This window comes from Erythrolamprus reginae, chromosome 9, assembly GCF_031021105.1.
Source record: "Erythrolamprus reginae isolate rEryReg1 chromosome 9, rEryReg1.hap1, whole genome shotgun sequence".
NCBI lineage: Eukaryota > Metazoa > Chordata > Lepidosauria > Squamata > Dipsadidae > Erythrolamprus > Erythrolamprus reginae.
This window is the reverse complement of record NC_091958.1, coordinates 48,575,475-48,636,422: the sequence shown is the minus strand read 5'-3', so window position 1 is coordinate 48,636,422 and position 60,948 is coordinate 48,575,475. Positions and strand designations below refer to the sequence as shown.

Below are 60,948 nucleotides of genomic sequence, written 5' to 3'. Positions count from 1 at the left end.
GGAAAGAGTGAACTCAATCTGTAGAGTCCCCCTTGAGCAAAAACATTTACAATATGTTAATGGATTAAAGTTCAGGAGGGAAGAAATTTTTTAATAGGAAAGTGAAGACAAGAACAAGGGGGCATACTCTGAGGTGAGTTGGGGGAAGATCAGAAGCAACGTGAGAAAATGTTTTACTGAAAGTAGTAGATGCTTGGAACAAATTTCCAGCAGCCGTTGGTAAATCCACAGTAACTGAATTTAAACATGCTTGGGGTAAACATATCCATCGTAAGATAAAATACAGGAAATAGTATAAGGGCAGACTACTTTCAACCTATGTTATGTTGATAGATCGATAAAATGGACCATGAGGTCTTTTTCTGCCGTCTATCTTCTATGTTTCTATATCAGAGGTAGGCAAAGTCGGCTCTTCTATGACTTGTGGACTTCAACTCCCAGAATTCCTGAGCCTATCATGCTAGCTCAGGAATTCTGGGAGTTGAAGTCCACATGTCATAGAAGAGGCAATTTGGCCTACCCCTATTTCGGACAAATGGCAGTCCAATCTCCCTTTGAAAAGAATAGAAATCTCAAGGAGTTCCCATCATGCCCTGCTGGTTGGGGCTTATGGGGGCCGGAGTCCAAGGCCCCCTTCCCGCGGGCGTCCACTGACTTCCCTCAGCCGTTAAAAGGCATTTCCTCCCCCTATTCGAGGGCGGGGCTTGTCTGCCACCCCACCCCTTTCACGCGCCAACCCGAGCAACGGCCGAAAGGAAAGCCCGGGAGATCCACCCTCCCCGCCTTCGCTCGAAACACTCCTGTCCAATAAGAGAGCGGTGTGGCCCTCGGGGAAGGCGGTGCTTCGGGGAACAGGGGGCGTGGCCAGGCGGCGCGAGGGCCAAAGGAGCGGCGAGAGGACGAGGCGCGCTGCGGCTGCCGCACAAAATGGCGGAGGGCGATAACCGGAGCACCAACCTGCTGGTGGGTGAGGAGGGGCGGGCGGGGGAAGAAAGGCAGGGGGACGGCACATTACACGCGAAGGAAGCGGCTGGCCGGAGCTCCAGCGGTTGTGGGGTGGGGGGAAGAAGCGCGTCTGAGGCGGGCGGGAAGAAAGGCTGGTCAGCCAGAGGCGGGTGCGGGGAAGGCTTCTTAAACATACGCCGCTCGTCCCTCAACCGCTTGGAAGGGAAGGGGGGGAAAAAAGAACAAGACGTCCGCAGAGCCCCCCCTTCTCCACCCCCGACGTGTGAACGCAGCCCGCGCGTGCGCATTATATTTTCAGCAGGTTTCGCATTTTCGAGCAGGGGGGAACTCATTTGCACGGGGAAAAAAGGGCGGCCGCCTTCGCACGTTCGCGCTCCACCCGATTCATTTAAAAAAAGAAAAGACGAGGAAGCCTGAGCTGACTAGCTCGGCAGGAGCTGGATTTGCATTCAAGAGTTTGGAACGGGGGGGAGGGGAGAGGAAGGCAGGAGTGACCTTGCGAGGCCGAGCGGGTTGTGCCCCCCCCCCCGTGTTTGCTTAGCTTGTAATTAACGCGGAGTTGCGCAAACTGAGCCCTCCCCCCCCACCGTCCCTCGCCCTCCAGAAATGGTGAGTGTGTCTCAACGCTGGGAAATTTTAAGAAGAGGTTGGACGCTCTTTGGTCTGAAAAGATGTGTATATAGGGTCTCCTGCCTCAATAGGGGGCGTTGGACTAGAACAGGGGTAGGCAAAGTCGGTTCTTTTATGACTTGTGGACTTCACCTCCCAGAATTCCTGAGCCAACCATGCTAGCTCAGGAATTCTGGGAGTTGAAGTCCACATGTCATAGAAGAGCTGACTGTGCCTACCCCTGGACTAAAAGATCTCTTGAGATAGACTAGATTAGAAGACCTCCTAAGGGTGGTGTTGGTTAGAACATGAGTTCTAACTTAAAGTTGCCAGGGTTGGACACCCCTGGACTAGGATACCTCCAAGGTCCCTTCCAACTTTGGTATTCTATTCCACTCCACTCTCTATATTCTATTCCTATTATTTATATTACCGTATTCTGTTCCATTCCACTCCACTTTCTATATTCTATTCCTATTATTTATATTATTGTGTTCTATTCCATTCTCTAAATTCTGTTCCTATTATTTCTAATATTCTATTTCATTCCACTTTCTATATTCTATTCCTATTATTTATATTCTATTTCATTTCATTCCACTCCATTCTATATTCTGTTCCTATTATTTATATTCTATTCCACCCCACTCTCTAAATTCTATTCCTATTATTCTATTCTATTTCTACTTTGATAAAGCCCTGCCGGACCAGCATGGTTGTTTCCTGCCCTCCAGATAGCCTGTCCTGCAATGGCCAAACCAATCTGGAAGATTTCAACACTTAGTTTTGCCCCATTTTGCGACTTTCTTGCCACAGTTCTTACTAATAATAAGAGTAGGAGTGTCCCAAAGTGACCCAACTGCTTCTATGTCTTAAGATGGGTTTAGAACTCACCATCTCCTGGTTTCTAGCACCTTCACCCTACACTAAACTGGTTCTTATGGGAGTTATTCTCCCCACGTCTTGAGATAATGCTGAGGGGGCCTGCCTGGAGGGCTGTATTCCCTGCATCAGGCTGAGGATTGTGGGAATTGTGACCTCCAACTGTTTGGAGGGTACCAGCTTTCCTTGGAAATGACGATTATTAGATTATATTGGACATGCCCAAGGGAAGCCTAAAACTCGCGATTACTGTATCTTGTTTCTAGGTCAGAATGTTTACCATTAAAGTGGTACCTCGTCTTACGAACGCCTCTTCTAACGAATTTTTCGAGATACGAGCCTGCTGTTTTTTAAGATTTTTTTGCCTCTTCTTCGGAAGTATTTTCACCTTACGAACCCAAGCCGCCGCTGCTGGGATGCCCCGCCTCCAGACTCCAGAATGAGTGCTTTCAGAGGCAATGAAAGGGTGTATTTTGAAGAAAGAAAAGGGAGGGGCGGCTTGGAAAGAGCAAAAGAGTTTGCATTAAGAAAGCAAGGAGAACAGAGTGCTTGCAGAGGCAATGAAAGGGTGTGTTTTGAAGAAAAGGGAGGGGCACCCCTCCTTGCCTTCCTCCCCACACACCCTTTCGCTAGCACCCTGCTAGCCTTGCTTCCTCCACCCGCCCCCTTTCGCTGCTCCTCCCTGCCCTCCGTTCGCCTCCCTTCTAAAGTTTGGGATTTTCCTGAAGGATTTGCACACATTATTTGCTTTTACATTGATTCCTATGGGAAACATTATTTCATCTTAATTACGAACCTCGTCACGGAAGGAATTATGTTCGTAAGATGAGGTACCACTATACACAGCAAACTGGTTCTCTGTCTGCATGTGGGCTGCCAACTAGTGTTACAGAGCATAACCACTTTCACTTCCCACACCCATTAGTTAGGTATCTCATTGCCATTTGATTGACAGTTGTTGTGAAAGCCTGCATCCCTACAAGATCACTGAAGGTGAGCGAGCCTTAAGGAAAAATTCCCTTTGAAAAATGCAGTACTTGGTAGACCTTCCTTACATGTCTTGCTGCTGAATTATATAACACCATATTCCTTTTCTGCAAATGTACTTCTTGCTTGCTGAACTAATATATGCCCAGAGCTATTTAAAGGATTTAAAAAAAGAGTTTCATTTTGCTGGTTTTTCTGACAGAACTGTGGATTTTCCTCTATGGTTTCAAGAAATAAGAATAGAATAGAATAGAATTTTATTGGCCAAGTGTGATTGGACTCACAATGAATTTGTCTTGGTGCAGATGCTCTCAGCGTACATAAAATAAAATATACATTTGTCAAGAATCATGTGGTACGACACTTAGTGATTGTCATAGGGGTCAAATAAGCAATGAAGAAGCAATATTAATAAAAATCTTAGGATATAAGCAACAAGTTACAGTCATACAGTCAACATGGGAGGAAATGGGTGATGGGAATGATGAGAAAAACTAGTAGAATAGAAGTGCAGATTTAGTAGAAAGTCTGACAGTGTTGAGGGAATTATTTGTTTAGTAGAGTGATGGCGTTCAGAAAAAAACTGTTCTTGTGTCTAGTTGTCTTGGTGTGCAGTGCTCTGTAGCGGCGTTTTGAGGGTAGGAGCTAACTTATCTGCTAAGATAGCTATGGTAATAGGAAGAGGAACAAGCCAGGTGTTTTGTTAAGGGTACCAAATTTGTTCCAGTGATTCAGCAAGGCCTGGTACACAACATTTAGCTAAACTCAGATCTTTTCTCTGACGGTTCTCACCCTCCCCACAGTTACAAGTCTTCAGTTATAAATTATTCTAAATTTAACATCAAGAAAGAAATCTTGCAGATGTCATTATTTTAAAATATCCTCCTTATGAGATGTACATACCTTTTAATATTTTGCTGCAGGCCGCAGAGACAGCTGGCTTGGAAGAACAGTTGCAGGGATGGGGTGAAGTGATCCTGGTGACTGACAAGATCCTTCGCTGGGAAAAAACATGGTTTCCAGCTGCCATGCTTTCTGCTGTTTCTCTTATCTTTCTGTAAGTTACATCACTTTAACATTACTTTCCAATAATTATTTTGACTGAATTGGTAGGTATGTTTTCGAGACGTCCTTCCTGGCCGGCTGAAACGTAGACTCCAGGAAGGACGTCTCCATGACGTCAAAGCTCCGCACATGGAATTCCCTATTGGGATTCCCCACCTCCGTTTGAGCCTCCTGACCGGCCCGACAGCTCCGCGGCTCTTTTGCAAAGCTGACAGCCGGGCGGCGGGGCTTCTCAGCGTCCTCCTGAACCCAAACGACGAACCCAAACTTTTGCCGAACTTCGGGGTCCGGCGTTCAGGAGAACACCGAGAAGGCCCCCCCGGCTGTTTCAAAAGGCGACAGCTGGGCGGCGGGGCTTCTCGGCGGCCTCCCGAACCCGGAAGTTCGGCAAAAGTTCGGGTTTGGCGTTCAGGTTCGGGAGGACGCCGAGAAGCCCCCTGGTTGTTTCAAAAGGCGACAGCCGGTCGATGTCGTCCAGCGGAGCACCATTTTTGTGTGTGTGGGGGTCCTTGCACGCATTAATTGACTTTACATTGTCCTCCTATGGGAAACATTGTTTCGTCTTACGAACTTTTCGCCTTACGAACCTCCTCCGGGAACCAATTAAGTTTGTAAGACGAGGTATTATTGGCTTAACGGAATGGCTGCTCTGTGAGATTTAAGGAGAGCTTGGCCTCCGGACAGAGGTAACACAATAGCCTGTTTTTCTTCAACTGAACTCCTTAACTTAAGACCTGCTGGCTGAGTGACAGCAGAAATAAGCCGAAGGCAGCTGATCTCTCGGCAGAACTTATGAAATGAGATGCATGACGGATTGCAGATACAGAAAGTGCTGGTAGTGTTCCCCTAGAACATGCTTATGCCCTACTTTCTAACTGCTGCCAAAAGAGGGCAGGGGTGGGGGGGAAACCCCGCAACACCAGCATAAAATCTGAATTTGGAAAACAACAGATCGCTCGCGTTAAACTTTACCGTGACTCGAAGTCACAGGATGAAGTTAAAAGAGGTTAGAATAATTTATTTAAATGCAAAACATTCTGAGAACTCAACAGTCTTACATTTCCTTGTTTGGGAACTATTTGAAGACTCCCAGCCCTGTGTTGTGCCAGAACCACAATTAAGGTGTTATCAATCACATGGCTGAAGTTATGTCTAGTGTTAAACACGCAGGGTTGTAAGAAAAACTTTTGAACCCGTTTTTTTCCCCACTGCGGACTTTCTCTCCCAGAGGAATGTTTCCTTTGCAGCCATTGAATTCATGTTTGTGCAAACATGTAGCTGTTCTAAGTGTCAAAATAGATGATGCACTTTGTCCCTTGTAACATACTAGCTTTTTAAAAAAAATAAATGGGAGCCATTGGTTACTGAATTTAGATATTTTTTTTTTCTGGCTTAATTTACAATTCATTTGATTTATAGCAGCAATATTCACCAACTAATACAGAAATCAAAGCAATATTCACAGTATAAAATAAAAATAATGCTGCCTGGGCGTGATGTATATATTGTCTTATTGTTTTTTATTTTTATTTGTCCATAGGGTTTTTTGTATTAGTGGTTTTTTAATATTGAAAAATTAATAAAGACTATTTTAAAAAACCTTCCAAGAAACTTTCAGAGTTCTTGGTCCTTTTCCTCTCTTGTTCTCTATATATTTAGAGAATTATTAGGTTGGGGAGGAGACCAGTTGTTACAATTCAATCCTAGTTTCTTTGACAGGTTGGTAATGAAACTCGGTGTCTTTCAAAGTCCAGTAGGTTTTCCCTTTGGTTCAGCTCCCTCTTAATACCTGCTAAGCTTGTTCTCCCATTAGTCAAGTTATGTTTCTGTTGCAGAAACAAGATACTGTACTTTGCAAAACAATATTTTTTTTCATATCTGTACTTGTTCCTGCCCCTTTCCCACTTCATCCAATGGACTTGTTATTATGTATCAGTTGCAATTTTTAATTAAAGTGCACCATGCATACTAATCCTCGTGTTTCGCCTTCTACAAGCTAGATAGAATTTCACATGTTTAATTACACAGTGCTTGTAGAGACGTTGGAGGTGTCATGGTAGAACATGAATGTGACTTGTAATTTTGCATGCAGATGATATTGTTGGCTGAGAACCCAGCGAATGATTGGCAATAAATACTAGATCAATTCTGACGAAACAAGAAAGGTTGCATTGGTTAAAATTAATCTAATTTTTAAATCAAAATGTAATTAAAAATCAAATTGCTGTCCTTCCTATATGAGGCGTCTAATGGATAAAATTGCTCGAAACTGCTTTGAACTGAACGTTGCCTTGAACACAACAGTCTAATTTGGTTGCCTGGAAGGTTTCAGCTTGTTGGTTTTAAGGAATTGGTCCAGGGTATTTGGGGCGGCAAGCTAGATATTTATTGATTGATTGATTGATTGATTGATTGGATTTGTATGCCGCCCCTCTCCAGAGACTCTGGGCGGCTAACAGCAACAATAAAGCAGTGTACAATAGTAGTCTGATGTTAGGAATAATTAAAAGCCCATTAATATAAAAAACCAAACATACATACAGACATACCATGCATAGAATTGTAAAGGCCTAGGGGGAAGAGGGTCTCAATTCCACCATGCCTGACGGCAGAGGTGGGTTTTAAGCAGCTTACGAAAGGCAAGGAGGGTGGGGGCAATTCTAATCTTTGGGGGGAGTTGGTTCCAGAGGGCCGGGGCCGCCACAGAGAAGGCTCTTCCCCTGGGTCCGCCAAGCGACATTCTTTAGTTGACGGGACCCGGAGAAGATCCACTCTGTGGGACCTAACTAGTCGCTGGGATTCGTGCAGCAGAAGGCGGTCCCTGAGATAATCTGGTCCGGTGCCATGAAGGGCTTTATAAGTCATAACCAACACTTTGAATTGTGATCGGAAACTGATCGGCAACCAATGCAGACTGCGGAGTGTTGGTGTAACATGGGCATATTTGGGAAAGCCCATGATTGCTCTCGCAGCTGCATTCTGCACGATCTGAAGTTTCCGAACATTTTTCAAAGGTAGATATGTATGGATGACTGCAAAGTACTGTACTGCCTTTGAAGACTGTTTGGAAGTTGCAGCTGGTCCACAATGCAACAGGTTAGTTAAGTGTACAAATTAGTATGCTTAGGTAGCCTCATGGCTGAAGAAGGTACACTGGGTTTCAATAGTGTAATTCAAAAGTGCTGGTTGTTATTCACCAGATCCTTTATGGCACAAGGTTGGGTAACTTGCAGGTCTGCCGGTTTGGTTTGGTTTGGTTTGGTTTGCATATGTTTTGCTTTAATTGTTGCATTACTTTCTCAATTCTCCCTTTGTTTCAACAGGTTGATCTACTATTTGGACCCCTCTGTTCTTTCAGGCGTTTCCTGCTTTGTCATGTTGCTTTGTCTGGCTGACTATCTGGTACCTGCTCTTGCTCCTAGAATCTTTGGCTCCAGTAAATGGTATGTTTGAATACTGAAATCCATGAATGGTTCCAATAAATAAAGAAGGAAGGAGGGAGGGAGGGAGAGAGAACATAAGAAGAGCCATGCTGAATCAGGCCAAAGCCCATCGAGTCCAGCATTCTGTGTCACACAGTGGCCCACCAATTGTCCATGGGGATCTTGAGCAGAAAGAGAAGGCAAGACCCTCCCTTTCCTATGACCCCTGACAAATGGTACTCAAGGGAATCGGGCCTGCCTCACCCAACAAAAAGCGGCACATGGACATCCATTTCAATAAACATCTATGATACACTTGGCATCCATGAATCTGTCTAATTCTGCCTTGAAGCTATCAAGCCTGACAGCTGTCACGACCTCTTCTGGAAGTGAATTCCATAAACCAATAACCCTCTGGGTGAAGAAATATTTCCCTTTATTTATCCACAGAGAGAGAGAGAAAGAAAGTCACTCAAAAGAAATGAGCACTGATCAACCCTTCACTGTGTGAACTGTATGTGTTGGTCAGAGAAAAAAAGTTGGGAATAATACAGCCCTCCTTGAAAAAAATCTGCCTACTTCTGACTCTTTCCACTACAGTAGTACCTCTAGATACGAGCTGCTTCACATGCGAGTATTCCAAGATTCGGGATACGAGCCGAGCGTCCACTAGGTGGCGCAAGAATCCTTGCTTCTGGTTATCTCGGAGGGGAAAAACAAAGTCTAAAAGCCATTTGTTCCAGATACGAGTTGTTCGACATACAAGCTCCCTTCTGGAACGAATTAAACTCGTATCTAGAGGTACTACCGTATTGCCAACCTCGTCATTGGCTGAGTCCTGGGTGGGTAACTTTACAACTTGTGGACTTCAATTTCCAATTCCTGCTGGCTCGGGAATTCTGGGAGTTGAAGTCCACTGGTTGTAAAGTTGCTATGGTTGCCCAGTCCTGGGCTGAGTCAATCTCCTCTTCAGTTTCTCTCTCTCTCTCTTATTTTACTTACTTAATAAACATAACATGCACCACTAGCACACTCTCAGGATATTTTGAGATAATGCAATAAGGAACCTCCTTGTTGCAGATGAGGACCCGGATTGTGGGGGCAATATGCTGGCTCTGTTAAAAAGTGCTGTTGCTAACATGTTGTAAGCCGCCCTGAGTCTAAGGAGAAGAGCGGCATAAAAATCAAATAAATAAATCATCATTTTATTTATTTATTTATTTATTTATTGGATTTGTATGCCGCCCCTCTCCACAGACTTGGGGCGGCTAACAACAATGATAAAAAACAACATGTAACAATCCAATTTAATAAAACAAGTAAAAACCCTTATTATAAAAACCAAACACACACAAACATACCATACATAACTTGTAATGGCCTAAGGGAAGGAATATCTTAACTCCCCAATGCCTGGCGACAAAGGTGGGTCTTGAGTAATTTGCGAAAGACAAGGAGGGTGGGGGCCGTTCTAATCTCTGGGGGGAGTTGATTCCAGAGGGCCGGGGCCGCCACAGAGAAGGCTCTTCCCCTGGGGCCCGCCAAACGACATTGTTTGGTCGACGGGACCCGGAGAAGGCCAACTCTGTGGGACCTTATTGCCCGCTGGGATTCGTGCGGTAGAAGGCGGTTCCGGATGTATTCTGGTCCAATGCCATGTAGGGCTTTAAAGGTCAGTACCAACACTTTGAATTGTGACCGGAAACCGATCGGCAGCCAGTGCAGGCCGCGGAGTGTTGCAGAAACGTGGGCAAATCTAGGAAGCCCCACGATGGCTCTCGCGGCCGCATTCTGCACGATCTGAAGTTTCCGAACACTTTTCAAAGGTAGCCCCATGTAGAGAGCATTGCATTTGCTGACCCAGCTACATAAAATGGAAGGAGATAGCACTATGTATGTAAACCCCTTAAGTTCCTGTTACAGAAAGTAGGGTACGAACCAAATAAATATTCAATGGAAAACTGCCACCCTAAATTAAACTTCTGCTTGTACTTTGCAATATGTTCTACATCCCAATGTGGTCAGTGTGAATGGATGCAGATTCTATATAATACAAATAGTGACATAGAATATATTGGATCAACTAAGATCTTAAATGTATGGAAAACCTAACATAATAGCCAGGGGTAATAAGGCCAAGGAGATACTTTGCGGGTGTAGGAAAAGTGGAAGGAGAGTAAATTGAGCCGGGGTGGCGCAGCAGGTAGAGTGCTTTACTGCAGGTCACTGAAGCTGACTGTAGATCTGTAGGCCAGCGGTTCAAATCACCTCCCCCTTGCCCATGTTGTTTTGTTGATTGATTGACTGTGTGCCTGTTTTTTATATATACTGTTTTTATGAGATTATTAATTTTAAATTGTAAAGCTGACTGTAGATCTGTAGGCCAGCGGTTCAAAACACCTCCCCCTTGCCCATGTTGTTTTGTTGATTGATTGACTGTGTGCCTGTTTTTTATATATACTGTTTTTATGAGATTATTAATTTTAAATTGTAACTAGATGGGTGGGCATTGGATTTGGTATTATATACTGTACTGTTTTTTATTGTTGTTGTGAGCCGCCCCGAGTTTGCAGAGAGGGGCGGCATATAAATCCAATAAATCTAATCTAACCTAAATCTCATCACCGGCTCAAGGTTGACTCAGCCTTCCATCCTTCCGAGGTGGGTAAAATGAGGACCCGGATTGTGGGGGCAATATGCTGGCTTGGTTAAAAAGTGCTATTGCTAACATGTTGTAAGCCGCCCTGAGTTTAAGGAGAAGGGCGGCATAAAAATCGAATAAATAAATGAATGAATGATAAATGTGTAGGCAGGGTTGAACATTTTGTTCAGGAGAAGAAAAATATTGGTGATTTGCTTTGAAAACTTTCTTAAAGGACAACTGAACAACAGCAGCGCTTCCATGAAATTTGCAGCAACCTGGTGAAAACGCGCCGCAAAATCGTTGGCTGGTGGAGACGCCTCTTCACATTTAAGGAAGAAAAGCCTAAAATGGTAATTTATTTGTTTTTCAGAAGATCTTCCAATCCCGTAACGTACCTCAGTCTAGGCTATAGTCTGTGTAGTAAAATCAAAGTCTATGGAAATTCTCAGTCCAAGTCATGGTTGTCCCCAAAATATTTTTTTTTCAAAAGGCAACTCTACTTCCTTTGTTTTTCTTTGAAGACATTTTCCTTCTCATCCAAGAAGCTTCTAACTTCATCCAAAAACTTCACTTTCTTCTCATCCAAGAATCTTTTCCAATTCACGAAGAACTAAACAGACCTGAAGAAGTGAGTTGAGTTTGAGTGAGAAGCAAAACTTTTTCAAGAAAAAGTCCAGTTGCCTTTTGAAAAAGCACCTTTGGGATAATAAAATAAAAGGCTTTAATTGCTTCACCTGAGTTGCATTTATTTAATGAGCATCCATCTTTGATTTAAATTAAGTTTTGAAATGTGGACTTTCGAAAGTGCACTTACCATCTGTTGTGATTCAGCCTGAGGCTCCTCAGGGACCGGCTGGAGCTCTGCCAGATCCATGCCCAGAGGAGGAGGACAGTGACCAGGAGGGGGAGGACCAGGCAGACGGGGGAGAGGAACGTCAGGAAGAAGAGGAGGGAGAGCAGCCTGAGACCCCCGGGGGGGCCTCTCCCCAGCTAGTAGCCTGGATTCATTGGATGAAGACGCACAGGCTATAATAGACATGAGGCAGAGACGTGCAGCTCAAAGAAGGGGCCAATTAGAAAGATATTTCCATCCCTGAATTGGCAACAGCTGGGTTTGGGTGTGGTTCTCCTCAGCAGGGTTGAAAAGGCAGGCCCGCCCTTACAGTCTTGTGGAGAGTTATCAACTGGGAGTCCTGTGACCTTGCTTCGATTCTTGGCGTCGCTGATCTTGGCTTGTGGCCTAGAAGGCTGAAAGACTTGGGGGAGGCGTGGGTTTTATTATCTCCAGTGTTGTTTTTGCCAGCAAGAATCCTGTTTTATTGCCTGGCCTTCGTGAAACCTCTGTGAAGCTTCATAGTGTTCCTGTCTGTAAGAACAGTTTTTGTTACCTTTGTTTGCTTTCAATTATATAAACTGCCTTTGCTTTTTAGCAGTGTGTCTGGATACTCTTTTTGGTTGGTGTTGGCGTCTGGGGGGACCCAGACAGAACACCATCTAATTATATTTTGTTTTTACTTGATAGCAGTAACTTTACCAGGAGTCCCTGACAGTATTTTCATGCATTTATGCTTTGAGGATAGTCAGATGATCACATCTTTGAATCAGTATGTAAAATAAAATCTTATCCAGAATAAGCCAATGGACTGTTTTGTTGTTAACAGCCAAGAGGAAATACTGAACTGAATAAAGCATTTTATAATGCCTTCACAAGCTGTACTTTATAATGATTCTGTATGATCTCTCTTCTAGTACTTCACAACAATGGTGTGTTTGTTAGCTGTGATCGCTTGGATAGGACAACAAGTTCATAACCTCTTCCTCACTTATCTTGTTGGTAAGCAATAGATAAAGCCCTCAGGCCTTGTTCTGTCGGGCTCTCTGGTACACTCCTCCCCAAAAATTCACAGGTACAAATTTCAGACACACGCACGTTTGAAAATTAAAAACAATGTTCTTTATAATGAAAATTCACATAAACTAAGCCCTCTTTTGGTATAGCAAAGAGCACTGGTCTCCAAACAAACTGGTAGTTTGTACAACTCCCTTATCAGTTTTGTGATACTTAGCTTGCAGCTGTGAGGCAATTCACCGTCCTTCTTCTTTCACAAAGTGAAACACACTTTGCCCTGGTTTAGTTTCAAAGCGGGGAAAAATCAGCACACAAAAAGTCAGTCAGTAAAGCAGTCACGAAACACAACGATCAGATAATCCTTCACTAATCACCACAGCCCCACTCAACCACAGGTGGCCTCATTTTCTTTGATAATAATCTCTCGGTTGTTGTTGCCTATGCATCGCTCTCCGCATGTGTGGCTGTATCATTAACTCTTGTTCTGAATCCAAGGAGGAGCTAGATAATTGATCTCCTTCTGAGCTGTCTGCCCCACTCTCCTCCTCCCTGTCACTCATGTCTTCTTGGTCAGAGGAGCCTTCATCAACAGATTCCACTGGGGGCAAAACAGGCCTGCAGCATGTGGATGTCTCCCCCACATCCACAATCCTTGGGGCAGGAGCTGGGCCAGGGCTAACCACAACAGGCCTGGGATGAAATGTAGTTGTCATCTGCAGGCAGGTGGGAACTTTTAAAGTAGCAAATGCAGAAATCAAACCTGGAACTGAAAAAGACTTAAAATGATAACTTGTTTTTATTTTATTTAAAATATTTTAAATTGTAAATTATTAGATTTGTTAATGAACTGTTTTATTGTGTTGTGAGCCGCCCCGAGTCTACGGAGAGGGGCGGCATACAAATCTAATTAATAATAATAATAATAATAATAATAATAATAATAATAATAATAATAATAATAATTTTGCTTTTTTTAAAGTGTGCTTCGTCTTGTTGTTTCCTGGATTAAACAAACACGGGGTAATTTCCAAATACGCTGGAATGGCAAAAAGAGAGGTCAACAAACTCCTGAAGCACAAAGAAAAGAAAAACGAATGAAGTGTCGCTTGCTCCCTCGCCCAAATATATAATTCTGTTCTGGGAACAATTCAGATGACTCGCTGCGTATTTAATAGTATAGAAGTGCTTATACCAGCCATTGCCTTTTTAACTTTAACGTGGGACCTTTTTCTGCTGTATACAACTCCCAACCACGTGGTCCCCAAACCACACATTAAATGCAATGTGTTAACACAGACGTCATTCTTCTTCTAGTAAGTGTGATTAGCAATCTCTAGTGTAATAAGGCTGTGAGATCAATAATTATTGGTGATGGTAAGCTGATTATAATTGTGTGGGGCTATCCTGTGTTAATATTTTTGGTGTAAAAGATAGCTGAACTTTCTGTATCCCTTCTAAGTGTTTTATGGAGACACACTGGACTGACCAGATTTATTTGGCAATATCCTCCAGATTAAATGAATACAATTTCATATTTTAAATTGTGGATTACAGTGATTTGAATAAGGAAGGCTGCTAGAATTGTGCATCAATGTTAATCCCTATCTCTGTAATAAAAATGTATTGCACTGGAACTATACAGGAAACAGGCTTAAAAAGCGAAATCAGCTTTTTATTTTATTTTGTTTAAATTGCTGTAATTTTGATGTCTTGTTCTCATGATTTTTAACAAACATCGTCTAAAAATGTGTTGAAAAATACTTGATGCATCCATCTTGTGAACACATTTGTTTTCTTATTGCTATTTTGCTTTTAATTTGAATGAAAATAACTATGTCCTATTTGTCTCCAATGTGAATTTAAATTTTATAATTTCAAATGAATGAACAGTATTATTCGCAGTTTGAAAGCAGTCGAGGAACCTTAATGCTTTCTTGTTGTTTTTAAATTACCTTTAGGCTTTCTTTCCAGAAAATTAAGGGTTGTTAGGAAATGTAATACTTTTAGATTATTGCCTTAGATCTGTCTCCTTCAAAGTAATAAGCTATCACTATAAATTTTTACAGTTTTCAATTAAATAAAGGAGCACATTTTTTTTTAAAAAAAAAATCTGTTTTGGGCAAAATTGGTTTGGCTGGATAAGTTGGACCATGTTTTTCCTTTATTTGCCTAGAATTAATATGAATATGCCATAGTGATACGGTGATGATCAACATAAAAACTACCCAGCTCACTCAAAAGTATTATTCCCTGCTGGGCTTAAGCACATCTAAATTATCTTGATCCTTTTTTTCCATGGCAAAATTTGCTTTTGCCAGTAGTAGCTGTTGCTGGACTAATAAGTGTGGGATGAGAAACAGGCACAAGGTAATTATTGGCAATGCAGATATTTGGTTGAGAGATTTAATTACTGTAGTTGTAATAACTTATTAGAATCTAGTGCTACACAGAGCTCCAGATAAATTAATTTCAATATGATACCAAACCCATAGTGGTTTGTGGTATTAGAATTTACTTTTGAAGAAATTAAACTCTCCTGTTTGAGAATGCCAAATTGGTTCAACATTGTAGGAATGCCTTTCACTTTTAGCAACTTTACTTTTAGATATTGGATAGTTACTTAAATACTACTCAACGTTCCTAAGAGTAAGAAAGGCTGTATCTTTGTCCGGTGAAGACTTTGAGATTAGAGCCCTGTCACAACAATTTATTTCTCTAAAATGTGCGTCCTTTCATTCTAGTAAAACAATAGCAGAAGCACAAGCAAATGACAAAAAGTGTTTTGATAAATTGATTTGAAGAAGTCATTTTTAGTTTAGGTTTTTTTTAAAAGCACACTACTGTCACTCCCTTTCTCTTTTTAATTATTTTTTCCTTGGATTGTAATGCAGTGTTTTAAATGAGCAAAACGATATTGTAAGAGGAAAGAAGCTCCCCACGTGTAAAAGTAGGACAGTACATGTGGAGTGGAAGTTAGGATAAGTTTTGCGTGCTGGTCATTTTATGTCCTTTCCTTTGTGTTAAATGTGTAATATAGATGGATGTTAATGTATATTTAAGAAACTAAAAGTTGAATAAAAATGTGAATAGAAGAAAAATGTGAGTAAAGTTTTATTGAAGGTCAATGCCAGCCCCAGTCTCTAGTTATTTAATAATTATCCAGAAACCCCACAGCAAAACCTGTCTGCTATTCTCAGTAAGCTGCTGAGATCTTTTTTTTTTTAAAGATATTTTTTAAAGTTTTTCCATTAAAAAAACATATAACATACAACCGGAGAACCATAGTCAAAAACAACAACAATTACAACAACCAAAACAAAACAAAAACAGGAAGAAAAAAAATCACATACTATGTTATCTTTAACTTATTTCATGTTTTGTGGGGAGGAAGAAGGAAAATTAAAGGAGCAATAGACAAAAGTCTAAGTTTCATTTTGTTATTCGGCCAATATTGAGTTGTCGGTGTTCCGTCATTCTTGGTTAATTAAGAATTTATCCATAAGTTTATTATTTATTTACCGCCTTATGTTAAGGTTATCTTTAGTATTGGTAACTTAAAAATTATTATTTCTATACATAAATTACATGTATATATATATATAATTACTGTAATTTCATTGTTGCTGAGATCTTGATAGTTTGTTTCTTCTCATTTTTTCTTAACTTGCTCTTTACTTATTGACAAGCTGTACACCATTTTTGGGTCAGTAATATCGAATCCCAGCTTATTTCTATAATTGCACTTTGAGCACAGCATTGAGAGACAAATTATCTGGGTTAAAAACTGACTTTTAAATGTCCCAAAGGTGCTTTTTCAAGAGGCAACAACTTTCTGCATTCTGCAGAGAATGCAAATGACCAGCTGTCTGCAAGGAGAATAAATCCTTTCTCCACCATCCAATCAGAGCTGAAAAAGCTTCTTGGATGAGAAGTGAATCATCTTCAAAGAAAAACCGGAAAGTCCAGTTGCCTCTTGAAAAAGAACGTTCCGGACAAATCCATGATCTGGATGATTTGAGAATCTTCATAGACATCTGACTTTTAAATTTAAGGCTCGGCTGTTCTGCAAAATTACATTTAGATTGATCAAACCATGGTTCGTTCAACATGTTTCCAAGAACAATTAATTTTTCATTTCTCTCTTCCTCAAAAAGCAATTGAAGTACACATATATTGAAGTTGTCAAATTTAAGAAATCTTGCTTTAAGATTTACTGAAAAGTACATTCTACCATTCACACTTGACACAAGTTTACATTCCTAGGACAAAGTCACTGAAGTTTAGATTCCCAGGACAAAATTACTCATATAATTATTAGAATTCTGTACTGCCTTGTTGGGTGTGGGGCAGTCATGTTGTCACTGCAATTCCCTTACATTAAAAAAAGATAACATAGAGTTGGAAGGGACCTTGGAGGTCATGTCCAATTCCCCTGTCCAAGCAGACCCTACATCATTTCTGACAGATGACAGTCCAGTCTCAAATTCTTCCAGTGATGAAACTCCCACAACACAACAAACTGTTCCATTGATTGATTGCTCTCACTGTCAGAAAATTTCTCATTTTCAGGTTGAATCCTTGTTCAGTTTCCATCCATTATTCTTGTCTGGCTGGTCTTCAGGTGTCTTGGAAAATAGCTTGATTTTGGAACACTATCATGTCTTCCCTGATCCTCTTAACTACACTAGCTATGTAAATTATTAGATTTGTTATGAACTGTTTTAGTCTGTTGTGAGCCGCCCTGAGTCTACGGAGAGGGGCGGCATACAAATCTAATAAATAAATAAATAAATAAATATAATAAATAAATATGTCCAGTTCCTGCAATCGTTCTTCATGTTTCAGCCTCCAGTCCTCAGTCTAATCATCTTTGTTGCTCTTTACTATAGAGTCTCATCCTTTTTATAGTGTGGTAAAACCAAAATGTTGCAGTATTCCAGGTGTGGTTTTACTAAGGCTTTATAGAGTGGTAGTACAGGGACTGTAGTGCACTTACACATGCCTCTTACAGACCTCTTAGGAATGGGGTGAGGTCAATAGTAACCTCAAAGGTATCCATTTAAAGTTAAAGTTTTAGGGGTTTGAGGAAGACACTACAGTCAAATAATGTATTCCAGGCACTGACCACTCTTGCTGAAGTCCATTTTTTCTGCAATCAAGTCTGAAGCGCTTTACATTAAGTTTGCATCTATTGCAAGATGTGTATTGTTGCAGTTGAAGTAGCTAGTAAAACATTGTAGCATATAAATAAATAATAAAATAAATTGGCCTAAATAAATAAATAAAAGTGCGTGCGCTACACTTAGGTCAGATAATAGTACTTCACTTGATCTCGATTGTATTCCTGTTTATGAATGGAATATTGGCCAAGTGTGATTGGACACACAAGGAATTTGTCTTTGGTGCATCTGCTCTCTGCACAAAAGTAAGAATCATAAGGTACAACCCTTAATGATAGCTTTAGGATAAATTTAGGATTGCATTGGCTTTTTTTGCTGCCGCTGCAGACTGCTGGCTCATATTTAACTGGTGGTCCACCAAGATTCCTCCCACAGTTACTGCTGTTAAGCCTGCTTTCACCCAGTTTATATGTGTATACTTTTGGTTCTTCTTGCCTAAGTGTAAGACTTTGCTTTTCTCCAAATTGAATTTCATTACATTTTTACATTTCCCGCCCTTCCCCTCAAAAAAGAATCCCATTAGCTGGAATCTGTGGCTTTGAGATAGAACTAAAAGATATTTGCCAAAACTTGATGTATATATGTAAATACAATTTATGTAATAGTAAATAAGCCCCATTAGAATTGTACTACAGTACAGGCACGTCACAAAATGTCCAACTTTTATTTTAATGTTTTAATATTCTCTTTTTCTTTGTGAGTTTAATTGTTTGTATTTTGTGTGTTTAAATAAAGTTTATTTTTATTTTTTTAAGAGAGAACTAAAACCAGCTCTCCTTTTCATCAGACCCAAAACAAAGATCGACCCCTCTTGCCTTTCCATTCTCTATAGTCTCCAATCCATTTCCCACGCCGGGGGCGGGTTTGTGGTATCCGGAAGACTAGATCCGGAAGTTCTCTCCGTATCCGCTCCTTCCTGGTGATCTTGCCGCCTCCAATTCCCATAATACACCCCGCGCGCGCGGCCGCCTTCCTTTTTCCGCCATCTTGCTGCCCTGGTGAGTAACGAGACGCTTTCGGTCCCGGCTAAGATCCGTCCCGCATCGCCTCCATCCCGCCTCCACGGGCCGTTTGAACGCCGGTTTCGGCAAGCCGGGGCTCCGCTCGATTCGCTCGGCTCCTTCGAAGGAAGCCGCGCCGTTCCTGGCCCTGGCGGAGCCGGCCTGAACCCCGGCCGGGGGTGGAGTGGTGGTGGTGGCGGCAGCGGCGCCTGGTTAGGAGAGAGGAATGCCTGAGAGTGGCGCTTGGAAGGCAAGCAGGGCTTGAGTCGGAGGGACAGGCCTCAGGTTGCGAAGGAGGGACGGAAGCCGAGAGGGCCAAACTTAGGAGCCCTGTTCCCTTGCCACTGGATTAAACACGTGTCGTGGGAACCCAAGATTTCCGAGTTAATCAGGTTGTGGGGACGGTAATACAGGGCAATGCAAAACATGCCCACCCTCTAAAACCTGGCTTGTCTGGAAAGGGGAAATCCTGGCTAGTTGAAACCCGATTTGGGCCCGGAGGCTGGGATTGGGCTGCAGTGCAATACAAAACTTGGGTTTGCATTGGGGCTGAGACGCCTTGGATCTTATTGCGGGGCGGGGGGGGGGGAGAGAAGAGAAGTCCGGCTTTCCCCTCTTTATTCCAAAATTTGCAACGTGGGCTGTCCGGCTTGGCGTCCCCTCCCCCAAAGTGCCCGTCCTGTGTAGCCTTGTCTTCCATGTTGGTTGAGGGCAGAATTAATGGCGCTTCCCTTCCATCCTGCAGGTGAGGGTTAAGAGTTGGTTAGCCCAGGGGTAGGCAAAGTTGGCTCTTCTAGGACTTGTGGACTTCAAGTCCCAGAATTCCTGAGCTCAGGAATTCTGGGAAATGAAGTCCCAGAATTGAAGAGCAAACTGCCTATCCCTGGGCTAGCCAATTGAAGGGAAAACCTATTGGAAGTCCCATATATTTTGCAATTGGGTATTTAGGAACTTTCTGCCTCCAGGTGCTGAAATTCTGTTTCTATCCATGTCGACATGGATCTATCTTGTGTTCTCCAAATACATTGCTGGAGGTCTGTCTCTCTCTGTGTGTTTTATCTCTCCCCCTCTCTTCCTTACATTCCCAACTCTCTTGGTTGTAGTATGGGAACTTGTAGGGACATGCATCTGGAAGAGACACTAGCTTGAAATGATCGGTTCTCTAGAAAAATATACCAAATGCCCCTGATGCTTCCTTTGACTTTTAAGATTCTTGCAGCTACTAAATATCCCCCTAAAGCAGTGATTCTCAACCTGGGGGTCGGGACCCCTTTGGGGGGAGGTGGGGTCAAAAGACAGTTTCACAGGGGTTGCCTTAAGACTGTGGGAAAAGACAAATTTCCCACTGTGTTAGAAACTAAAGTTTCTATTCTGGCGCCTTGGAACCTATTTTTACAATCTGACCAATCAGTTGTTTACAGTGGGGGTGTCCCTCTGATCTTCCTGCCAATCAGCTTAAAGCTCTGTTGGGAGAATGGGCGCTAGACTTATGGTTGGGGGTCACACCAACATGAACTGTATTAAGGGGTCGCAGCATTAGAAAAGTTGAGAAGCATTTATCCCTAAAGGGATAAATCCAAAGGATTTGCACCCAGTTCCAACCTTTGTCTCCCAATAAATGAAGCATAATGTAGCCTTGTACAAAACCACTTCATGTCTGGGGATAAGGAGAAAATGTGATCCTTTCTTAATTCAGTATTTAAGGATACATTTCAGGAAGATACTACCCCTTTAATCTTTGCACTTTGGTGTAACTTCATGGAATTCACATCAGGTTTCTGATAATAGCTGCCAAGGAAAAAGTTCTACAGGTTCTGTTTTAAGCCATCTTGGTTTGCATTTGAGAAGTTTTCTTATGCTCTGTATTAAAAGGAGATGAACGAGATTACAGAATACCATGTGAAGTTAAGATCTGAAAGCTTTTTTTATATTCAAACCTTACTATTGCTGAAATAACAACTGGATTTAAATAGCTTTTGTTGATGAGCTCACGAGTTAAATTTATATTATCAACCTAGATTGGTGCAATCTTTGGAAATAGATGTTCACACTTTGGATTATTTTTGTGTGATGGCTTTCAAACATTCTAATGGAGCTTTGTTGTTGTTTTTTAATAGCACTTTATCATTTTAGTTTTTGTTTAGTAATTCTGGGTACAAGCCACCCAAACTTTTAACTAGAAAATAAGCAAACTGTTCCATTAACATTTGTGGAACTTTATCCTTAACTTGGGCTAAATTAGTTTAGTGTAAAGTCAGTACTTTAGATGTTGTAACATAAGAAATTTATAGCCAAAATTATTAATTTTAAAGGGAATCTGATGAAAAAGCAACTATTAAGAGAGATGGTTTGGCTTGATCTGTGCCATGTTTTGGATGTTTGCTCTGACAGTTGAATTTACAAATAATGTTCTCTTAGGAGTTCTGTTTTATTTCATGTTTAATCTCTATATAATGTATTTGCTGCGTTTGGAAGAAAGCCAAAGTTTGTTTTGTAAGTGAGTTGGGCCTTAGTATGGAAAGTTGCAACTCAAACAGACCCATTCAACACTGTTTCAAGAATGGAATTACATTTAATGTCTCTGCTGAAGTCACCACTTCATTGCTTGCAACATACTTCTTGGAGGTTAGAGATGATGCATGTAAATTCATTATCTCACTTGTCATTTCTTTGTGTGTTCAAAATGGAATTTTGAAGAACCTTGCAGTGTTTTGTGTTGTACTGAACATATGTAAACAACCTGTTAAACCAATGTTCCTTAAACTTTTCTCTCTCAGAATCCCTTTCCACTTTTAAAAATTATGGAGGACTCACCAAAAGAGTTTTTGTTTGTATTTACTGGGAGGGATGGGGAGAGAGAAAGAGATTACTGCTTCCCAGGGGTTGTTTGATGGGATTTTAATAATCAGTAGAGACTGACAAATAATTTTGAATTCGTAAAACCTTGAGAGGGTCTTGGGGGACCCCAGACCTCCGCAGACCACCCTGTGTTAAAGCATCATTGGCAATTCCAGACTCCTAACAAGCTCACAAAATGTTTTGTGTCCTTCACGCAGGCATCATGGTGCGCATGAATGTTCTGGCAGATGCCCTTAAAAGCATCAACAATGCAGAGAAACGTGGCAAGCGTCAAGTTCTCATCAGGCCGTGCTCCAAAGTAATTGTCCGGTTCTTAACCGTGATGATGAAACACGGTAAGTACCAGCACCTACGAACTCACATGTAACATTTGGGAAAATAACTCACTCTGTTATCTGGGGCTGTTAGGAATGGCCCTAAACTTTGTGGTGTCAAACTCAAGGGGCGGGGGGGGGGGGGGGGGGGGCTTAGATCTGCCCCGTGGGGCTGCCCTGGAAACAGTGAACGACCGGCCCACGGTGCCTCTGCCAGTGAAAACAGCTTCATTTTTGCTAGCAGAGGATTGCAGGAGGCCATCTTAGCTAAAAATTGAGCTTGCAAGGGCTGCGGGTGGCCCTATTGTGCTCCATTTTCGCTAGCAGAGGGTTACAGGTGGACATTGCAGCCAAAAATGGAGCTTGGGAGCCCATTTCTGCCATATGAGTCCCAGCAACTGTTTAAGTCCCACAGAGTCGACCTTCTCCAGGTCCCGTCAAGTAGACAATGTTGCTTGGTGGGGCATAGCGGAAGAGCCTTCTCTGGGGGCCCCGACCCTCTGGAATCACAGCTTCCCTCGGAGATTTGCACTGCCCCCACCATCCTTGCCTTCCGCAAGAGTCTTAAGACTCATTTATGCCGCCAGGATTGGGCCGATTAGATCTTAGCCCCCTGGCCGACGAATGTCATGTGTGATTGTTGCTTGAATGGGTATGTTTGATTTTTTAACAAAATTGGTGGTTTTAGATTATCTTATTTAGTTTAATTAATTGGATTTAACTATTGTATATTATTGTTTCTTTTAAATGTTGTAATATAAAACCCAAATCCTGCAGCCGTTCTGAATATGTTTGGGCTTCTTGACCCAATCTGGTATTGCCTTGTATTCTAGAGCAGATCTCCTTAGCTTAAGAAACGCTACTGTGAAATGATAAATGATCGGGCTTGTTTTATCCCAAATAGTACCCCATATTTTTTGGTTCTCAATTTTGATTAAGACGTTGAAAGTAATGGATTGTTTATTCTTTAATTCACAGGCTACATAGGTGAATTTGAGATCATTGATGACCACAGAGCTGGGAAAATTGTTGTGAATCTCACAGGCAGGCTTAACAAGGTAGGAATTCAAGCAAGGTTCAAATTGATTTTTGGGAAGAGGTACATTTTGCCCATCTTTAAATTTCTCTCACTTGGAGGAAATTTCCTACCGTGAATCGTGGGATTCATACGTTTGCCTATGTGTCACTGCAAAGCGTTCATTGGATTTGAAGCTTTTTGCCACTTGCTTTGCCTAAAAGAAGGGTAGTTCCACCTTATCTTCAGGTACAAAAGACAAATCACACACACACGGAATACCGATGGAGAGCAAGGAGTCGGGTGTGTTACAGTCAGTAACGTAAAATTAGCAGCAGTAAAATTGTGTGGCTCCTTGCCGTCAGTAAAAGACCAAGACAGATCTCCCAAATCGGATTCATAGCATCAGTCCTTAGACTGCCAGGATGGAGGTCTATGGAGATTCTCAATCACAGGTCATGGTTGTGTGCTTTTCCAAAAGGATTTCCTTGGCTTTGGAAAAATAGCTGAAGAAGCGAAACATTTCCAAGGGGAAAAATCCCCAAGAAAGTCCATTCGTTTTGGAGAAAAATGCCTTTGGGACTGTCAGGATGGAGGCAACCTTAAGCATCTTTGTCACAGTGTGCTGCTCTGCTCCATGTCCCTGAAATCGATGCTCATGTAGCCACACCAGAAAGTAAGGGTATCTCTTGCCAGTCGTTTCATCAAATTTCTTGACAGCTTCTTAAGTTGTCTCTATCCTGGAAGTCTGAAAGGTGCTTTTTCAGAGCTGAAGACAAGAGTGTCCAGCAAACGGGGAATTATCAGGGAAATCGGCGGTTCTGGAAATATCATGGAATTATCAGGGAAAAACAGAATAAATCAGTGAAAAAAATAAACTTAAAATGTTTAAAAGTTGGGAAAATCATGTAAAAAACAAACAAACCAGATCGTGCTGCCTGGCAGAGTCAAGCAAAAATGAGCATAGCTGTGCCAACAACTTGATTACTCAGTGTTCTGCCGGCGTGTCCCAACTGCCTGTAATTACAGGGTAATTAGTCCAAACAGACACACACCACACGATAGAAGGAAAACCAAAAGTCTTTATCAACAGAAAAAACTCCCTTTTTAAATGTCAAAGGGATTTTCTGGTACAGTGATCCCCCGGTTATTGCGTCCCCGACCATTGCGAATGGGCTACATCGCGATTTTTCAACCCGGAAGTAAAAACACCATCTGCGCATGTGCGCCCTTTTTTCCTATGGCCACACATGCGTAGATGGTGTTCCCCGCCGGGCAGATCAGCTGCTGGGCGGCTTCCCTGGGTCTTTCCCCTCTTGCTGGCGGGAGGGCGAGAAGCCCCCCCAGCACCCGCTTGCCCTCCGTTCGCCCGCCCTTCGCCCGGCCACCCGCCATTTGCTCGCTGCTCGCCCGGCCACCCGGGTTCGTTTGGCTTCGGGACTCAGTTGGGAAGCGGCACGGGTGTTTTAAAAGGTCTCCGCCGGCATGGGGGGCTTCTTAGCACCCCCCCAAACCCGGGTTGGGGGTTCGGGGGGGGTAGGAAGCCCCCCATGCCGGCGGAGACCTTTTAAAACACCCGTGCCGCTTCCCAGCTGAGTCCTCAAGCCAAGCGCAGAAGTTAGCCTTGAATCCCTTTGAATCCCGCCGCTTCTGCTGGATACGGGCGATGGGGGGGCGAGCTGCCACACCCCTGGCTTCCGCACCGCTCGCCCCACCCACCGCCCGTATCCAGCAGAAGCTGCTGGATTCAAAGTGCTGGGGTGGGGGGCTGTCGGGACACCCCCCCCACCCCAGCACTTTGAATCCCGCCGCTTCTGTTGGATACGGGCGATGGGGGGGCGAGCTGCCACAGCCCCTGGCTTCCTCACCGCTCGTCCCACCCACCGCCCGTATCCAGCAGAAGCTGCTGGATTCAAAGTGATTCAGGGAACAGAATGGAGCCTTCCGCGGCGGGGCTGGTAGGAGGGGAGCCGAGGGGATAACCGAGCCCAGCCCCGTGGGATTCGCCTTCCTCCCGCTTGCAGCCGAGTGATCGTGGGCTCCTTCGCAACCTCAGAGAGCTTCCTGGTTTTCGTGAGCTTTCATGCCCAGGAAGCTCTCTGAGGTTGCCAAGGAGCCCAGGATCACTCGGCTGCCGGCGGCAGGAAAACGAATGTCACGGGGCTGGGCTCGTCTCCCCACCCTTAGCAGCCCCGCCGCGGAACGCTCCATTCTGTTCCCTGCCGGCCCGATTGAGCGGCCGGCGGTCTCCATTCAGGGAACAGAATGGAGCCTTCCGCGGCGGGGCTGGTAGGAGGGGAGCCGAGGGGGTAACCGAGCCCAGCCCCGTGGGATTCGCCTTCCTCCCGCTTGCAGCCGAGTGATCGTGGGCTCCTTCGCAACCTCAGAGAGCTTCCTGGTTTTCGTGAGCTTTCATGCCCAGGAAGCTCTCCGAGGTTGCGAAGGAGCCCAGGATCACTCGGCTGCCGGCGGCAGGAAAGCGAATGTCACGGGGCTGGGCGCTAGCTCTCGCCGCTTTCGAGCTGAGTCCTGAAACGAATTCGCTTCAGGACTCATCTCGAAAGCCCGCTAGCGAGGAGCCGAAGATTGGGGGCGGCGCGGCTGTTTTAAAACGTCGCCGCCGGCATGGGGGGCTTGCCAGCACCCCCCGGACCCCCAACCCGTGTTTGGGGGGCTGCTAGGAAGCCCCCCATGCCGGCGGCGACGTAAGCCGCGCCGCCCCCAATCTTCGGCTCCTCGCTAGCGCTGCGGAAGTTAAAAACACCATCTGCACATGCGCAGATGGTGTTTTTACTTCCGCAGCGCTACTTCGCGAAAACCCGCTCGTTGCGGGGGGTCCTGGAACGGAACCCTCGCAACGAGCGGGGGATCACTGTACACACAAGGCACAGGTTAAATGCAATCCAATTTCTCACCCAGTAACTGGGAAATTGAGTCCAATTCCAAAGTTCAGAAAGTCCACACACAGCCTTGAACAGGGAAACAGCAAAACCGCGATCTTGACGAAACTATGAATCGGATAAACTTCCACGAGGCTAAATCAGTACACTGCTCTTTTTATCTGTAGCACTAATTACAGCAGCCCCACCCAACCACAGGGGGCCTCACTTATCTCCTGTAATAATCCTTCAGTTGTTCTCTCCTATGCATCACTCTACGCATGCGTGGGTCCGTCATAAGTTCTTGTTCAGAATCCAGGGATGATAAGGATGATTGATCTCCTGGGCTGTCTGCCAAACTCCCCTCTTCCCTGCTACTCACACTTCCTTCGTCAGAGGAGACTTCGTCGGGAGATTCTATCGGGAGCAAAAAAGGCTTCTGGCATGTGGATGTTTCCCCCACATCAACCTCCACATTCCTTGGGGCAGGAGCTGGGCCAGAGCCAACCATAACACTCAGCTACCAATATTTCTCCACGGCTTAGCCGTTTAGTATGACATTTATGATTGCACCTTAACGAAATTGCAAGTTACAGGGAAATATCGGGGAACTTCAAAATGCTTTCCCTCTGGACACCCTGTGAAGAAGCAGACGGTCTTCAAAGAAAAAACAAGGTCTAGTTGCCTCTTGAAAAGGCACCTTTGGGACAACCATGATCTGGATGATGGAGGATCTCCACTGACATCTCCTTTGGAAATGTTTTGCTTCTCATCCAAGTAGCTTCTTCAATGCTGAAGAAGAACTGAAGAAACTTCTTGGATGAAAAGCGAAAGGCCTTCAAAGAAAAATCCAGTTGCTACTTACTTACTTACTTACTTACCTACTTACTTACCTACTTACTTACTTACTTACTTACCTACTTACTTACCTACTTACTTACTTACCTACTTACTTACCTACTTACTTACCTACTTACTTACCTACTTACTTACCTACTTACTTACCTGCTTACTTACTTACTTACCTACTTACTTACCTACTTACTTACTTACTTACTTACTTACTTACTTACTTACTTACTTACTTACTTACTTATTTATTTATTTATTTCTTTATTTATTTATTTATTGGATTTGTATGCCGCCCCTCTCCGTGGACTCGGGGCGGCTAACAACAGTGATAAAAACAATATGTAGCAATCCAATAATAAAACAACTAAAAACCCTTATTATAAAAAACCCCAGACATAAATACTGACATACCATGCATAAACTGTAGAGGCCCAGGGAAAAAGAATATCTCAGTTCCCCCATGCCTGACGGCAGAGGTGGGTTTTAAGGAGCTTACGAAAGGCGAGGACGGTGGGGGCAATTCTGATCTCTGGAGGGAGTTGGTTCCAGAGGGCCAGGGCCGCTACAGAGAAGGCTCTTCCCCTGGGTCCCGCCAAACGACATTGTTTAGTTGACAGGACCTGGAGAAGGCCCACTCTGTGGGACCTAATCGGTCGCTGGGATTCGTGCGGCAGAAGGCGGTCCCGGAGATAATCTGGTCCGGTGCCATGAAGGGCTTTATAGGTTATAACCAACACTTTGAATTGTGACCGGAAACTGATCGGCAACCAATGCAGACTGCGGAGTGTTGGTGTAACATGGGCATGCCTTGGGAAGCCCATGATAGCTCTCGCAGCTGCATTCTGCACGATCTGGAGTTTCCGAACACTTTTCAAAGGCAGCCCCATGTAGAGAGCGTTACAGTAGTCGAGCCTCGAGGTGATGAGGGCGTGAGTGACTGTGAGCAGTGATTCCCGGTCCAGATAGGGCCGCAACTGGTGCACCAGGCGAGCCTGGGCAAACGCCCCCCTCGCCACAACTGAAAGATGTTTCTCTAATGTAAGCTGTGGATCGAGGAGGACGCCCAAGTTGCGGACCCTCTCTGAGGGGGTTGACTCTTACCTTTGGGACAACCAGGAACTGAAGCACTGAGAATCTCCAGACACTCCATCCTGTATGTTTAAGCATTTGTGGATGCTTTTAACAGCCTGTAGAAAGATTGCTGGGTTTTACAGGATTATTGGAAATGTTTCTTTATTAAATAACGGACTGCTCCGGAAAACCGAAGTGACATGTTTATGGAAAACGCCTAGGACTGTTAGGAGACAAATCTTTCACAATTCCATCTGAGAATTCTGCTTTTCTTGAGTCAGATACAAGAGACCGGTTGCTTTTTCTAATTTCATGTAAAGGTCAAACGGAACAGCTCCAGTAATAAATTTTGAGTTCTGTGCTGAATTATTAGAATGATAAATCTGTTTAATCTATACAGGCATTCTTCCTTCTCCCATGCAGGAGCAACATGAATTCTGAACAGTCTTTTTTTATATAACTTTGCTAGAAGCCAGGGCTTTTTTTTTTTCCTTTTTATTTTTAAATTGAGGTTCTCATAACGGGAAGATTTTCTAGACAGCCCTGTTGTGCCAGAGATTCTTTTTTTTTTAGGAAGGTTGAAACAAATAGTGTTGCCCCAACATTGGTTTGGCTCTCTCCCTGGAGAATTGCCAAATTGTCAAATTCAGCGTCGGTTACATACCTTAATTCTAATCATTTTTGTATGAATCAAGATTCTGTTATTTTGCCTCAAAGTTCTGAATTATTTCTTACTGGAGTAACTCCAGCGGGACTGTAGCTGTGGGCTCTTATCACCCAAATTAGCACATTCCGTCAAAGCTGGAAAATTGAATTATCAGGGAAATTGGCTGTTCGGGAAATATCAGGGAATTATCAGGAAATTCGTGAAAAAAACAAAAAATCAGGGGGGCGAAAAACAATCTTATTAAAATGTTTAAAAGTCAGGGAAGAATCAAGTAAAAAAAAATAGATTGTGCTGCTTGGCAGAGTCAAGCAAAAATGAGCATAACTGTGGCAACAACTTACTTTCTCAGCTACCGACATTTCTCCATGGCTTAGCCGTTTGGTATGGTGTCATCTACGACAGTGCCTTAACCTAGATCACAAGTTACAGGGAGATGTCAGGGAAATATCAGGGAATTTCAAAATGCTTTCAACCTGGACACCCTGACTAAGCACCGTACCATATTTTTCGGAGTATAAGATGCACCAGACTATATATAGTTTTATGTATGGTATGTTTGTGTGTATGCTTTTGAAATAATGGGTTTTTAGACTTTTAATATTAGATTTGTTATTTGAAACTTTTAATATTGGATTTGTTACTGTACTGTTTTATTACTGCTGAGAGCCGCACCGAGTCTGCGGAGAGGGGCGGCATACAAATTAATAAATAATAATAATAATAAGACACGTGTTAGTTTTATGGGAAGAAAGCAAGGGGGGGGGGGATCTGTCTCGAACCCAGGTTGTCAGCTTTCTAGCCGACAAGCTCAACAATCTTTAATTGTTGAACCATTAGCTTTTCTTGCCGGAGTGATTGTCCAGGGTTGCAATGCATGTCTGCAATTCTGAATCATCCTTTCTGCCACATTTGGGGCCCGAGGAAGAGCAGCATTGGTCAGTGCCCAGCTGCTAAGAGATGTCTTCCTACCTCTGCAGGGTCGGCATTGGGAAGGGAAGGTTAACTGCTAATTCAGGTTGCCCCGAGTGAGTAAGTTTCCCCTCTCTTCCTTCTGAAGTGCAGGTATAACCCCAGCAAACGCTACCTATGATTCTCTCTCCTGGCAAAAGCAACCACTCCTGCAGCAGCTTTGAGATTCGTGACTGCTGTCGTCTTATTTGGAATACTGTGTCCAATTCTGGAGACCTCACCTACAAAAAGATATTGACAAAATTGAACGGGTCCAAATATGGCCTACAAAAATGATGGAAGGTCTTAAGCATAAAACCTATCAAGAAAGACAATCTGTAGTCTGGAGGACAGAAGGGAAAGTGGGGACATGATGAAAACATTTAAATATGTTCAAGGGTTAAATAAGGTTCAGGAGGGAAGTGTTTTTAATGGGAAAGTGAACCCAAGAACAAGGAGACACAATCCGAGGTTAGTTGGGGGAAAGATCAAAAGCAACGTGAGAAAATATTATTTTACTGAAAGAGTTGTACAAACTTCCAGCAGACGTGGTTGGTAATTCCACAATCACTGAATTCAAACATGTCTGGGATAAACATAGATCCACCCTAAGATAAAATAGAGGAAATAGTATCAGGGCAGACTAGATGGACCATGAGGTCTTTTTCTGCCGTCAATTTTCTATGTTTCTTTGCGTCGGATGGTTCTTTTCACTCAAGTTGCAGATTGGCTCGCTTGTGGATTTGTGAGGCTAAAATCACAGTCGTGTGCTAAAGCTAGAAACAAACTGTTTTTGTGCTTCACAGTTTCTTCTTGGTGCCAGGGTGTTGCAGGGCTTATTCTGCTTTAAATTCAGCGTCTTTAGAAGACAGAGCCGTGGAACTCTTGTCATTTCATATCCCATCATTATTCAGTGGCTGTGTAGAACTCTGTTGTGAGTTTGTGTTGGCATTAGTGGCTGAGCGGTGTCTGAAAAACGTATGTTTAATTGCTGAGTGGAGATGAAAGAATCATAGAATTGGAAGGGATTTTCTACCAAGGCAGGAATCCTCAGATCATTTCAGACGTGTCTGTCCAAATCTTTTTTGAACGGACCCAAAGACGGGCTACAAAAATGGTGGAACCATTTTTAAACATAAAACGTATCAGGAAAGAATTCATGAACTCAATATGTATAGTCTGGAGGACAGAAGGGAAAGGGGGGGGGGGGACATGATTGAAACATTTAAATATGTTAAAAGGGTTAAATAAAGTGTTTTTGATAGGAAAGTGAACGCCAGAACAAGGGGACACAATCTGAAGTTAGTTGGGGGAAAGATCAGAAGCAACGTGAGAAAATATTTTACTGAAAGAGGTAGTAGATGCTTGGAACAAACTTCCAGCAGATGTGGTTGGTAAATCCACAGCAACTGAATTTAAACATGCCAGGGATAAACATATATTCATCCTAAGATAAAATACAGGAAATAGTATAAGGGCAGAGTAGATGGACCATGAGGTCTTTTTCTGCTGTCAATCTTCCGTTTCTATGGGTTTTTTAAAATAGAAAACCATCAGAGTACCTATAAGGAAGCAGCATGTTCTGCTCCTAATCTCCCTCATTAGTCAGGATACTAATTCTGATTTTGAGGTTGAATCGCAGTAAAGCTTCCACCCATTGTTTCTTGTCACACTCCTGAGAACCACAGTAAATAAATACATTTTAAATATTTATATACTTTATCTGTATACCCTGTTCCCCTGATAATGGGTCTTTTGATTGCATGGCAATAAGGCCAAGCGTTTATTTCAGAGTTAAAAAAAAATACAATCTCTTATTTTCAGGGCAACACGATAGTTGCCCATTGCAACAAGTTATTCTGGTCACCATACAAAGGCAATTAAAAATAGCGCCACAAGTACAAAAATTAAAATACAGAGCAGTTGAGTACAACATCACAATCCAAAGGGGAATAGAATAGAAACTTTATCGATCTAGTCATCTGACCATATCAAAAATATAACAGTAACAGAGATAGATACAAAGAAAACAACATGAATATGTTCATAGCAAGTCATCACCTCTTCAGAAAACCCAAGTCTGATCTAAAAAATGTTGGAATGACACTTGAAATAAAGAATTCAGTTTTATTAAGTATATGCAGGTTTGTTCCTGTAAAAAGGATTTGTAAGAATTTGCTATGCTAATATAGCCAAGAGACGGCTTGTTTCACAATGTAGGCATAGGGCCAGAGGGCAAATGTTTCATGGAGCAGGTGTTATGGTAGAAAGGGAACACCTGGGCTCCATCACCTGGCATTCCTTAGTTGACAGGATCCAAAGCATGTCCATCTTGCTGGACTAGACAGGTAAAAACAACTGGGGAAAACCGGTCTCTTAGTAACCTGGTCCCAAGTTATAGAGCGATTCACAGCACATCGACTTGCTCCCTAAAACACAATGGCAACCACTGCATCTTATTTTGTAGTGGTATTATATGTGCCAAGTAACCAGCGTCATTGCTTACTTAGAATAGCATAGAATGGAATAGAATAGAAAATATTTTTATTGGCCAAGTATAATTGGACACACAAGGAATTTGTCTTTAGTGCATATTTATTTATTTATTTATTTATTGAATTTGTATGCCGCCCCTCTCCGGAGACTCGGAGCGGCTAACAGCAACAATAAAACAGTGTACAATAGTAATTCAATACTAAGAACGATTAAAAACCCATTAATATAAAAACCAAACATACATACATACATACCATGCATAGTATTGTAAAGGCCTAGGGGGAAAGAGGATCTCAATTCCCCCATGCCTGATGGCAGAGGTGGGTTTTAAGTAGCTTACGAAAGGCAAGGAGGGTGGGGGCAATTCTAATTTCCGGGGGGGAGTTGGTTCCAGAGGGCCAGGGCCGCCACAGAGAAGGCTCTTTCCCTGGGTCCCGCCAAGTGACATTGTTTGGTTGACGGGACCCGGAGAAGATCCACTCTGTGGGACCTAAGTGGTTACTGGGATTCATGCAGCAGAAGGCGATCCCTGAGATAGTCTGGTCCGGTGCCATGAAGGGCTTTATAGGTCATAACCAACACTTTGAATTGTGACCGGAAACTGATCAGCAACCAATGCAGACTGCGGAGTGTTGGTGTAATATGGGCATATTTGGGAAAGCCCATGATTGCATTCTCGCAGCTGCATATGCTCTCAGTGTACAGTGTACATAAAAGAAAAAGATACTTAATGATAGTCTCGGTACAAATAAGCAATCCAATCATATTAGGAAACAGTCAATATAAACCATAAGGATACAAACAACAAAGTTACAGTCATGGAGTCATAAGTGGGAGGAGAGGGGTGGTAGGAAGGATGAGAAGACTAATAGTAATAGTAATGCAAACTTATTAAATATTTTGAAAGTCTTGAGGGAATTATTTGTTTAGCAGAGTGATGGTGTTTGGGGAAAATCTGTTCTTGTGTCTAGTCCCGGTGTGCAGTGTTCTATAGCATCGTTTTGAGGGTAGGAGTTGAAACAGTTTATGTCCAGGATGCGAGGGGCCCTCTTTGTGATTCATACAGAATACAGATCCTCAATGGATGGCAGGTTGGTAGTAATTGTTTCCCCCCCCCCCCCCCCTTAAAAATAAATAATAGAACTACTTTCCAGGTATGTGCTCCATTCTACCCTTTTTCTGTCCCCTTGTCTGTTGCATTACCTCTTCACAACTGAAAGTCTCTGGGAAGAAGGAAAAGGCTGTGAGGATTTATCCATAGCTCTAAGGTCACTGGACTGTACAACAATTGCATAAGCTACAAGTATCAATCTACTTCTTTGCTTTCTTCCCGTTTGGACAGTGCGGTGTGATCAGTCCCAGATTCGATGTCCAGCTGAAAGACTTGGAAAAGTGGCAAAATAACCTCCTGCCTTCACGTCAGTTCGGGTAAGTGTGAGTCCAAAAATAAATTGCTGGGAAAAATGAAATTGCCAACCCAGGGGATGGTGATCTGTTGTTTTGAGCCCCGACTTTTGTTTTGGTTTAGTTTACTTTATTGTCACTGCACCTCATACAACAAAATTAAATGCCTGTTCTGCCCCAGCCCCCAAATAATTACGCACACACAAACATCCAAACACAGTTTGTTTATAAACAGTCTTGAGCTAGCAAGCAACCAGCTAGTGATTAAGCTTCATTGCTAACGTAACAGTTCAAAAAGGTCAAGACAACGAAGAACAAGGAAGTCTGGTTATCTTACTGAGCCTTAAAGAGTTCCTAGAAATTAGTACTTAATAATCTAAGCCGAGTAAAGAAAGCAAACAAGATTCAAGGAGCAAGCTACGAACAAATGGGGCTTTTTCCAAAACTAGAAACTGCAAGGGCCAAGATAAGAGCTGGAATGCAAACACAGAGGTCAAGATTTAGAAGCAACTGTTGTTCCCGGCAATTATGCTCAGAGTAATTAAGTATAGGGGTGTCTTGGCAGCTTTGTGTGCTCTTAAATAATCAGAACTGCAGAAAAAGCAATTGCTGCCAACCTGCCTTCCATTGAGGACCTGTATACTGCACGAGTCAAAAAGAGGGCGGGGAAAATATTTACTGACCCCTCGCATCCTGGACACAAACTGTTTCAACTCCTACCCTCAAAACGTCGCTACAGAGCACTGCACACCAAGACAACTAGACACAAGAACAGTTTTTTCCCGAACGCCATCACTCTACTAAACAAATAATTCCCTCAACACTGTCAGACTTTCTACTAAATCTGCACTTCTATTCTACTAGTTTTTCTCATCATTCCTATCACCCATTTCCTCCCATGTTGACTGTATGACTGTAACTTGTTGCTTATATCCTAAGATTTTTATTAATATTGCTTCTTCATTGCTTATTTGACCCCTATGACAATCATTAAGTATCGTACCACATGATTCTTGACAAATGTACATTTTATTTTATGTACGCTGAGAGCATATGCACCAAGACAAATTCCTTGTGTGGCCAATCACACTTGGCCAATAAAATTCTATTCTATTCTAAATAGAATTAAATAGCATTTAAACTTATACAGTGGAACCCCGACATACGAGCAGCTCTACTTACGAGCTACTCGAGATACGAGCTGCGAGATTAGAGAAATTTTTGCTCGACTTCACGAGCTCACATTCGAGATATGAGCCGAGAAGACCCGGGCTGGCTTGCTTTGCTTCCGAGCGGAAAAGCCGTGCGTGTGTTTTAAAACATCGGAGCCGGCATGGGGAGGCTTTTAATCAGCCCCCGAGCCCCCAACCCGGACTCGGGGGTTGATTGAGAGCCTCCCCATGCCGGCTCCGATGTTTTAAAACACGCGCGCGGCTTTTCCGCTGCCTCCTAAAGCGGGGAAGTTCGCCAGGAGGCAGCAGAAAAGCCGCGCGTGTCTTTTAAAACATCGGAGCCGGCATGGGGAGGCTCTCAATCAACCCCCGAGTCCGGGTTCGGGGCTCGGGGGCTGATTAAAAGCCTCCCCATGCCAGCTCCGATGTTTTAAAACACACGCGCGGCTTTTCCGCTGCCTCCTAAAGCGGGGAAGTTCGCCAGGAGGCAGCAGAAAAGCCGCGCGTGTCTTTTAAAACATCGGAGCCGGCATGGGGAGGCTCTCAATCAACCCCCGAGTCTGGGTTGGGGGCTCGGGGGCTGATTAAAAGCCTCCCCATGCCGGCTCCGATGTTTTAAAACACACGCGCGGCTTCTTTGCTGACTCCTGGCGAACTTCCCCGCTTCAGCCGACGTCTTTTCCCCTCAGCCCTCGGGCTTGCACGCGTTAATCGCTTTTACATTGTTTCCTATGGGAAACAATGTTTCGACATACGAGCTGTTCGACGTGCGAGCCTCCTTCCGGAACCAATTAAACTCGTAAGTCGGGGTTCCACTGTATACTGCTTCATATACTGCTTCATGCCTTTACAACCCTCTCTAAGCAGTTTGCAGAATCAGCCTCTTGCCCCCCAACGATCTGGGTCCTCAATTTACCCACCTCGGAAGGATGGAAGGCTGAGTCAATCTTGAACCAGTGGTGAGATTTGAACTGCTGAACTACAGCTAGCGGATAGCTAAAGAAGCCTGCTGTGCTGCACTCCAACCACTGCACCACCCCGGCGCTTGCACTCAGGAAAGGATTTAGTCCCTCCTTTCTCAGCACTGCCAAGAAGCACTGTAGGTTACAAAATCCCTGGCTGAACAGACTGCCGACGGGCCACAACCACGCCAATATTCAGTGCACATTATAACTATAAAAATAAAACATAAGAACATAAGAAGAGCCATGCTGAATCAGGCCAAAAGTCCATCAAATCCAGCATTCTATCACACAGTGGCCCACCAATTGTCCATGGGAATCTTGAGCAGAAAGAGAAGGCAAAACCCTTCTTTTCCCTTGCCCCCCAACAAATGGTACCCAAGGGAATCCTGCCTGCCTCAATCAACATAGAGGCGGCACATGGACATCTATTTCAATAACCACTGATACACTTGGCATCCATGAATCTGTCTAATCCTGCCTTGAAGCGATCAAGGCTGACAGCTGTCACGACCTCTCCTGGAAGTGAATTCCATCAACCAAGGACCCTCTGGGTGAAGAAATATTTCCCTTGATTTGTCCTCACTTTCTTACCTATGAGCTTTAGGGAGGGCCCCCTCGTCCTCGTATTGTGTGATAGAGAAAATAATTTTTCTCTTTCCACCTTTTCTATCCCATGCGTGATTTTATATTCTTTGATCAAGTCACCTCTTAAACGCCGTCTTTCAAGGCTGAAGAGACTAAGGCGTTGCACCCTGTTTATAAGGGAGGTGCTCCATTTCCTTGATCGTTCTTGTTGCCCCTTTTTTGCACCTTTTCCAGGTGCAAAACATCTTTTGCATTCTACACAATCTAATTGAAAACCCCTGACATTGTATTTATATTGCACTGTCCACTAGAATTCAATATCGTTACTGCTCTAGGATAGAAGCTGGTTTTTTCAGCCTGTTTGTCCTTGTTTTTATTGTCCTGTACCGTCTGCCAGATGGTAATAGTCCCAAAACAAAAAAAAAGGTGTCTAGGATGAGATGGATCTTTAAGAATGCTTTGAATTTTCTTAAGGCAGCGGGAGCTATAAAGGAGAGGGCAACCAATGATCCTCTGGGCAATGGCGTTGACCCTCTGGAGCGTTGTCCTATCTCCCATTGTGCTATACACAGGTGCAGAAAAATACTCTATTTATTTATTTATTTATTTATTTTATTTTATTTATTTATTGGATTTGTATGCCGCCCCTCTCCGTAGACTCGGAGCGGCTAACAGCAGTGATAAAAACAACATGTAACAATCCAATAATAAAACAACTAAAAACCCTTATTATAACACCAAACATACACACAAACATACCATGCATAACTGAAAGTGAGTCTTGAGTAGTTTGCAAAAGACAGGGATGGTGGGGGCAGTTCTAATCTCCGGGGGGAGTTGGTTCCAGAGGGCTGGGGCCGCCACAGAGAAGGCTCTTCCCCTGGGGCCTGCCAAACGACATTGTTTAGTCAACGGGACCCGGAGAAGGCCAACTCTGTGGGACCTTATCGGTCGCTGGGATTCATGCAGTAGCAGGCGGTTCCGGAGGTAATCTGGTCCAATGCCATGTAGGGCTTTAAAGGTCATGACCAACACTTTGAATTGTGACCGGAAACTGATCGGCAGCCAATGCAAGCCACGGAGTGTTGAAGAAACGTGGGTGAATCTTGGAAGCCCCACGACTTCTATGGTGCAGCGGTAGAAGGTCACCTGCAGTTTTTCATTCAGTTGTTGTTTCCCGAGAAGTCTCGGGTAGTATAATTTCTGCTGGGCCCTTTTGACCAGTGCTGTGTTATAACTTCATGGCGAGCAAAAATGACACTGGCTTCTTAAAACAGGTGTTGCCTCTATGTAGCCAAATGTGATTGGACACACAAGGAATTTGCCATGCATAAGTTCACATTTTACATACTTTATGCACTGTTTTGGATTTTTTTTCCGCCTCCCAAAATTGGGAGAATTCCATTTCCAAAGAAGATTTGCTGTCACATTTAAGACACTTGCTAACTGGGGTGCTTTGTGGGAGCTGCAAAATTGGCACCAGTGAACATACTCAGTGGCAGAGCTTTATTCTTCTAGGCAGGGCAGAGGGGATCGAAGCCAGTCACAAATTTGTTGCCCAGGAATAAACCGCAAGCCACCTTTTTCACCAGCCTCTCCCTCCTCTCTTCATAGGTACATTGTCCTGACCACGTCAGCTGGCATCATGGATCACGAGGAAGCGAGGCGAAAGCACACAGGAGGGAAGATCCTGGGTTTCTTTTTCTAAACTTGTAAAAAAAAGAGTCAAATTAATAAATTGTTCAAAAGGACTCTGTGCAGCCAGTGTCTTGAAGTGAATCCTTACGAAAAGAGAATATTTTCCTCTTTCAATGTGTTAAACCCCTACCTAAAGCCTTTTTTTTTTTTAACATAACAGCAATGACCATACAAGGTGTCAAAAGTAAATCCGTGCCTTGGATTTTAATGTGTTTTATGCAACTATTGTTGTTAGTCCCCCACCGTGGTCTTTGCAGAAGGACAATTCTAGCTCTGAATTTAAAATGTGTTCTCTCTTCTCTGCTTCAATGGTCTGGCTGGTCACAGGAAGCCTAAAGTTTAAATATTCCTCTGGATTCACATTTTTCCCCATGTTTTCTGCAAAACTCATTGAATTTAATGATTATGGCAATATTCTTCCTCTTGGTGGAGCCCTATGGCAATGGATTATGGCAATATTCTTCCTCTTGGTGGAGCCCTACAGGAAAAATGGATTGCATTTCTTCATTTTCTCATTATCTCGGGGTTTTCCCCCCCAAGTTAAGTTGAAACTTGTGATGGGAAGTTTATTTTTAATTGTATATGGATTGTTCTTGGATGCAGGATTGATTCTTCCGTATCGTCAACTTTCTTTGTGATGTGTTTGTAATCTAAATGAGACTCTTTTTTTCCCCTGTGCCACGCAAACACTAAATTTCCTTGCTTTTCATATTACTTGAGCCAGGTTTTTCACAGAACGCGCCTCCTTTCATCTCAGGTATCCAACGATGTCCAATATTTTTCTGTGTTGCATTATAACAGGGAGTCCTCGACTTACAACCATTTCTTTAATGACTTCAATTGCAAAAGTGATTTATGACACTTGGGTCCATTGGCCCCATGGTCACACATGATCACAATAACAGATTTGGAAGGGGCCTTGGAGGTCTTATAGTCCAACCCCCTGCTCAGGCAAGAAACACTATATCATTTCGGACAAATGATTGTCAGAATTCAGATGTTCACCAACTGTTGGTTAGTTCCACCCACCCACCCCCTCTATTTTTATGGTTTTACATTTTAGCCTGCTCAACTCTCGCAACAAATAAGAGTGTTAACAATTCCTCAACCCAATGCAGAAAATTCTATTCTGTGCATCTCCAAATGGTGGAAATAAGCCCAACAGCTTCTCCATCCATTAAATGACTTATTTCGGCCTCCAAAGTTAAAAACTACTTTGTCAACATTTCTGGGGAAAATAATGAACTTACAGTGGTTGCCTTTTCACCACGTATTATACGAGGGTCGCTCAGAACGTAATGCACCATATATTTTTTTCTCATCCTACAGTAATGGTTCGAATGCGAAACTTTAGATATAGTTTGAATTGTCAGGAGTGCGTGTGTAAATTTTGCATTTCTTCAGACAGAGCGTAGCTGTAGCAGTGTTTCGAAATGGCGTCTGTAAGGGATGTACGTTACAAGCAGCGTGTCATTGAATTTCTCACTACGGAGAAAGAAACTGTTGGGAACATTCACAAATGTTTGTGTGCAGTTTATGGAGAATCTGCAGTCAACAGAAGTACGGTTAGTCGCTGGGCACAGGGTGAGGCCATTAAAGTGCAGAAATGGCTTCGTGAACAGAGCAAGGAGTGGTACCAACAGGGCATAACACACCCTTGTGTCTCGCTGGAGGAAGGCCATAGAACGGGACAGAGATTACGTGCAAAAATAGGGAGTGTAGAAGAAACATTCTTTCTTGTGTAAGTTTCATTGTGTTCAATAAATAATTGTTGGAGACAAAAATGCATTAATTTCTGGGCGACCCTCATATTTCAACTGTAAGTGACCTGTCAAGGTTTTACATTCCTTTTAATCGTTAAGAACTGGTTGTTTTTTATGACGATTGCAGTAGCCCAGTGGTCACGTGATTCCTTTTTGCGAGGGGGGGGTTTTTTTTGGACACACAGATTCAATTTACAATTATGTAACTAACTTAACAACTGCAGCAATTCACTTTATTTTTTTCCCAATATATATTTATTAAATTTTTCCAGTTTTTAAAAGTACATAATCATATTTATAGATGAATCTACATCATATATACATTCCTATCGACATTGTCTTCTAATTACTTTTAGATTTCTTGATATTTTATTTCGATGTTTCTTTTGAGTTTCTTTTTTTTGTCCATTGGTACCATTTTGTCCAGGTTTCATAATAGTCCGATTCTTTTCGATTATTAAGTTCCATTGTCAATCTGTCCATCTCTGCACAGTCGTATATTTTCTTGATGATCTCATTGTCTTCAGGTATTTGCGGATTTTTCCAGTTCTGTGCAAATACAATCCTTGCAGCTGTTGTAATATGCAAGCTTAGATATTTTACATTTTTAGAATAGGTTCCTCTCATAATACCCAGTAGAAAAAACTCTGGCGTATATTCTATTTTTGTATTTGTTATTTGACACAATCAATTATTTATTTATTTTCAATATTTTCTTGTCTCTGGACATAACCACCATAGATGAAAGAAGGTGCCTTGAGTGTTTTTACATTTCCAACACATTGGACTATAATTTTTGTGCATTTTAGCTAGTCTTTTGGGTGGAAGATGCCAATTGTGGCCCTCAAGGCTCTTGCTTAGCATCAGAAATTTTGGGCTCTGTTGTAGTTCTACTTTGGGCACTATCTGTATTACACTCTAGCTTGTTTTTTCTTGAATCTTGGCAACTCTTAGGGAATAATATGAGAAAATATTATTTGACTGAAAGAGTAGCAGATGCTTGGAACAAACTTCCAGCGGACGCGGTTGGTAAATCCACAGTCACTGAATTTAAACATGCCTGGGATAAACATCTATCCATCCTAAGATAAAATACAGGAAATAGTATAAGGGCAGACTAGATGGACCATGAGATCTTTTTCTGCTGTCAATCTTCTATGATCCTAACTTTCTGATGGTGAGAGCAATCAAACTGGAACAGAAGTTGCCTGCAGAGGTTGTGAGCGCTCCAATGAGACTTTCAAAGGGAGACTGGACGGCCATTTACCTGAAATGGTGTAGGGACTTGTGCTCGAGCTGGGGGTTGGACTAGATGACCTACAAGGTCCCTTCTAAGTCTAATCTGACAATGGGGACTTCAACTCCCAGAATTCTCCAGCCGGAATTCTCTCCCCTCCCAGCATTTATTTTACCAGTAAGAAAACCTCAATGACGGTGATGGCGAATATTTTCAATGCCCAAAACTGGAATGTGTACGAATGTGCGCGCATCAGAAACAGACCAGCTGGCTGGTCCGTATATGCCTGGAGTTTTTTGTTGGTTTGTCCATTTTTTCAGGGAAAGGGCCCAAAAAACTGCTTGAAAACAGTCCGAATAATGGCCTGTTTTTGAGCCTTTTTCTGATGCCTGTGAAGACCATTTGGCTGCCGCGTATAATAATAATAATTTATTAGATTTGTATGCCCACAAACAGGGCTCTACATGCGCAGTCTGGCACATGTGCCATAAGTTTACCATCACGGCTCTGAGATGTTTCAGTGAAAACAATTCCCATCCCAGCAGAGGGCACTCTTGGTCTTAAAATGGCTCTGAGAAACTCAGAATTGGGTTTATAGAAACTTTACGCTCTTGTTTCCCTAAATCTGGTATCATCTCCAAGATCCCAGAGCTCAACAAAGCAAAACTATCAAGAGTTTGGTGTTTTAGGCTCCTGTGTTGAAATTCTGTGCAAAATTAATGCAGTTCTGAATGTGCAAATTTCCAAAAGTCCTCCCAAGTTTGTTGATAACCTCTCTCAACCTTAAGTGTTCTCCAAATGGGTAAGGATTATAATTTTGGCATTATCCAGTTGTCTGACTTCCTTGGTGATTAGAAATTTGGGGCTTTAGAACTCCAAGTTTATCTGGAAAATTTATTTGGAACAGGTAAGTTTGAAATTTTGCTTATGTGGACAATGGCACATGGTATTGATGCTTCTGAACATTGGTGGAGAATTCTGAGAACACACTCCATAGCCAAGAAAGCCAATGGGACCATCAGGAGAAAAGCCAGAACTCTCATTTGAACACAGGATCAGGTTCATCTTATCTAAAGATGCACGAGAAGACCCAACTCTGGAGAAGGTGAAAGAGGAGAAGGGTCAACCACAGCAGGATGGATGAAATCTGGATACATAAATGATGCTTGTATCTTAAGGAAGAACTGCAGATCAAGCTGTAGAAGTTGAAGAAAATCTTTAAAAACAATAAACCGAGATTTCATTTTGGGATTGAAATAATGGCACATTAAATTCCATACTCTGGAAATGAAGAATTAATTGCTTTGGGTGTTACTTTGATCTTCTCTCCTAATGCTGTTTGTCCAATAATGGGTAACATCCTGGAAAATAAAAGGACTACAGGAGACATGATAGCAGTGTTTCAGTATCTCAGGGGTTGCTACAAAGAAGAAAGAATCAACCTATTCTCCAAAGCACCTGAGGGTAGAACAAGAAGCAACGGGTGGAAACAAATCAAGGAGAAAAGGAACCTAGAACTCAAGAAAAATCTGACAACTATCAGTGGAAGAACTTGCCATCAGAAGTGAATGCTCCAACACAAAGTTTTAAAGATGTTGGATAACCATCAGTCTGAACCAAAAAGGTTCGCCATCACTGCCCTAGGTCCTATAATCCCCTGCCAGTATGGTTAAGGATAAGTCGAACAAGGGCAAATTCTCTACTACCTCTCTAGAGCCTCGGTAGTGCAGTGGTTAGAGTGGAGTACTGCAAGCTACTTCTGCTGATCGCCGGCTGCCAGCAGTTTGGCAGATCGAATCTCAGTAGGCTCCAGGTTGACTCAGCCTTCCATCCTTTCTAAGGTCAGTAAATTAAGCACCCAGATTGTTGGGGGCAGAGATTGACTATTATTATTGTTGTTGTTTATTTGTAGTGCCCTTTTACCAAAGGACATAACAAGCCATATACAGTTTATGAGGACAGACAATAACACTTAACAAATATCCCCTCCCTCCCCTAGACCCCTGTAAATCGCTGAGATAATCTGGTCCAGTGCCATGAAGGGCTTTATAGGTCATAACCAACACTTTGAATTGTGACCGGAAACTGATCGGCAACCAATGCAGACTGCGGAGTGTTGGTGAGACATGGGCATACCTAGTGAAGCCCATACAAATCTAAGTAATAAATAAATAAAATAAATAAATAATAAATGATTGCTCTCACAGCTGCATTCTGCACGATCTGAAGTTTCCGAACATTTTTCAAAGGTAGCCCCATGTAGAGAGCGTTACAGTAGTCAAGCCTCGAGGTGATGAGGGCATGAGTGACTGTGAGCAGTGACTCCCGGTCCAAATAGGGCCGCAACTGGTGTACCAGGCGAACCTGGGCGAACGCCCCCCTCGCCACAGCTGAAAGATGTTTCTCTAATGTGAGCTGTGGATCGAGGAGGACGCCCAAGTTGCGAACCCTCTCTGAAGGGGGTCAATGATTCTCCCTCCAGGGTAATGGACGGACAGATGGAATTGTCCTTGGGAGGCAAGACCCACAGCCACTCCATCTTGTCTGGGTTGAGTTTGAGTTTGTTGACACCCATCCAGGCCCCAACAGCCTCCAGGCACCGGCACATCACTTCCACTGCTTCGTTGACTAATAGGGGCAGGTCCGACGTGATAAAACCCAATCGGTTTGCGTAGCGTGCTAAGTCAAGGTTAATCGAACGTCTCATAGTCTCGGGTCTCTTTGCTATTTTATCCAAAAGCCAGGCGGTCGTTTTGGGCGATGTGTAATTTCCACAATGCAATCAGATATGTCATAGTTTGGGTGACAATCCCTCTTGGACAAGAGGCATGAGAAATCAGGCGCCCCCATTTCCTTCATCGGGAGGAAGCTATAAAAGAGAGACCTTGATTTAGTGCCATTTTAATCAAAATCCTGGCTCTGCTTTCAAGTGCCTCTTCGGCAATTTGCTAGCTGCTAATAAAAGGCTCAATTTTTCAATAACCTTGTGCGGAGGTTCTTTTAAAAAAATGTTTTTATTTTTTTTTACCGAGTCTCTTAAAAAGCTTGCCTTTTGTTTCTTTGCCGTACTCTTCTCACGAATATAATTGTCATCAGCCTGGGTTTCGTTTCCTTTAATAATCCATCAGGAAGGTTTTACATAACAGGACATTATGAAATGCAGAAGGAAGAGCTTTAAGCAAAGTCAGATGGCTTGAAATGGCCCGTGCTTTGGAAGAGACACATTTTTCTTGTTTGGGGTTTTGTTTTGTTTTTTAAATTAGCACCACACCAAGCGGCCTTTCCTAATCTCTGCATCCTCCATATGGTTTGGATTACAAACCCTTCCCTGCCCAGATAGAGTTGTAGTTTTTAACTCTGTGTGTGTGCCTTTGTTTTAAAGTCACAGGCTTTGTGTGTATGTTTGCTTTTTTATAATAAGGGTTTTTTAGTTGTTTTTATTAATTGGATTGTTCATGTTGTTTTACCACTGTTGTTAGCCGCCCCGAGTCTGCGGAGAGGGGCGGCATACAAATCCAATAAATAATAATAATAATTATTATTATTTATTGATTTGATTTGATTTGTATGCCACCCCTCTCCGTAGACGCGGGGCAGCTAACAACAGTAATAAACAGCATGTAACAAATCTAATGTTTAAAATAATTAAAAAATTATCTGGACTAGTCCTTGCAATTTTCTTGGAAAGGAGGTTTTTGGAGGGCGTGGGTTGCCATTACAGTGGTACCTCTACTTACGAACTTAATTTGTTCCGTGATCAGGTTCTTAAGTAGAAAAGTTTGTAAGAAGAAGCAATTTTTCCCATAGGAATCAATGTAAAAGCAAATAATGGAGGGTGGAGGCCCTGTTTCCTCCCAGGAGTTTCCTAGAGAGGCCCCACGGAGGCTTCTGCCCGCCTTTTCCGGCCCTGTTTCCTCCCAGAACATTCCTAGAGAGGCCCCACAGAGGCTTCTCCCTGCCTTTTCCGGATACAGTTTCGGAGGCTCGGGTTTGCAAGTGGAAAATGGTTCTTGAGAAGGGCAAAAAAAATCTTGATAGGATTCCTATCTAGAAAAGTTCGTAAGTAGAGGCGTTTTTAGGTAGAGGTACCACTGTACCTCCTTCTTAAGGCTGAGACAGAGTGACTGACCCAACACCACCCTGATGGCTTTCCTGCCTACAGCGGGACTTGAACTCACAGCAGTCCTGGCTATTGGTCCAAAGTCACCCAGCTGGCTTTGTCTCTTAAGGCAGAACTAGAACTCCCACTGTCCTGGTGATTCGGCCAAAGCCACCCAGCTGGATTTCGTGCCTAAAGGGGGACTAGAACTCCCTGTCTCCTAGAGATTGGCCCAAAGGACATTCAACTGGTTTTCATGCTTCAGGCAGTGCTAGGTTTCTTTGCGCCTAGTCCACCACCTTCCCTTCTAAACCAAGACAGCTTTTTGATTGAGATGGGAGGACTGGCCTGAGGTCACCTGTGCCACTTAAAGTGGATCACCTGGCCGGTGCCGCCTAAGGTGGAAGTAGAACTCACGATCTCCTGGTTTCTAGCCTGGTGCTTTAACTCCAGCACCGAATTAACTCCCTTCCTCTGCTTCCTCTTCCTAAAACCTTGTAAGAATGGGCTTTCTGCCAACCTCACTTCGCTTTATTTAGCAAAATGTAGTCTACCATTTTCCTAATTTTCAAGGGAGTTAACGGCTACTTTTAACCTCCCCCCCTCCATGAGGATATCGGAGTCCGGCAACTACTGTATTTTTCGGAGTATAAGACGCACCAGAGTATAAGAAGCACCTTAGTTTTGGGGGAGGAAAATAGGGAAAAATATCTGCTTACCAGATATTTATCTGGCTAGCGTCCTTAGTCTGGTCAGCTTCAGCACATTATTTTATCCTCTGGTTAAAGGCTATAAAAAAAAATTATGCAGAAAGAGTAACAATGAAAGAGCTTGCAAGCCTGTAAGAGCTGGGAACATCATTAGTACCAGGAAAGAAACATTCAGAGCAAGTAGAGCAATGGAAAAAACCCTGCAAAGACTTAGGGCTTGCAAAACATTCTTCGCAGAGAGTAATGATGAAAGAGCTTGCAAGCTGGGAAGAGCGGGGAACATTTTCAGCACCTGGTTAGGGCTGGAAAGAAATTTACTCAGAGCAAGTTAGAGCAAAGACTTAGGGCTTGAAAAACATTCTTCGCAGAGAATAATGATGAAAGAGCCTGCAAGGTAAGAGTTGGGAAGAACGTTAGCAGCTAGTTAGAACTGGGGGGGGGGAGCTACATTAAGAGTGTAAGACGCACCTAAATTATCAGCCTCTTATAGGGAGGGAAAAAGTGTGTCTTATAATGTCCCCCCTTTTCCTTCTGTCCTCCAGACTAGACAGATTGAGTTCATTAAATCTTTCCTGATACGTTTTATGCTTAAGACCTTCCACCATTCTTGTAGCCCGTCTTTGGACCCGTTCAATTTTGTCAATATCTTTTTGTAGGTGAGGTCTCCAGAACTGAACACAGTATTCTAAATGGGGTCTCACCAGCGCTCTATATAGCGGGATCACAATCTCCCTCTTCCTGCTAGAAGTATAACAAGCAGGAAGAGGGAGATTGTGATCCCGCTATATAGAGCGCCGGTAAGACCACATTTGGAATACTGTGTTCAGTTCTGGAGACCTCACCTACAAAAAGATATTGACAAAATTGAACGGGTCCAAAGACGGGCTACGTATCAGGAAAGACTTAATGAACCCAATCTGTATAGTCTGGAGGACAGAAGGCAAAGGGGGGACATGATCGAAACATTTAAATATGTCAAAGGGTTAAATAAGGTTCAGGAGGGAAGTGTTTTTAATAGGAAAGTGAACACAAGAACAAGGACACAATCTGAAGTTAGTTGGGGGAAAGATCAAAAGCAACATGAGAAAATATTATTTTACTGAAAGAATAGTAGATCCTTGGAACAAACTTCCAGCAGACATGGTTGTAAATCCAAAGTAACTGAATTTAAACAGGCCTGGGATAAACATAGATCCATTCTAAGATAAAATACAAAAAATAGTATAAGGGCAGACTAGATGGATCATGAGGTCTTTTTCTGCCATCGGTCTTCTATGTTTCTATAATCCGAGTCTGCGGAGAGGGGCGGCAAACAAATCTGATAGATAGATAGATAGATAGATAGATAGATAGATAGATAGATAGATAGATAGATAGATAGATCCAAAAAATATGGTAAATCCCACCCACTAGTTTACTAGAGTTAGAATAGGACAACATGCCCTCTGCCCCTCAGCTGCAATATTGACAAGATTAGCTGGTAATTAAAGACTCAGCCCAATCGAGGAGCATTGTAGGGAGGGAAGAGGACAACTCAATTAGCCGAGTGTCACTGAGTTTAATTTGCTTTGTTTGCTATCGTGAATGAGAGGAACAGAGCAGGTCACCTTGGGGAGAGAGTTAAGGTCTGGAAGGCTGCATCCCTTCCCACACAGGCGGACACAATATACGTGTGAAACACACCCAGAAGATGTTGACACAAGCAGATCTGGAAAAAAAGGGTTCCGTTCTCATGGAGGAGGGTGCACACGGAAGGGAGATAAATATTTATGTTATTTGTAGACCATTTTTTAAAATTATGTTTACAAATACAGTAGCTCAAGGTGGCCAAAATATCCAACACAATTTCTTCCTATTTTTTCCTCGTGACAACAACCCTGTGAGGTAGCTCTTAATCACCCAGATGGTTTTTATGACGGTCGGCCAAAAAGTAATGCACCACATTTCCCCCCCTCAGCCTACAGTAATGGTACAAATGCAAAACTTTAGATATACAATGGTACCTCTACCTACAAATGCCTCTATTTACGAACTTTACTAGATAAGAACGAGGTGTTCAAGATTTTTTTGCCTCTTCTCAAGAACCATTTTCCTCTTACAAACCCGAGTCTCCGAAACTGTAACTGGAAAAGGCAGGGAGAAGCCTCTGTGGGGCCTCTCTAGGAATCTCCTGGGAGGAAACAGGCGGAAAAGGCGGGGAGAAGCCTCTGTGGGGCCTCTCTAGGAATTTCCTGGGAGGAAATAGGTTGGAAAAGGCAGGGAGAAGCCTCCATGGGGCCTCTCTAGGAATCTCCTGGGAGAAAACAGGGCCGGAAAAGGTGAGGAGAAGCCTCTGTGGGGCCTCTCTAGGAATCTCCTGGAGGAAATAGGGCTGGAAAAGACGGGGGAAAGCCTCCATGGGGCCTCTCTAGGAATTTCCTGGGAGGAAACAGGGCCTCCACCCTCCCTGTGGTTTCCCCAATCGCATGCATTATTTGCTTTTACATTGGGAAAAATTGCTTCTTCTTACAATCTTTTTTTCTTAAGAACCTGGTCATGGAATGAATTAAGTTCGTAAGTAAAGGTACCACTGTACATTGTTTGAATTGTCAGGAGTGCGTGTGTAAATTTTGCTTTTCTTCAGACAGATAGAGTAGCTGCAGCCATGTTTGGAAATAGCGTCTGTAAGTGATGTACGTTATAAGCAGTGTGTCGTCACTAAATTTCTCACTGCGGAGAAAGAAAGTGTTGGGAACATTCTCAAAGGTTTGTGTAGAGTTTATGGAGAATCTGCAGTCGACAGAAGTACGGTTAGTCGCTGGGCACAGAGGGTGAAGCCATTAGAAGTGATTCTCCTCCTCCTCCTCCTTCTTTTCCCGTCCACCAAACAACCAATATTGTTTGGCAGACGGGACCTGGAGAAGGCCAACTCTGGGCCCTTGCTGCAACAACGTATGAGGTCCCGTAAATAGTCCGGCCCTGAGCCATTTAGGACTTTAAAGGTGATAACCAACACCTTGAATTGCATTCGGAGACTGACTGGCAACCAATGCAGCTCGTGTAAAGATGGAGTAATACGGGCTTACCTAACTACACCCGTAATTGCATGCACCGCTGCATTTTGCACCAGCTGAAGTTTCCAAACGCTCTTCAAGGGTAGCCTCATGTAGAGCACATTGCAGTAGTCAAGACTAAGTGGAGATATTCACTATTCTGTCTCTGTTGCAAAACGTTACTTTTCTGGGAATGTGGATCTCTGGGCTTGGCTCGCCGTGGCTCAGAATCAAAGTAGTTAAAGTTGCTATTTCACCCCCATTCTCATCCCTCTCCTCCTTCAATTTTGATTTTACAAGCCTCTAATGCACCATTGTCTGACCACTTCAGTATTTTTAGTGGTACCTGGTGCGCAATAAATCTGGCTCTAATGCTCTGCCGAAGGGAGTAGTCTGGCATTACCGAAGATGAATTCACAGCTGCACACATCAGCCGATTTCCAATTTTTAATTTTATGGCTTAACTGAATCTGTGCCTTCAGCTGCGAAGACTTATTTTTCATGTCCCCGGTGCTGGAAATTAGCCCTGGAGCTGTGAAATGTAACCCGTGCGTACATGCGCCATCCGCAAATTAAATTAATTTCGAGGATGTGACCTCTTTCATTTAGCGGGCGATTTGTGGGATGGGGGTGGTGGAAAGCAAGGGATGAAATTACGTGGAATCAAACAGGATCGCTTGACTGCCACGCCGGAGCCGGTGAATATATATAAATGCCAGAATCAGATTGCCAAAGAGTGGTTCTCTGCAAATCTTGACGGAATGCTTAATTTTGGAAGAGAAGCTTGGCTAATTTGTCCAGGCACTAACGTTATTTACCCTTCGAGGGTTTAAATCCGATATTCTATGAAAAGGGGAAACTTACATAACCCTTTCTCACATAACCACTGCGCCTTGGTTAGAGTGCAGTACTTCAACTCTGAGAGGAGCGATTGTTGCTCCACTAAATGTTACATGTAATGTATGTTTTGTTTGTCTTTGCAATTTAATAAAAATATTTTTTTTAAAAATAGAGTGCAGGACTGCAAGCTGCTTCTGCTGACGGCTGGCTGTAGTTCACCAGTTCAAATCTCACCAGCCTTCCATCTTTCCGAGGTGGGTAAAATGAGGACCCAGATTGTTGGGGACAAGAAGCTGATTCTGTAAACCGCTTAGAGAGGACTGTAAAAGCACTATGGAGCGGTATATAAGTCTAAATGCTATTGCTATTTGAGAAAAGAGGATCAGAGGGCCGAAACAATGGTTTGAAGCTTCTCAAAGAGAGATGCAACCTAGAAGGAGACGTTTTCGGACCAATCCGGGTCCTCATTTTACCCACCTCGGAAGGATGGAAGGTTGAGTCAACCTTGAGCCGGTGATGAGATTTGAACTGCTGACCTGCAGATCTACAGTCAGCTTCAGTGGCCTGTTCTGTTCTCTTCTCTTCTATTCTATTCTATTGCACATCACAAGGGCTGTCAGGCTTTGCAGTATCACAATTGCCCACCGGGTCGGGCCAAGCAAATAAAATGAAATAAAACCAACCCATTAGCGGTGCGACGTGCTCCGTTCCGCGATCGTTTTGTGTCAAGCCTGGTTTCTATTTTGAAGGCTTACGATCATGTTTGCTTGAAAAGGATATTGCCACCCTGTCTTGTTCAACACTGATTAAAACTCGAGTGTTTCTTGTTTGCTAGATTCGCTATTGATTGCGACAGCGATTCAACAAAGGAAGTTCCGCCGCTTGGCTTGATGGAGACAAGTCCCCCTTCCCCGGCAACATCGGAGCCATGCTCGGCACAATATTGAGACGGGAAGGGAAGCAAAAATGTGGAAGGCTTTGTCGATCCCTATTGTCATGGCAGACAAAAGCTTCGGGTGGAATTAATAGACCTCGGCTTGTTCTAAATCTTGGTCTTCTCTGTCCTGTCCTGAAGTACTTCCCTTCTCTTCCCTTCCTTTCCCCATTTCCCTTTCCCTTCCCCATTTCCTTTCCTTCATTTCTCTTCTCCTCTTCCCTTCCCCATTTCCTTCCCCTTCCCTTCCTCAATTTTCTTTCCCTTCCCCCATTTCCCTTTCTCTTCCCCATTTCCTTCCTCTTCCCTTTCCTACCTCCATTTCCCTTCCCCTTCCCTTCTTTTCCCCCATTCCCTTTCCCTTCTCTTCCCTTTCCCATTTCCTTTCCCTTCCCTTTTCCCTTCCCTTCCCTGTTTCCTTCTCTTTTCCTTTCCCCATTCCCTTCCCTTCCCTTCTTTCCCTCATTTCCCTTTCCCTGATCTTCTCTTCCCTTCCCCATTTCCTTCCCTTCCCTTCCCTTCCCCGTTTCCTTCTCTTTTCCTTTCCCCATTTCCTTCCCTTCCCCATTTCCTTCCTCTTCCCTTCTTTTCCCTCATTTCCCTTTCCCCGATCTTCTCTTCCCTTCCCCATTTCCTTCCCTTCCCCATTTCCTTCCCTTCACTTCCCTGTTTCCTTCCCTTCACTTCCCTGTTTCCTTCCCTTCCCATCTCCCTTTGCCTTCCCTTTCCCATTTCCTTTCCCTTCCCTTTTCCCTTCCCTTCCCCGTTTCCTTCTCTTTTCCTTTCCCCATTTCCTTCCTCTTCCCTTCTTTTCCCTCATTTCCCTTTCCCTTCTCTTCCCTTTCCCATTTCCTTCCCTTCCCATTTCCCTTTGCCTTCCCCTTCCCTTCCCTCTTCCCTTCCCTTCTGCATTTCCTTTCCCTTTGCCTTCCCTCCCCCCATTTCCTTAAAAAGAAGCCAATCTTTTATTTTTCCCCCTGCTGATTTTCTCTTCTTTCCCCCTTTCAAGCTCATAAAGTTCATGCAGAATTGCTATCAAACCCCCATTGTTTGGGGCACATAACCAGCATGGGTGGGTGGGTGGCAGGCTGCTGATAATCTATATTAATAAAAATGTAAATGTATGTTTGTTTGGGATGGTTAAATCTCCTAAAGTTCTCCACCGATTTGCTTTGAAATTTTGGGCCAGCCTTGCATTCCTTCCATTCCAGCCCTTTTTACATGCCTATAATTACAGAGATGTCACACACCTGTGACTGGTAAAAACTGGTGAAAAACATAGGATTGGCTGGTGGAAAACATAGGAGCTGCATTTTGATTGGCTGATGGAAAACATAGGAGCTGCATTTTGATTGGCTAATGGAAAAAAGGGAGTTGCTTGGCAGGGAGCCTGCTGACAAACATAGGAGGCCCATTTTGATTGGCTGGTGATAATTGTTACAACTGCCACAGGAAATTCTCCTCAGAACATGAAGGAACCATAAATTGGAATCAAGAACTCTGCGAGGTAGGCCGCTCTTATTGTCTTTTGGCAAATGGGTGGGGCCGGTCTCTTAAAGCACGGGGGGGGGGTGTACAGGGAGGAAGAGGAAGAGAGAGATAACCAAATGTCACCCTGCTCTCTAGTATTAATTCATAGAAACATAGAAGATTGATGGCAGAAAAAGACCTCATGGTCCATCTAGTCTGCCTTATACTATTTCTTGTATTTTATCTTAGGATGGATATATGTTTATCCCAAGCATGTTTAAATTCAGTTACTGTGGATTTGCTGGAAGTTTGTTCCAAGCATCTACTACTCTTTGAGTAAAATAATATTTTCTCACATTACTTCTAATCTTTCCCCCAACTAACCTCAGATTGTGCCCCCTTGTTCTTGTGTTCACTTTCCTATTGAAAACACTTCCCTCCTGAACCTTATTTAACCGTTTAACATATTTAAATGATTCAATCATGTCCCCCCTTCCCGTTCTTTCCTCCAGACTATACAGATTGAGTTCATTAAGTCTTTCCTGATAAGTTTTACCCTTGAGACCTTCCACCATTTTTGTAGCCCGTCTTTGGACCCCTTCAATTTTTTCAATATCTTTGAACAGGTCCAAAGACGGGCTACAAAAATGGTGGAATTCTTTCCAACTATGTTGTTCTGAATAAATTATGCAGGGGGTTAGACTACAAGACCACCAAGTTGCCTTCCAATTCTCATTCTTAATAAAAGTTGAGCAGGGGGTTGGACTAGAAGACCTCCTGGGTCCTTTCAAACTCCATTACTCTGAATAAATTGAGCAAAGGGTTCAAAAATGTAAATGTTCCTTGGTTCATGATCTAAAATCTCCAAAGGTTCTTCACCAATTGCTTTGAAAATTGCTCTAAAAATAGGATTCGCTACAAACAGTAGGGTTTGCCTCCTAAGTATTGCATGCTTGGGTGGAACCAACAACCCTGCGAGGTAGGCCACCCCTAGCAGTGGTTAAAAAAAATCAAGATAGAAGCCATGGCAGGCCAACAAAAGCACAGCTGATGTGGTTTTTTTTAAGTGTGTCATTTGCATGTCTCAACCTCCTCCCCCCCCCCAAATAGCAATTGGTTTAATTGGACTTCATTGTTTTTGATCTTGTCCTGGAGACACATTTGAGAAAAAAAGGAACACCTTCTCCAAATTTGGAGCAGGTCAACCAACCCTCCTTGATTGGTTTGATACACAACACACACGTGTGTATTGATGCACACACACTCACACAAGCATAAGACATACCATTCCCCAAATGTGGCAGACTCCAGGTCCTATCATCCTCTGCCAACGTGGTTAAGGATAAGGCTCAGGGAATAGTGATCTGGATTATTTAGGAAATGTTGTTTTCTGAGGGATTGGATTTCCCTCTCTTAATTTTTATAGCTCCTGCTTAATTTTTTTTTTCATCCGGCCTGTTATTCTTTTATAGCCCATTGTCAGAACAAATGGCAAGGTATTTAATAATAGAGACGATTAGAATTCTCTCCATGATTTATATGCCACAGGAGCAGAAGTTTGATAAATGATTCCAGTGCAAGAAAAGTGAACAATGCAAAAAAAAAAAAAAAAGACACACATCACATGTAGGCTGCAGCAGCACTGGGGCAAAATAAAGAAATGGAAACTGCAAATTTAAGCGAGGAGATTTATGTATTTATAGCTTTGCTGCTTTGCAAACAGCGCTCAAGGGCAATACAAATAGCCTGAGGTTGACTAACATTGCAAGCTCTCTCTCCCTCTTTCTTTTTTTAACACAACAAAAACAGCCGTATTTCAAAGGCAACTTTTATGAAGAGGCTTCAGTTTTCAAACACTTCTCTCCCAAAACGTCATCTCTCTCTCTCTCCCCCTCCCTCCCTCCAGCCCTTCTTTTTTTCTTTCTTTCTTTCCTCCCTTGCTCCCTCCCTCCTCCTTCATCTCCTTGCTTCCCCCATCCCTCCCTCCATCCTCCTACTCTTCTTTCTTTCCTCCCTCCCTTCATCCTCCTCCCCTTCCTTCCTTCCTTTCTTTCCTCCCTCGCTCCCTCCCTCCTTCTTCATCTCCTTCCTTCCCTCCATCCATCCCTCCCTCCTCCTCTTCTTTCTTTCTTTCCTCCCTCCCTTCATCCTCCTCCTTCCCTTCCTTCCTCTCTTTCTTTCCTCCCTCGCTCCTGCCCTCCTCCTTCATCTCCTTTCCTCCCTCCCTCCCTCCTCCTCCTCCTCCTCCTCTTCCTTTCTTTCCTCCTTCCCTCCCTCCCTCCTTCCTCTTCATTTCTTTCTTTCTTAATCAAAACTGATGAAAAAGCAATGGCTACCAACAATGGCTTTCCATTGAGGACCTGTATACTGCACGAGTCAAAAAGAGGGCTGTGAAAATATTTAGATTATCTTTCTATATAATTTCTTTTCTTTTGTCCTTTCTTTCCTCTAGCCAATTATGAAAATTTTCCCATATCTTATAATATTCTGCGTCTTCTTTCCCTTCTAGCTTTTTGAAAGCATATCCATCTCTTTCTATTCTTGTACATAGCTGTATAATAATCTCATTTCCCAAACCATTTCTGATTGAGGGAAGATAGATGCCATCCACCCCTCTCCTCTTTCAATGGAGAACTTCATTTTGGGAGAAATCCCCAAATCTGCTTTGATTTAAATCCACGAAAGATTTATCTCCGTTCATCCAATTTCTGAACTAGATTCGTCAATGGACTCCGAAATGAAATTTCCCCCCCTTGAACTGGGAAAGAGAAAAAGTCTGAGGTTTAATCAAAAACTTTTCCTAACCCCATTGAAGGCACAGAGCGCTAAATTCTGCCATCTGATATTATCACGAGGGCAATGCTGGAGTTGCGCACAACCGCTTTAGCCTGCCAAAGAGATATGTGCCTTTGTGCTCCTGTATTGCATTAGGAATTGTTTGTCTGTGCCAACATTTAATTTTTTGTCTCCCCTCCCCTTAGATCTATTTGCTAAAATAAATGGAAGCCGGCAAAGAATATAAAACACAATTTATATAAGATATATCTGCAATTACTTACTCTGAATTAAACACATCCCTTCATGAATAATGAAGTAGAAATGGTCCACAGGAAGGAACAAGATAAGCATCTTCAAGCTGTGTATTTTTTAATTGCTTCATTATCTAACGTTTGGTATGAATAGATACACATGCAATTGGTGGTTTAATAAGCTCTCATACATAAAGAAACCCCTCCTCATTTTTTTAAGAAAAAAAGGTGAGCGTGTGATGGAGGATGAAGAGGGAATGGAGAAATGGGGATTTTAAGTCAATTCGCAAACACCTATCAAACATTAATTCTCTGGGCTGGATTCCCTAAAAATACAACATTTGTGAAGGATGGTGCGGATTGTCAAATTCTGTTTTTCCTAACCTTAGAAACATAGAAGATTGACAGCAGAAAAAGACCTCATGGTCCATCTAGTCTGCCCTTATACTATTTCCTGTATTTTATCTTAGGATGGATCTATGTTTATCCCAGGCATGTTTAAATTCAGTGACTGTGGATTTACCAACCACGTCTGCTGGAAGTTTGTTCCAAGCATCTACGAATCTTTCAGTAAAATAATATTTTCTTACGTTGCTTCTGATCTTTCCCCCAATTAACCTCAGATTGTGCCCCACTGAAAAGCCATTTTGCCCTCTGGAGGCTTCAGGGAAACTTCCTTGAAGCTCCAGAGTGCAAAAAACCATCCAAAGGGCAAACCGGACGTTTGGAAAAATGGACTTCTGGTTTGCCCATTGTGCTGTTTTCTGCACTCCGGAGACTTCAGGGAAGCTTCCTGAAGCCCTGGAGTGTGAAAAACAGCTCAACAGACAAACCGGAAGTTCAGAAAATGGACTTCCGGTTTTCTTGTTTGGCCATTTTTTTCACCATCCAAGGTTTTCAGGGAGATCTGTGCGCATGCATGGGGACAGGGGGATTGTGTACATGTATACTGGCAGCGCGGGTGTATGCAGGTAAGGGCTGCTGCCCGGATGGGGGGGGGCGCAGTGGGGTAGCGAAAATGGAGCTCCACCCCAGAGCCCCCAATTTGCACTGAAAGATGTTGAAAGAAAATGCAGAAGCCACGCTCACGGTAGTAAAATTTTGGTTGCCCTTCATTGGGTGTATGTGCGCATGCATGGGGGGAGGGAATGGATGTGGGCATGCATGCTACCAAATGCACACACACCTTTATGTATATATACACACATATCTTTTGTGATTCAACACAAAAAATATGTAACCCTTCCCTGGTACAGAGCTGAAGGGATTTTATACTGTAGCCTAAAGGTTAATTCTCTGCCTTACAAGGCAAAGGTTGCAAGTTCAAGTCCTAGTGATGAGGGTATGGCTAGATGATGAGGCCAGAACAAGGCCGAAATAGATCTATCCTAGTGTCCCTTAATTTTCAAATTCAGCAAAAACATTTGAGATATATATATATATATATATATATATATATATATATATATATATATCACACACACACACACACAAACACACACAGTAAATATGTGTGTGTGTGTGTATGTGTGTATACATATATGTATGTGTGTATGTATGTGTATGTATGTATGTATGTATGTATGTATGTATGTATGTATGTATACCATTTGTGTCCAGCTTTTAAGTGCCTAATACACCTTAGCTAATTTATATGACAAATGTGGCAACCTTGTTTATTCCTTTCCCTAATAGTATCAAACTGACTATAGACCTCACAGCTTATGGATTGTAATTTTAGTAGTATTGACAATGCATAGACTGGATTTTATCATGGATTTTATTTGTTATTTGTCATTTTATCCTACAACTTTTGATTGTGTATTTCACTGTGTTTTCATTTGTTTTGGTCTATGACTGTAATAATAGATTTGATTTGAATGCTTTTGAAGGGTTAAGGACTGGTTTTTCACTCACTTCCCCCCCCCCCCCACAGTTATAAAAGGACCTGGCAGACAGAAGGTGAGGGGTGGCTTTGCTAATTTCTACAGCCTTCCAGCTGCTTTTAAATGGCTCTCTGGGATCTATTAGCAATGATGGCAGGTTTAATGGCTAATTATCATTAACTCATTGGCGTTTATTAGTACAAAGGGTGCTGGTGGCCACTAACTTGCTTGGCTTTAAAAAGGAGAATTGGATGCAGTTTTGGAAAGCGCACATATCCGGGTCTATCCACCTGAGCCTCAGTGTTCACTAGATGGGCCTTGAGACATCTGAAGAAGCTCCTGGGATGAGAAGGGAAACATCTTCAAAGAAAAACCAGGGCAGAGCAAGGAACAACAGATGGAGACATTTCAACGAGAGGTCCAGCTTAGAACGAAGGAGACAATTTTCAGCAAAATGGCTTTCCTTAGAGGTTGTGGGCACCTAATTTTGGAAAAATGCAGAGACACCCCCACCCTCCAAAAAAAGTTATAATAAATAAAATTTATAATTCTTCCAAAATGGATAAATTTACAATGGAAATAAGGGGCTAAAAGGAATCTGAATATTATGAGACGTGAGAACAGTGGCACAAAATGATCGAAATAAGGAAAGGAAATAAGAAGATCTCGAGTGATTCACAAAATTAGCTAAAATATAAGATGTAAATATGTTAATTTAAAAAAGGGTATAATTATATGTACATTCAAAAAAATTGAATAACTATGTTACCTCTGGGACTGCCTTCTGCCGCATGAGTCCCAGCGACCGGTTAAGTCCCACACAGTCAGCCTTCTCCAGGTTCCGTCAACTAGACAATGTCGCCTGGCGGGTCCTAGGGGGAACATCCTTTTCTGTGGTGGCCCCAGCCCTCTGGAATCAGCTCCCAACGGAGATTCGCACTGCCCCCACCCTCCTCGCCTTCCGTAAAAGCTTAAAGACCTATTCATGCCGCCAGGCTTGGGACCATTAGACCGTAGCCCCCTGGCCGACGAGTGTAGTATGTTTTGCTGTGTGAATGGGAATGAATGATTTTAAATCTTATTAGAGTTTTTAAAATGTTTTTAGTATATTAATTGGATTTTTAGATATACATATATGGTATATTGTTTTTGACATGTTGTGAGCCGCCCCAAGTCCTCGGAGAGTGTTCTGTCGGGCTCTCTGGTAGAATCCTCCCAAAAATTCACAAGTACAAATTTCAGACACACACGTTTGAAAATTCAAAACAATGCTCTTTATAATGAAAATTCACTTAACCTAAGCCCTCTTTTTGTATAGTAAAGAGCACTGGTCTCCAAACAAACTGGTAATTTGTACAACTCCCTTATCAGTTTTGTGATACTTAGCTTGCAGCTGTGAGGCAATTCACAGTCCTTCTTTCACAAAGTGAAACACACTTTGCTCTGGTTTAGATTCCAAGTGGGGGGAAAATCAGCACACAAAAGGTCAAAGTCAGTAAAGCAGTCATGAAACACAACAATCAGATAATCCTCCACAGTGGCCAAACCCACAGGCTGCTCTTTATAGCAGCCTCACTAATCACCACAGCCCCACCCAACCACAGGTGGCCTCATTTTCTTTGATAATAATCTCTCAGTTGTTGCTGCCTATGCATCGCTCTCCGCATGCGTGGCTGTATCATTAACTCTTGTTCCAAATCCAAGGAGGAGCTAGATAATTGATCTCCTTCTGAGCTGTCTGCCCCACTCTCCTCCTCCCTGTCACTCATGACTTCTTGATCAGAGGAGCCTTCATCAGAAGATTCCACCGGGGGGGGGGGCAAAACAGGCCTGCAGCATGTGGATGCCTCCCCCACATCCACAGTCCTTGGGGCAGGAGCTGGGCCAGAGCTAACCACAACAGAGAGGGGCAGCATACAAATCCAATTAATAAAAATAAGTAAATAAATAATAAATAAAATAAAGTGATAAAGTTGGAATAAGGGTATTGTGATAATATGGAATGCTTTTATGCAGCGAAGAGCCACCAAAATTTTTACTACCACACTGTGGGCGTGGCTTATGCAGGACGCCCTGCATTTTCTTTCAACATCTTTCAGTACAAATTGGGTCCTTTGGGGTGGAACTCCATTGCTGGGTTCCCCCACCCCTGTCCGGGCAGCAGCCCATCCCTGCTTTTATGTAACAATGCAGAATTGCTAAAAGTATCATTATGTTACTGTTTTTAAAAAAAGATATTTCAAAATTAATAAAGTTTTGGGTTGGAAACGCGTGTTTGCAAGCATTGTTCCACTTTCAGGGGAACATGAGTGAGAAAATGGTCTCTCTCCCTTTTTCTTGCTGATGAACTTCTGGTTGGCGGTTCCATAAACCAAATGCTAAATTAACTCCAACGGGGCTAATGTTCTAAATTTCAGATGGGCTGACCTTTTGCTACTTAATGCTTATATGTCTCCCTTTGATGCTAAAAATGTGATGAGTCGAGCTGGAAATACCGAAGAACATTGAGTAGACATCAGAGGTTTGGAGGATCTATTCAAGCCATCACGGATGATTACCCATAGACCTTGAGTTCAAGGCCCTGTTGTCTTCTGACCCATCAATTTGAAGTTCCTATCAATCATGTTAGATCCTATCAAAACCCTCCACTTAATTTTCCTGGGGTTTCTCTAGTTCACATGCTTGCTTGGACCTCTCTCTTCTTAATGAGGGCCCTCATTTGGATTCAGCTAGCGAACGTATTTTCATGCCCTTCCATTTTATTTCAGATTAGAATTCCAGTTCTGTCTGCTGCTTTCTGACCTCATTAGGTCTTTCTTTTGGGGATCGCTTTTTCTGTCCATTTCTGCACAGAAAGCGTTATTTGGCTTCATCTCTTTTAACCTATCTATTCCTTCTGATTCTTGCCGTTCTGTTCTTGGGGAGTCTTTTTTTTCTTCTTCTCAGTTTGGTGCTGTTAAAAATAGAAAGCCTAAAGAACTATAAATAATGATGATGATGATGATGATGATGATGATGATGATGATGATAATAACAGAGTTGGGACCATGGAGGTCTTCTAGTCCAACCCCTTCTTAGGCAGGAAACCCTACACTACTTCAGACAAATGATTATTCAACATTTTAAGCACTTCCAGTGTTGGAGCATTCACAACTTCTGGAGGCAAGTTGTTTCACTGATTAATTGTGGTTAATTGACTCACTGTTTATTTTTACATCTTTATTGCATGGCTATATTCCAACTTATCCATATATTATAATATATATATGATCTCAGATCATACAAAGCCTTTTCTGAAGGATTAAAATGGTTGATTTTGTAGCAACACTGCTAACAAGTTCACGTTGAGTTCCTTCATCAGTTCCTTTGTGTCAAAATACTTCCTCCAATATTTCTCCTTAATTAATTTCACCCTATAAACAGAAAATATCTACGTTGAAAGTCTGAGTTTTCCCTGAAAGGGTTTAATACAATTAAGAGAAGATTAAATTTTTGCTGTGTTTTAGTTTCATCTCTGCTTTGAAGATTCTGGACGACTCTATGGAAGAGTTGCTTCTCAAAAGGTTCCAGCTGGGCTTTCACTCAACCATTAAAAAGATTGTCCATGATGTCTGGCCCAAATGAAACATCAACAAAATCAGGATTATCTTCAAATAGGTACCCATATGTCTGGAAATGATCCTGCATAAAAGACATTCCCAAGCATTTTGAGATATTTCAACAGATCTCAGAGATGGCTGAATAACAGAATAACATAGTTGGAAAGGTTCTTCCAGGTCTTCTAGTCCAGTTTTCTGTTCAAGCAGGATAATTCATAACATCTGAGACAAATGGCTGTTCAATCTCTTCTTTAAAATCCTCCAGTGTTGGAGCATCCACAAGTTCTGAAGAAAAGTCATTCCACTGTTTAATTGTTCTCTCTGTTAGGAAATTTCACCTGAATTCTAGGTTGCTTCTCTCCTTGGTTAGTTCCCATCCATTGTTTCCTGTCCTGCCTTCAGATGCTTTGGAGAATAGGTGAACCCCATTGTTCTGCCTTAGTGCCGAGCCCCAATAATCAGATGCACACCAATTGTCTAACTAATAAAAGGATTTAATATTTACAAAAGTAAGAGTCTTAAAAGAGTCTTTTCAAAGAGAGAAGCAAATCTAGCAAAGTGTTATCAGTTGGCTAAAATCCCAGAGTGAAGATAAACCAGCTGTAGCAAGAGTTCCAAAGCGTAGTTCATAGAAATTAAGTGGAAGACCGAAGCTCATTAGCAAAGCTAAGAATGTTCTCTTTTGAAATCCAAACTGAATGCAAGAGTCAAGATGAGATGATTCCTAAATGAACGATGTTGCTTTCTGCAACAGGGCAGGGCATGCCTCACCGTTAAATAATGTGAGGGTGTGACTATTACCCAGCAGTACTACTCCTG

General features: G+C 42.8%; 2 protein-coding genes and 1 long non-coding RNA gene across 3 annotated transcripts in view; all 3 read left to right on the top strand.

Annotated features, from left to right (window-relative positions):
• The first annotated feature begins 701 nt into the window (after window positions 1–701).
• Window positions 702–15,522, top strand: ARL6IP1 (ARL6 interacting reticulophagy regulator 1). Its single transcript, XM_070761138.1, has 6 exons — window positions 702–963; window positions 4,368–4,501; window positions 7,833–7,952; window positions 10,808–10,925; window positions 12,325–12,409; window positions 13,404–15,522. The coding sequence occupies exons 1-6, from the start codon at window positions 928–930 to the stop codon at window positions 13,520–13,522; spliced, it is 612 nt and encodes a 203-aa protein (XP_070617239.1). The 5' UTR covers window positions 702–927; the 3' UTR covers window positions 13,523–15,522.
• Window positions 15,523–18,513: 2,991 nt separating this feature from the next.
• RPS15A (ribosomal protein S15a) lies at window positions 18,514–37,583 on the top strand. Its single transcript, XM_070761137.1, has 5 exons — window positions 18,514–18,602; window positions 21,662–21,799; window positions 22,757–22,836; window positions 33,049–33,134; window positions 37,447–37,583. The coding sequence occupies exons 2-5, from the start codon at window positions 21,667–21,669 to the stop codon at window positions 37,538–37,540; spliced, it is 393 nt and encodes a 130-aa protein (XP_070617238.1). The 5' UTR covers window positions 18,514–18,602; window positions 21,662–21,666; the 3' UTR covers window positions 37,541–37,583.
• A 13,995-nt stretch (window positions 37,584–51,578) lies between these two features.
• The window catches only part of LOC139172232 (uncharacterized), a 50,088-nt gene continuing 40,718 nt past the window's right edge, over window positions 51,579–60,948 (top strand). The window contains exon 1 of the long non-coding RNA XR_011559850.1: window positions 51,579–51,652. This is a non-coding gene — a long non-coding RNA (uncharacterized lncRNA). The remainder of the gene's footprint in view (window positions 51,653–60,948) is intronic.

What these genes read in the sequence shown, in the direction of transcription:
- ARL6IP1 (XM_070761138.1), top strand. Translation starts at nt 928, where the DNA reads ATGGCGGAGGGCGATAACCGGAGCACCAACCTGCTG. An exon ending in ACCGGAGCACCAACCTGCTG is followed by an intron (nt 964 to 4,367) that starts GTGGGTGAGGAG and finishes ATTTTGCTGCAG; the next exon opens with GCCGCAGAGACAGCTGGCTT. An exon ending in CTTCCTCACTTATCTTGTTG is followed by an intron (nt 12,410 to 13,403) that starts GTAAGCAATAGA and finishes CTTTTTTTAAAG; the next exon opens with TGTGCTTCGTCTTGTTGTTT.
- RPS15A (XM_070761137.1), top strand. Translation starts at nt 21,667, where the DNA reads ATGGTGCGCATGAATGTTCTGGCAGATGCCCTTAAAAGCATCAACAAT. An exon ending in TCACAGGCAGGCTTAACAAG is followed by an intron (nt 22,837 to 33,048) that starts GTAGGAATTCAA and finishes CCGTTTGGACAG; the next exon opens with TGCGGTGTGATCAGTCCCAG. An exon ending in CTGCCTTCACGTCAGTTCGG is followed by an intron (nt 33,135 to 37,446) that starts GTAAGTGTGAGT and finishes CTCTCTTCATAG; the next exon opens with GTACATTGTCCTGACCACGT.